Here is a 70,751-nt window from a genome sequence, read left to right as displayed (position 1 = left end):
ATGGGGGAGCCGAGCTCCTCTCCTCCTCCTCCTCCTTCTGCATTTTCTGCCACAGCGATTCCCTAGCAAGCTGACTTGGATCCTCCTTTCTCTCCCTAAAGAGAAGCTCTTTTATGCCCAGCTCCTGCTGTGGTCGTGACGCTCCAGCTATAGGCAGGGGAAGCCACGGGCCCAGCCTGTGCCCCACAGCCAGCCAGAGGGGGCCCTGAGATTAACGGGGAAACATTCTGTCTCAATGCGGAGAGCAGCAGCCTGGCCTTGGTGGTGGCAGTGGTGGTCTCCAGGAGGTGGGCGGGGACGAATCCTAACGCCTCATGCCTACGGCCCCCCGTGTCTGCGGGATTATTATTATTCCAGGCACTTGACATGAATGAATTCACTGACTCCTCCACACAGGTCTACACAGCAGGTCGGTGTCGTTGTCCCCACTTCAGAGTTGGGAAGGCGTGCGGAGGTTACACAACCCGTATGAGGTCATGATCCAGGAGCACGTGGAGGGATTTGGACCTGGGCATCTGGCTCCAGGTTCATGAGCCTGCAGAAAGCGGAGGAGGAAGGAGAGGAGCGGGGGGGAGGCCTCCGGAGCCACGTGGAGCAGCAGGTCCTGGAGTGGGGGGTGGGGTAAGGGGTGTCTTCCCGGCCTCCACTGATCCTTCCAGACAGGCGTGGGCAACACCCTGTCCCCAGGGCGGCCTCCCTGCTGACCGGAGTCCAGCTTTCCTTGAGTGATCTGACAAGTGTAACTGAGGACTTCCCTGTTCCTAATTTGGCAGTGGCCGTGCAGTCGGTATTGTCATTCTCTGTTAGCGGGAGCAGTAACAGCCTATTCCTGCGAGGCCTGCTGAGGCCTGCGTTGTCTGCTCTGCTGACTCACCCGTGGCTCCGGGCTTGGGGGCAGGGAGGGAGCCCCGGGGTCACAAAACCCAGGCGACTGGTCTTTGGAGGGCAGGGGCCCTGGGGTCGGCTCCCCTACCCTCCCTGGCCTACTTTAGGGTCACATACACTCTCCCCAGAAGGGCATCCAGGTCTGTGCCTGGGACGGTTTGCGCCGAATTTCTGGGAGGAAGGGAAAACGGACCAGCACTGGGGAGACTGCAGTCAGAGCAGACAAACAAGCACCTGTCAGATGGAGGCTGCCTGCCCCCAGACGTCTAGAGAAAGGGGCCTGTGTTCCTTTCACCCCCAAGAGAGGTCACAGCCACATCCTTGTGGCCCCCGCCAGCTCTGGAATCCCACCCCGTGCATCTGACCTCCAAACCCAATACCCACCCACTGTCCTCTGCATGCCTCCCTGGGCCAAGGGAAACTTCTGATCCCCACCAGAGGGAGCAGAGCCACTCCCTTCCCCTCCTTCAACTTTTCCCAACCTTTGGGGTTTGGAGAGAAGTGGAGAAACTCCACAGACTGTCCGCAACCTTCCAGTCTGGCCAAGACGACAGCGTCCATGTCCATCAGTCACTTTGTCCCCAGTAGGACTCGGTCCCCTCCCCGTCTTGCCTCTTTTGCTTATTCCCCATCCCCCTGACCTCGAAAGCTCGGCATTTTCTCGTGTTGATCAGGCAAGTTCCGCCCTCCCAGGTCCGTCTCTGCGTCTGTCTGCTGTGTTCACAAGGCCTCCGTGGCACCCGCTCCACTCCTTAGACAGCAGTTAAGATTAGACACGGGGGCAAAAAAAAAAAAAAAGGAATCTCTCCTTGGAACACAGGTTCATTTGAGCTCATTACAACCCCACAAGGTGGCCACCGCTCACTGCGCTGCCCACGAAATCAGGGCCCAGAGCATCTCCGCAGCCTGCCTGGGGCTCCTCGCTGTAGAGTAGCAGGTACCAGATGCCCTCAGGCTGGACTTCAGAGAGTTCTCTGCAGGAGACAGGAGGGGGCGAGGCAGCCGCCAGCCCTGCGCTGGAGGTGCAGGGTGGCGGTGAGCACTGGGCGCGGATCTCTGGGTGGCCTCTCACTTCCAGAGAGGAGGCACCTGCTGGCAAGATGATCAAACTACCGGCCCATGGCAGTGAGGAGGGTCAGAGGTCAGGAGAGAGGGGCTGAGTGAAGCAGTGAGTGAGCCCTGAGCCGGGAGGGGGCAGCAGCCGGCCGGCCGGCAGGGAGGATGAGCTGCAGGGGGGAGGCAGCGCCTGGGGGGCCAGGCTGAGCCGTGCCTGGAATCCAAAGTGCTTCTGGGTTGCCTGACCTCAGTGCTTTGGGTTTGGCTCAGCCACGTGGGGCTGGACACCACCTGTGGCCTCCCCGGTCCCCGGCCTGCCTGGGGCTCCAGTGATCTGTAAAACTCACAGACCGGTGCCCAGCCGCCGCGTCCTCGGCCACCCCGGCCCCCAGTGGCACTTCCCGCCTCCATACACCCTGCCCTTCCGCAGACTGGCTCGCTGGGCCCCTCCTGGGTAATGTCAGGGAAGGCCTTCCAGATGCATCTTGCGTACTCCTCACTCTGGCCGCTCCCTGCAAAGTGCCTGGCAAGTGAAAACCCCACGGATCAATGGCAGAAAAATGACTGTCTCTGCTCACCCTCGCCAGGGAAGAGGCTTTCAACTCCCCCACCTGGGGGTGCGAGCGGGAGGGGTGGGGTGCTTTAATCTCTTAAAACTCTGTTTTCTCTTGGAGTGTGCGTCCTGTAGCTCGGGGCCGGCTCATTAGTATATCTGTCACCAGCCACTGACGCAGCCACGAAATGTCGATGCAGCCACTGAGACGTGAGGGCGGGTGGTGGGATGCGGCCCTGACCGTGGATGTGCCTCTGCGTTCAAGCAGGTGGTCAGGTGCCGCGTGGGGCACCCGAGTTAGGAAGTTAGGGTTCATGGTTGTGCACCTCCTCGTCTGCAGCCTGTGAATATCCGGGAAGATTGCGTTTGCGCCGCGGCTGGAGGTAAGGAGCTGCCGACGCCTCATCGAAGGCTTGGAGAAAAGCGTCCAGCTCGGAAACAGTTTGCTTCCTGGGCTCCTCAGAGCAGATTTTCCTCCCCCTTTCCCTTTGTCGGCGTAATTAAGGCAGTGGGGGAAAGAATCCAAGGAGAGAGCGGCTTGGGGATCACGGCAGCTAGGAAGGCAGGCCTTGAGTCCCCCGAGACTTGGGTTTGAATCCTGGAGTCACCAAAAGCTCTGTGACCTTGGGCAAAATGACTCTGCCCCAAGGGGTCTCGGTTTCCTGGCAATAAAGCTTCCTCCCTCCAAGGCCTGCAGAAGATCACCAGGTGGAATGTTGAATGCCTGGCCCCGGTGGCTCCCGTCAGTCAGTGTTCTAGATTCTGGCCCCAGAGGCTGGTTTAAGCAGCAAAGAAATTTGGTAAGAGGGTACGGGGTAGGCTAAGCTCCGTGGCGAAGCTGCCGGAACCACGGTCAAAGTCACACTGCGGGACGGGTCTGGTGAGGACGCTCCACCTCCAGGGGGTACCAGGGGCCTTGGATTCAGGGTGCCACCGAGGCTCCACACAGCTGCTGTCCTCTGGGAACTGGATGGTGACTGAGGGCCCCCCCACTTCCGGGTTCTGCATTCATCCCGCTGGTCTGTGCGGCCAGCTCCAGGTGCAAAGTCCCTGAAGGGTGCAGCTGGTTGCCGAGTCTGGTCGTGAGCAAGGGAGCCTGGCAAAGTCAGTCTCTGGCACGTTTGGATTACACACCGGGGACTTTTCTCCAAACATAAGGAGGGAATTGGGATCCTGGGTGGCGCCTTTATGCTCTGCTGTTACTGGAACCGGGGCACCCCCAAGGCTGCCCTCACGCGGTGTTCGTGTCCGGTTCTGATCTGTCCATCCTGTGCCAGTGGCCGAGTCACCCCCAGGCAGACCTCCAGCTGCATGTCCCCACCGCGTCTCCCCAGCAGGCCTCTGCCGGTGGCATTCCGTCGACCGGGACAATGGTGATATCCCCAAGGAAGAGATCTGGTGCTCCTGACACAAAGTGCACAACCCTGTTGTATTCTACAGAGGAGTCTACAAAGAAACAGAATCCACAGAACCCAACGACATGCGTATAAGACACACACACACACACACACACACACACATACACACACCCGCCCGCGCTCGTGTGTATGTATAAGGAGATTTATTATACGGGATTAGCTCGCACGATCATGGAGGCTGACGATTCCCAAGATCTGTAGTCGGCATGCCGGAGACTTGGTATAGTTCCAGCCTGAGTCCGAAAGCCTGAGAACCAGGGCTGCTGACAGAGGGAGTTCCGGCCCCCGAGAGCATGCTGGAGACTGGGAAGAGCCGGTGTTTTGGTCTAAAGGCAGGGATCACTGATGTCCCAGCTCAGGCAGGCGTCAGGAGCCCCCTTGTACGTATTTAGCCTTTTTGTTCTCTTCAGGTTTTCAACGGATTGGGCGAGGCCCACCCACATCAGGAAGACCCGTCTGCTTTACTCGGGTCCTGCCGAGTCAAATGTTAATCTCACCCAGAACAGCTTCCCAGACACCCAGAAAAACCGTTTGGCCAAATGTCTGGGCACCCTCCCGTGGCCCAGTCCAGGCCACACAGAATCAAGGATCATATCCAACCAGTGAAAAGAGCCCCAGCTCTAAGCAGAGAGAAGCAAGGGGGCAGGAGACGCCAGGTTCTGAGCCCACGTTCCTGAGTTTAGTGATCAGTTTCAAGGGCGCGCGACTAGCGGTTCTAAACCCGCCCTGGACCCAGACGCCTGAGTTCCAACCCTGTCTCTGCCAGGAAGTGAGGTGGGCTCTGGGTGTCTGTGTTTCCTTGTCCGTGAGGGAGGGATAATAACACCACCTTCCACTTGGGGTTGCTTGGAGCCCCGAGTGGTTCATATATTTGAGATGGTCGGAACGCTGTTAGACAAACAGTAGGCGCTCTGTAAATGTCAGTTATCGGTACTCTCCCACGGGAGAGGCGATGTTGGGGTATAGGGTCGAGGGGGCTTGATGAGGGGGGGAGGACGGTGGCGAGGACATCACACAGAAATGTCACGGGGGCGGAGACCCGGCAGCCAGGCTCTGCCCGCCACCCCCAGGCCCTGCCCCGCCGGGGTCCTGTTGGACACTCGAGGCTGCAAAGTCTAAGGGTGGGGAGAATTCTGCCCCGTGGCTCAGGCCCAACCCTGGCTGCTTCGGGAAATGGAATTTCCCGCTCAGCTCCCGCCTGTCTTCCCCGAGGTGTCTCCACCAGCCCCGGGGTCTGGCGCTGAGTCTCGTGCCAATGCTGGCACTTGGGAGTTGTCAATAGCGCTTTCTTGAGCTGGAGTGGATCTGTTGGCCCCAGCACACTTGCCCATCTCCCCGAACCGGCCCCTGGCCGTGGACTCTGACCCCCCTGCGGTCTTTCAGTTGCCGCGGAGATCTGCTTCCTTGCCAGTGTTGGCCCAGGATAATCTGCCCCCACTCTCTGCCTCCGCTTCTGAGAATGCTGTTCTGGTGGCTACTCAGAGATAAAATCCCTTAAACGGATTGCTGATCCCCGTAGACTATGAGGCAGAACTGCGTGAGGCACCGGCCCCGAGTCCCGGGCCGCTCTTGCCGAGAGCCTGGGGGAAGTGGAGGCAATCACAGGGCATCTCCCCTCTTGGTAAATATCACAGGGGACCCTCGCACGTGGACCCAGAAGCAAGAGGAAGACGGACTGACTCCTGGGGCCTCCAGATTTCAAGTCCTTAAACCACTTTCCTTATTTTTGGGACAAGGGGCGCCGCATCCCTAAGAGGAAGCGACTGATGGCACGGGAGCCCCTGGGGCCACCCACGCTGCCCCTCTTTGTTCAGAGAATGCCCACTAACAGACAGACGTCAGTGCCCCCTCAGCGCGCTGGCCAAGCTGTGGGAGAGGGGGCCTTAAGTTTGGGTTTCCCAAAACTCAGGCGCCGAGATGAGGATTCGGGTTCTGGTGGTTTCTTTGGGGGCTGACCCAGGAAGTAGGGGCGGGTTAGGGGGAGTGAACTGGGGAGGAAGGAGAACTAATAAAGGTGCGATCGTGAGTGGGCTAGCCCTGCAGGCACCCGAGGCTCTTCCTGTGCAGGGCGGGGCCCAGGAGTGGGTTGTCTCCCCACCGATCCGTGGCTCGTGGGCTGGCTTCCTCCTGGAAGATGAGGGGTAAACCCCCCCAGGGCTGGCAGCCTGCTCCACACCCGAGACCCCTTCGTGCTGAGCGAGGGTCCTGCCTGCAGGTGGCCCCCCCCCCCCCACATCCACTAGGAGAAGCCCAGAGACCTCTCTTTACTTGCAAACAGGCAGCCGGGGGTCATTCAGGACTGCCCCAGGTGGGCCCAACCAGTCAATCCTGCATCAGGGCCCCCCCACTCCTGGTCTCTCCACCAGCCCCCCTCCTGGGGGTGGCCTTTCACAAGGCCAGGGACATTCTGTTTCCTAGGAGAGGCAGGGAGCCAGCAAGCGCCAGGCATCCAGCTTCCGCAGACCGAGGGGAGGGAGGGAATGGAACAGAGCCCTGAAAATACCCCTCAACTGTTTAAGGATTGGAGATCTGCACTAAATCTCAAGAAAAAGGAGTAATTACGCTGTCAGCAAAGGTGATATAGTTTTTAAGACTCCGTTCCACAGCCGTAATTTTTCCTCATCCTCCCCGTGTCTCCCGGGGGATTTAGGGGCCAATTACCTGTCAGTTTGCTGAGAGGTGCTGTTCCCAGACAGGAAGGCATCACCTGCCGAGGCTTCCGTAAACCCTACTTGACAGCATGGGTGCCTGGGTGTGGGGAGCCGGCGGCCGGAGGGTTGTGTTGTCTTCAACCGGAGAGGAGTGTCCCGGGAGCTTCGGGGAGGAGTCGAGGAGCCCAGAGCACAGCTCCCCTCTGACCTGCCCGGAGTCAGGGAATGCCCGTCTGGACTCTCCCAGTGAGGCCAACCTGGCCAGAGACCTGGTGGGAGCTGGGGAGGAGGAAGCAGCAGCGGCTCTGGGGGGTAGGGGCCCTCCTGACAGAACCCAAGCCTTTGAGCCCAGTGAAGGGTTGCTGGGTTCCGTCAGGGACAGAGGGAATGGGGTCAGCCCAAAGGGAGCACTGGCCCTGTGTGATGGTCAACAGTTACCTAACCTCTCTGTGCCTTAGGGAAAAACAGGCTGAGGATGGGACCCACCTCATTGGGTTATATGAGGTAGCCCTACCCCTATCTCATGCTTGGTTCCTGCCAGAGAGGTCATCAGCCTCCCTCGAATACCTGGGTGGACGGGGAACTCGCTAACTGGAAAGGCAGCCCATTTCTGCTTTGGCTTCTTGACTGATCCCAACCGGGTCAGCGTCTTCTGTGGCTTTCACCCACGGGTGCCATTGTAACCCTCAAAGGTCACTTGTGTGTCCCTTGTTAAGCTGTAAGGCTCACCTGTCAACACTGCCAGCCCACGCCCCAACCCGACCAGGGGGTCACACTTGACCTCTCCTTCTTCAGTCCTCGTGCTTGAGAGCAAAGTTTCTGCTTTGCCAGGAATGTCCCCGACCCCTGGCCGGGTGACCTATGCTAGGATGCTGTCCTCGGCTGTCAGTCTTGAACTTAAGAGATGTCTTTGAGGATCAGTGGAGTCAGCCTGTCTTTATCCCTGTTTCTACTTTCTTCTCGTTCTCGAAGCCATGAATTCCTTGGAGCTTCTCTCTAAAAGAGCACTGAGACACTTGGCCAATTAACTTGAGCTTCCTTTGGTCTTTGGGCTTCTCTCCGGGGTGTGTTCCCATTCCCACCAGCAGAGGACGCTGTGTTCCCTGTCTTCACAGGTCCCCAAGAGAGGCTGGGGATTCAGGATGGTCCCGCCACCAGGACCCTCCTTCTCCTGCAGGGTCCCCTTGTTGTCCCAAGGAACATCCCACTGAAGGGAGAGTAAGCTCCAGGGATGTGTGGGGACACTGGCAAACCTCCGTCCACATCAGCACGGTGTGAAACCAGCATTTTGTCACTACATCCTTTGTCCTTCCCCCAACCCAGGCGGGGCTCAGCTTCACCATCAAGACACAGTATAGCCTAGTGGTTAAGATCGGGGCGGGGGGGGCCCTGGAGCCAGACCAGCGGGTTCAAATCCTGACTCCCCTGTTCCTAGGCTGCGTGACCACTGTGCTATGCCTCAGTTTCCCCTCCTGCACAACGGGGATGATACCTGGGTTGTTGTGAAAGTGAAACCAGTTAGTACCTGTAGAGAGCATTTAAGGCGTGCCTCACGAGGGTCAGCCCATAGGAAGACTGTTACGGTAATTTGTCTCCTGCCCCAGACTTGCAAGCTCCTCAGGGTGCAAAAGCCGTGTGGGTAATAACCTCACCACCCTCCTTAGAGCATGGTCTCGTGATTTCTGCTGCTCCACTCTGCCCAACCCACCCCTGCACCCAAGCTGCTTGTCAGAGGATGCCTCCCACTCTCCCTGCGATCTCTCCCTTGCTGACATTCGGGTGGCTTTTACTGAGGCTCGTGGATGGGCATTTGGAAGCCCAACCTACTCAGCTGACCTGCTTGCCCACCTGGCCTTGACCCGGAGGGTTCACCTCCTTCGGGAAGCCTTCCCAGGTCTGGGAGGAGAGACACGGGCTTCACCCACAAAATCCCCTAGACTCTGTGCCGCATCCTGATGGGACTTGCTCACATTTTCAGGCCATCCAGTTCTGAGTCCTTGTAACGTATTTGCCCGGGGTTTGAGCAACCAGCTGCAAACATCTTCCCTCCTCCCTGCTTCCGTTTCTGCGTAATCGCGTGGGTTTAAAGACGCAAAGTCGTGTCAGTCATTCTTGACTTCAAAATGGGCGCTCTGGGCATTCTATAGAGACAGCGCCCCACCAAGGCGGTGAACCTCAGTCTGCGTCGCCGTCCGTGATGACCAGCAGGTTCCTTGCTGGAACACCCAGTGCAGTGTCAGAGCTGGGACCCCTGGGGAGGTGGCTGTGGAATAACAAACAATGTCAGCGCCAGGAATTGGAAGGGGTTCTTGAACCCGCCCACACGGCAGGTACCAGTCGGACGCACCAGCATCCAGTGGGCTGATCTTGCCCTCGGCAGGCAGGTCTCAGGGAGCGTCTGGAGTTAGAGCATCCTGGCCAACACCTGCCCAAGGCCCTTCCTTCATCAGAACCAGCCTCCCCGCCACAGAGCTGTGGTTACACATGCAGCAGTGGTGTAGACTTGGGGGTCAGGCCAACCTGGGTGATAAACCAACCCGGCTGCCTGGGACCTCTATGACCCATGTGACCGGCATCACGACCTCAGATTCTCTGTCGGTCGCGTGGAGACAAACAATATCGGCTCCAGACTTAAATGTGATAAGTCAGGCCAAACACTCAGAAATGCTCAGGAAATGTGTCGTTTCTATTTTTACTGGAAAGCAGAAGGAGAGGAGAGTCCACCGCCATTTTCCCGCTTCTCGCATCTTTGGGTGTTTGGTCTTAGCCCTGCCGGGACACCCAGGGTTCTGGACGGGGAGGGAAGCAGGGCCCCCGGTACCTGAGAGCCAGCAGCGCTGCTGAGAACGACGGAAGCTGGGCGTGTTAACGCCGTGCACGATCCAGGCAGTTGGGAAAATAATTAAGTGCTAACTTGTCATTTTTTTTAATGAAGTTCTGGAGTTAGAGATTTATAATTGCTAATGAACCAGGCTAATAATTAGTTGCTTTATAATAAGGGTGATGATCACTCAGACGGAGGCAGAGAGAGCCAGGCTCTGGCCTAATTTTTCTCCTGTAATTATGTGACGTGCCCAACCGCCTGGAAGTCCTCTCCCCTTCCGTCCTTCTTCTCCTGCACAGTGCCAGGCTTCCCGGGCACTGCCGCCACTTCCCACCGCCCTCCAGCTCCTGGACCCTGAGGGCCCAGCAGTTCTACCGGGCGGCTGTCCCCCACTGCCTGCCTCCCGCACCGTCCTTGACACCCCCGTGCACCCACCCATCCTCAGGAGCACGGTGCGCTGGAGGGCTGGTTCCCGCAGGGTGGAGGGCCGGGCCCGGCTGGCGGCCAAGCGAAGAGGGTGGCGATTGAGAAGACACTCGGGATTGGGCTCCTCCCACCGTCCACCTTGGAGAGAGGGTGGAAGTTCCTGTCGTCCCCCAAGGTGGCTCAGAGCCAGAGGGAGGCCGGCAATAGGCCTGTGCCTGTAGCAGGCTGCGAGGGGGCCTGACGATGCCATGAGTCCGACCACTCCAGGTGATGGAGCGGAGCAGTTAGCGGGGAAAGAAAGCCAGCTCAGACAAGTCTCAGGCTGCAGGCATCTCCCCGGCTTCTCAGCGGCAGAGCGGAAAGGGTGGGATGTCATGAAGTAGGGTTGAGGGCCTCTGTCCCCCATTCCCCGGCTGAGTGAGCTGGGCAAGCAAGCCTCTTGATATCTTAGGACCCAGGCATGCCTGGCTGTAAAGTGACAGAGCTGGCCTGGGAAGGCGGAGGTCTCCTCCAGCGCTGAGCCTCTAGGGCTTGAGGGCTCCGGGACCTTGAAGGCATGGCCGTAAGAGGAATGCAAGGGGACACGAGCATATGCCCCAGCAGCCCTTGGGACGGGGTGGGGCTCACAGGAAGAGAGGGTCAAGGTGAGAGCTGACAGACACAGATCCAGAGGGAGGGCCTCTCTCACTGTGTGCTTGTGGCCCTGGATTTATGAGAACAGACATTTATCCTGCTGGGGGATAGACCGGATCTCCGAGCAGCTGGTGTCTTTATCCTTAGGTCCTCGGCAATGATTTTGCATCAGGCAACCATAACCTGGAGAGTTCATTCATTCTTCCTCGATGGGAATGGTTATCACTCCACCCGCGCCCACACCCCCTGGGGCCTCCCGAGGCTAAGGGTGCTCTCTCGGATGAGACCAGGAACTCACACAGCAGACGCCGTGCACGGAACACGAGAGATCCAGTCACCCGATGTGGACCTGCATCCTGGGGCCCTTGACAGAATTCAACGGAGCGGGGGGGGGGGGGGGTCTGTGAATTTGAGTGGGAATAATGCACCCTTATTTTCACTGACCTTAAATAACATTTATCGCTTCCTTTTTTATGAATATAGATGAAAAACCACAGAATACCCACAGCCCTGGAGACGTCTGCACCAACAGAAAACACAGATATTTTCATATCGCATTACGGCTTGGCAGATATCTCAAAATATTGTTTATGTTCATCACTACTTTGAAATTATGGTAGTTATTAGCCCTGTAGCTAGATCTTGTTTTTTAATGTGTTAATAAAAGACCACATGAATTACCAAGTATTCGGTTTCGAAACTACAAATTGCTACAGATTTTTTTTTAATACTCTGATAGCCGTGTTTCAGTATAATTGCTTTCCTTTATGCATCTATCTAGTCGGTCCTCCCTCCTCCTTCTCTCCATCCCACACTCAAGACCCACCCTTTCCGCCATCCGTTCCCAACATGGGGCGGGCTGGAGATTGGTCGTCGATAGAGACGGACGGCTTCTTGCTGGAGGCTTGACGCAAACGAGGCCAGAACTTCGGGAAGGAGCAAAGGTGCTAGTGTGACCCGGGGACTAGGAAGGAGAAGACACCAGGGAGAAGGCTGGGGCCCTGAGACCACTGTCCCAGCTGTCTCCCTGCTGGCTGAGGTCTGAGTCGGGCACTGGGCGGACAGAATGCCAAATGAGAGCCCACCCTCCTGGTTCCCACCACATTCTGGATTCTGTACACGTTGGATTCCATCGCTGGAACCAGAAGAAGGGAACAGATGGAGTTCTGGGTATGCTAGGCTGTGGGGTTCGGGGTAGGCAATGCTGTGCCCCCACCCCAATCCACAACCCTCGTTGGATTCCTGCAGTATGGCGGCCGGGACTGCAGAGAGTTCCAGTGGCAGGTCCAACTGGACAGTGAGATTTCTGGGTGCTGACTCTCCTGCCCGCTCCCTTCCAAGATAAAGAGCATGTTCCAAGAACACACTTGTGTTCGTTCATTTGGCAAATATACTGCGAATCTACTCAGTGCATGACTCTTCACAGCTTTTGCTATCATGAGCTCAGCATAGAGCTGGGGAGACACCCATTAGGCAAATAGCATGTCCACAATTAATGACAGTTAATTAATAAATAATAATGACAAATAATTGATGCTCAGGGCAGTGAGTGCCTCAAATAGAGAAAGTCATGTCTTAGGGCAAGCCCAGCTCTCAGTGGGCGCCCAGAGACTGCCACTGTTACATGTTACTTGCTTCTGGTTTTTCTGTTTTGCAGCAAACGTCAAATTCAAGATTAGCTTCCCTGGACCTACAATGGTTACCACACACCCCGGATTTTTTTCCAGCACGGCTCTGATTTCGAGAATTCCTCTCCTTTGTGCCCAAATGCCACTGAAATGCCAATATCCCAGCATCGGTCACGTGTCCCAGATTACCATCTTTGACATACGGTTCACACACGGATGCCCTCAGGCTGTGGGTCCTGGTCTGGGGGTTGGAAAATGTACCGTTGGGGGTGTTCGATTGCTTCCTGCCCCTTCCCGGCTCAGCCCTCCCATCCATCTCAGACCGTGCTACGGCAGGAAATGAAAAGTCATTTCGAAATTAGAGCAAGCAAAACAAAATGCGGAGGTAAAACTGCGGGAGAAAGAGGTCATATAATACATTCTTGAGCCAAATGGGAAAGAGTGTTTCTTCCCTGCCATTTGTATAGATAATTGAGCATTTTCTGTTCCCTCACCCAGTACAGTCCGTCTTCAAAGACTCTTTGTGTGCATTGGAGGGACTGAGTTGTGAGCAGATGGAGTAATTGGGCAAATTACATGTGGATGTAAAACTCTTTCCACTTGGAAGCCGTGGGGCTCGGTAGGGGAGGCAGCCAGTAGTTCCACTGGGGTGGGCTTGGGCAGAGCTGTCACTGCTTTTGTGTTTCAAGTGAGAACAAAGATCTCGTTACCAATGGCAGGTGTAGAATAGACTTCCCATCCTCTAGGAAAACGTCTGACTCACGGTCATGGTCCATAACAACGACAGGCAACAGCTTCATTTATTGAACGCATACTATGTGCCCGGCCCCTTGGAACGTATTCCTAGGTGGATTGCCTCGTTTAACCCTAACAGCCCCGTGAAGCGTGTACCGTGTGCTGAATGCGAATCTGAGAAAATGAAGGGGGTTCAACGTCTCATTCGACGTCGCACAGCAGGCGAGTCAGGGAGCTAAGATCCAAAGCTGCAGTCCTGACCCTGGCCTCACTCTGAGCCCAGATTTCCAGCACTGGGGGTGCTATTAAGGGCAGAGGCACCCCCAGATTCGGTAAGATCTAGGCAGAGGGAAGGGACAAACTCTTAGGCAGACGTTTAGAAAGAGTGTAACGTAGCCTGGCAAAGGCTGCCTGGATAGAGAAGGGAGATTGACACTTGGGTGTATCTCACCCGTGCCTGGTATAGTTCTGGAAGCTTTACCTACACTTTTATTCAATTCTGAAAACGATCATATGAGGTAGGTATAATGATCCCCCTTTCACAGATGAGAAAAGCAAGGTGTACCATGACCTAAGATTAGAGTCTGTGTGGGAAGAACCAGCCTCCTGGCTTTGATGCCCATAGTCTAGTCATTTCTTCCATTTGTCCAGCCAGCAGGGAAGGGGGAGGCAGGAGGCTGGTAAAGAACAAGTAGCAGAAGCATCACAAACTTAATTTAAGAATTGGCTCCGAGTTGCCTCCTCCAGGAAGCCCACAGAGATTGGTATTCGTCCGCTTTGGTTTAACACCATGCGAGAGCCTTGAGCCCAGCCGATCTGCTAACAAACACGTGTTGAAACTAGCAGAAAGTACACGCACACCGATTTTGCTGTTATCTTAAAAAGAGCAGGTGCTCTCTCTTGATTGGGGTCACCCCGCCCATCTCTTTGGCCCCAGTTCATTCCTGTCTCTCTCGCTTTCCTGCCTTCTCTCATTAAGAACTGGAAGGGAAATATGCTACTCTGATTCTCCAGCTGCCTCCACGCTGCTGTTGGGCTCCAGAGCACAGTATTTAAATCCTGTTAAATAACCTGTTTTCATGGGCAATCACAGCCAGGTTAGTAAATTCCCCACACGCGCACTCTTTAGACAGAACCGACATCCCAGGTCCGCAGAAAATTGGCCATTGTCCTTTAATGGTGGAATTGAACAGCGCGAATGGTTGAGCTTTTAAAAGAAAGTTGTTCCCATTCAGACAGAAAGTTCAGCCTACTGCTCGGGAGATTTCCAGTTCATGGCCCATTTCTCTCCAGGGATAAAGGAGAAAATAAGTAGCCGTGCAGGGCAAGCGATTAATTTCAGCAGCGTGGCTGGAGGCACCTGCTGAGGGCTGGCTCTTGGGATCCTAATCGGTGGCCCTGACCAGGTGGGGGTGGGGTGGGGGTCCCGTCTCTGGGATTTCAAACCCCCAACTTCTTGGCTTCCTTGTGGCCTTGAGGTATAGAAGGAATATACCTCTTCTCACGCTCCTGAGGATGGGGCGGCCGTCAGCGGGAGAAGCTGGTGGGCATTTGCTGATTTTTTCCTAAATCTCGGTGGCTTTGACCCCGGCTTCTCACCATGTGAGTCCCTCCATGACTTTCTGAGGCACCATGGTGTGTATGACTCCATGCTAAGGGGACCGTGGAAGGGTGTCAGGGGCAGCATGGCTTTGCACGTGCTGGGGACTTCAGCAGAATCTGTTGTGGCTTCTGAGATGGCTCAGGAGAGGTTCCAGATTGCCTGGTCGCTAGACGGTGGTCCAGGTGTTACGTTGCTAGTTCTTGCTACACCCGGAACCCCCCAGAAATGGCATCATCTTCTCCTGTTTGCGCCAAGCCAATTACATCTTGTGAATCAACCTGTCATCTGTTAAGCGGTATAACGGTCCCAAATCCGGTGGCTTAAAACAACAACCACTCACTCAGTTTTGATTCCACAGGCTTCTAATTTGGGCTGGAATCAGCTGATCTGGGCCTTTCTCTTTGTGGACCAGGCTTCTCTGAGCTCAGTGGCCGATTAGGCCCGTGGCTGGCAGGCCTGGGATGGCTCAGCTGGAATGACTGGGGTCACTGTTCGTGTCGTGTCTCATCTTCTGTGGGCTAGTCAGGCTTCTATCATGTTACATTGTCTTTCTGGGCCAAAGCAAGCACGGGGCCAGTCCAGAGTCAAAGGGTGGGATAGTAGGTTACACAGCGCCCCTCCCAAATTCATGTTCACCTGGGACTTCAGAATGCAATCTCATTTGGAATTGGGTCTTTGCAGGTGGAATAAAATTAAGGTTCTCCAGATAAGGTCATCCTGGATTTAGGAGGAGCCTTAAACCCCCTGGCTGGTGTTCCTATAAGAAGAGGAGAGGACACGGGGACAGAAAGCCCCGTGAAGTCAGCAACAGAGATTGCAGTGAAGCCTTGGAATGCCCAGGATTAATGGCAGTCACCGGATGCCAGGAGAGAGGCAGGGAATGGCTTCTCCCCGAGAGCCCTCAAAGGGAGCACGGCCTTGCCGACACCCTGACGTTGGACTTCTTACCTCCAGAAATGTGAGAGAATAAATTCCATGGTGTAAGCCACCCGGGTGAGGGTCAATTGTCACAGCAACCCTGGGAAAATGATACGGGCGGGAGATAGACCCCATCTCGTGCTGCAAACTCACTCTGCAAGTGCGAGGGGTAGGGGGATGGGAGAAATGGAGCCGCGTTTGCAGTCTTGCACCTCGGCTTCCCAGGCTCTGCTGTGCTCCTGGCAGGTGCTCTCAAACCAAAGAGCAGCCACAGGATTGCCAGGCGCCAGACATCAAGCGGGTGCTATTCGGCCCCGGGCTCCGGAGGGGGTGCGGCTCCGGGTGCCGACGCCCCTGTGGCTGCAGTTCCCAGCTCCACACCGCCTCCCTCTTGGCAGGGGCAGGGGCAGGGGAAGGCAGACAGCCAGGAGATCAAGGCCGGCAACGTGCTAGGGACCGCACCGTGCCGCTGGCACGTCCTCCATGCCTCGGGTCCCGGTGGCCCGAGATGACCAGACCAGACCCCTCCCCAGACCCGCGTCGGGGCCCCGTGCGTGGGAAGGATGCCTTTGCATCGACTCAGACCTCGTTCTGGAAAGGGGGCTTGGCAGAGGCTTGTTCTCATCCCACCGACACCTCAGAGAGAAGCTTGCTCTCTTGGGAGTTCAGAATGTAGTTCCTGTGCAGTTATCCACATGTTTGCTGAATACCCATCTGGCGCCCGTGTGCCGTGTGGTGCAGCGGGCGCGGGGCGACCGGAGCCTGCCCTTGAGGGCTGGCACTGGGGCTGTCGCCATGGGCTGGGGTTTGGGCGTCATCACACACACCAGGGACTGGGGTGTCAGAGGTCAGCACCCAGGCATCGGCAGGCTGTTCGGGGGCCCCTGCGGGGGAAATGAGTAAGCAAACAAAAACTAACCCTCGCTACAGCAGGTGGAGGGGCCAAAAAGGAGTCAGAAAGGTGCTGTGGGAAAGGGGGGGGGGGTGAGTGGGAAGGGGGTGGTATTTGAGATGAGACGTGAAGAAAGGGGCGTACTCTATTCAATAATGTCCCCCCAATTCCTGTTCTTCCCAGAACCTCAGAATATGAACTTATTTGGAAACAGGGTCATTGTCAATGTAATTAGTTAAGATGAGGTCATACCGGAGGAGGGTGGACCCTTAACCCAACACGATCGGTGTCCTTGTCAGAGAAGAGACCAGCCATGCACAGAAGGAGGATGGCCGTGTGGCTATGGAGGCAGAGATGGGAACAGTGATGCCACAGCCAAGAATTTCCAGCAAGTACCAGAAGCTTGAAGAAGCAAGGAAGGGGTGCTTAGAGAGAGTGTGACCCTGCCCACACCTTGATTTCAGCCTTCTGGCCCCCAGAACTGTAGAGAACCAATGTCTGCTGTTTTAAGGCACCCAGTTTGTAGGGTTTTGTCACCGCAGCGACAGGAACTCATACAATTTAGGAGCATCCGGGGCACAGTGGAGACAGTACGAGGCCCTCGCAAGACAGAGGCTGGGTCCTTCGAGAGCAGCAGGGAGGAGCCAGGGAGCAGGATGGCCCGGGGCCGTGCACGGTCTGCGGGCCACCGTCACCATTTGTGTTTAATCTTAAGAACAGTGGAGAGTCATCACAGGATTTTAAAAGAAGGAAGAAACAGGATTTGAAGTTTATTTTTAAAGATCACACCAGCTGCTCTGTGAAGAGTAGACTTGAAGGAGACAAGAGTGGAGGCAGGACAGCCACTCTGGGCCACAGTCTGGAGCTCCTCAGGTGGTCGGACATGGAGCCCCCACATGGCCCGCAGCCCCCCCTCCCAGCCCGCGCATCCCGGAGCAGCGAAAACGCATGTCCACGCACACTCTCGCACACGAGCGTTCACACCAGCATTGTTCACAATCGCCGAAAGGTGGAAACGACTCAAACATCCATCAACTGATGAACGGACGAAAAATCCGTGGTCTATTCACCCGACGGAATATCATTTGGCCATAGAAAGGGATGGGGCACTGGCTCCCCACGAGCCAGGGCATGAACGAATCTCGGTAACACGGAGCCGAATGGAAGAAGCCGGTCTCAAAGGATCACGTGTTGTGTGATTCCATTTGTACGAAATGTCCAAAGAGGCGAATCCAGAGACAGACTGTGTATTAGGGGTTGTCTAGGGCTGGCGGGGAGGTGGCCTTGGGGCGTGACAGCTAAAGAGATGGACGTGGTGGGGGTGGGGGCAGGAAGATCAAAGCTGGAATTTGGGCATATTAAATTTTAAGTACCCAAGTGGAAATGCCAAAAGACGATAGCATATATAGGGCCGGAGAAATGAAATTGTAGGGAGAAGTATTTAGAGCAATGAAATCGTCTAGAAAATACTCATTAAGGAGATAAAGAACCCAGGGGCCTTGGGATTCCAACCTTAGGAATGGGTGGGGGAGGCAAGGGAGGAGAAGGCATAGGGGATTTTGAGGACGCGTCCACAGAAGCAAGACGTGTGAGGTCCCAGAAGCGAGAGAAGAGCGTCTCGAGAGGAAAGAAACACCAGGGGTTGGCGACTGTGTCCTTGGCAACATGCACCTTGTTGATGGCCTCGATTAGGTGCCTTCAGGGGTGGGACAGAAGCCAGATTAACGCAGGTTGAACACAGCAAAGGGACTGGGTGCTTCCACACCCTGTTGACGGCAGCCTCCATCACAACGTCCGTCAGCGGATGTGTGGGTAAACACAACGTGCTCCAGCCGCGCAACAGAATACTATTTGGCCATGAAAAGGAAAGAAGTTCAAATGTGCACGACAACATGAATATGTCTTGAAAGCATCATGTTGAAGAGGCCAGACACAGAGGCCACAAATTGCGTGACTCCACGTACATGAAGCGTCTTGAATCGACAAGTTCACAGAGCAAGTAACCTAGGGATTACCAGGGGCTGGAGGAGGGAAGACTGAAGCATCATGACCTCACCACTGCAGAATTCGTTCGGGAGGATGAAAAAGTTCCGGGAAAAGGCAGTGGTGATTGTTACATATTTAGATATACTTAAAGGCCACCGAGTGGTAACTTAAATGTGATGAAAGTGACCAATCTCATGTCACGCATATTTTACCACAATAAAAATCAATGTTGAAGAAGTAAATGAGAGGTGACAACATGGAGGTGGTGAGGGTAGGCCAGGAACTTTGCGAAGTTATGCCAGGAAAGGAAGCAGAGACACAGAGCAGAAACTTCGAGGAGGCTGGAACTTATTTGGAAACAGCATGTGCACGCACAGGGGGAAGTGAGTCATTCTGAGAGGAGGAGGGACAGGGAAAGTGGAAGGTCCCTCAGAAGTCTGCACACAGGGCATCCCTAAATTCTGTGCTCTGGCATCTGTGTGCCTCGCCCGGTCCCTGCTTTCTGTCCTGCTGGGAACCTCCCTAGCTTCTTCCTCCCCGGGTCAGTGGGACATCTCTACAGCCAGCTGTGATGAGCCTGCATTTGCCATCGGGGCTCTTGTTTTTGCTGTCGGGTCACCGATTCCAAGCTGGAAACTGCTAAGGACAAGGATTTCGTTTTCTGTCCTCCCGGTGTGCTGGCAGAGAGGCTCCTCTGGTCCATTAGGAAGGGACTTCCAGCCCCCTAACCCCACGCCGCCCTTGTTTTAACACCTTCTTCCTCCCAGTGGCCACATGGTCAAGTCCCCTGTCCCCCACCCTCCACAGACCCCCTCCTGGGCTCGGATCCTTTGGACTTCCAGAAACGACTCCTTTTACAGTGCCAGCTTCAGAATCCTTGCTCAGGACCCCACTCAGCTGGGTGCACTCTCCCCCTCCCAGCACCCCACCCCTCCCCCACCGGCAGTCGGCTCTGCTCTGAGCCAGGGTTCTCAGGCTGGGCGCTGTGGACATTTGGGACTGGGTCACTGTTTGTTTGGGGGCGTTTAGCAGCCTTCCTGGCCTCTACCCCCCCCTGACGCCAGTGGCACTCACCCCAGTTGTGCCAACCAAGCGCGTCTCCAGACCGTTGGCCTCTGGCCTCCAGGAACCGTCATCCAGACTGGAGACCTTGACCTCCACCTTCCGCCTGCCCCTTCCTCGGCCGGTGGAGATGACCCCGGCTTTCAGCCCCTGCAGCCTGGCGTTCATTTCCCAGGCTCCCTTACTCTTTCTAACTGTTCTCTAATTGCCTCATTTGCATAAACCTGCTCTCCTCCTGGGCTGCTGAGTAGCTCCCTAGCCAGGCCTGACGCAGCGGCAAGGGTTTCCTTTCCCCCAAGCCCAGAAGCATGTGACGTAGGTCCCCTTCCCTCCTGGCCTTTCGCACAAGAGGGCCTGCCAGCGGGTGGTTGACTGGATCCGGGGGCCTCCGCGCCCCGAAGGGTGCCAGCTGACCCAGTCCTTGCCTCGTGCTTTCCTGGGCAAGAGCCGGCCGGTGGTTCTCAACCCTGGATGCACCTTTTGGTCACTTTCAAGGAGCCCAGCCTCGGTGTGGGGGTGAGGCCCAGGCATGGGTGTTGATTATACTCCCCGCACAACGAGAAGCCCAGCTCCATAGTGGGCAAGGATCCCCTGGGGGACTTTTCTAGAATCAGGTTCCTGTCCCCCCCCCCACCCCGAGATTCTGCTTCTGGAAGTTGATGGTGGGGCCAGGAATCTTTAACCGACAGCGTGTAAGTGCATCCTGATGTAGGTAGCTGGGGAAACAACGTTCGGGGCACGGTGCTGGGGGCTCAGTGCCCTTCGCTATTGTGTGTCTCAGCTCCCCAGATCCTCAGCACGCTTCCTGGGGTGTGGGCCGAATCAGGGGCCCTGCGCGCCTCCGTGCGCTGGGTCCGAGATGTGCGTCAAGTGAAACCCTTAAGAGGAAGGATTAGGAGACAGCAGGTGGGTGCCTTATCCAGGGCATGGCGCTGGGGGCCACGCTCCAGGCTGCTCCCTTCCCTCTCCTGCCCCAAGAACCCTCGGGGCCACCGGTGATCCGGCCCTGAATTGCTCTGAAGAGGAGGAGGACAGGGTGTGCTGGGCCAGGAGGCCAGGGAGCTGGGGGCTGTGTCTGACTCCTCCCTGCCTTATACTTAAGGAAACCGAGTCCAAGAGAGATTAAGGTCATACAGCTAGCAAGCGGTAGAGGGGAAACTCAAACCCAGGGTCCACATTCTTCGCTTATGTGCCACGTGGACTCCCGATACAGATGCCTGAAAACAGCAGACAGCTGTTCGTAATGTTGGTTTTCCTTTATCGGTGGACCTGACCCGCAGGAGGGTGGCTCCGACCTGTGGTCATTAGCTGCGGGCCTTCCTCAAGCTCTTTCTCTCCTTCTCCCCGCCTCCCCACTCAGGGAATCTGCAGCCAAGCCGCCGTCCGCCCCAGGGCAGCTGGTGAGGGTGGCAGGGTCGTTGACCCTTGGTGGGTACTAAGATCTCTCTCGTTCGTTTCATCCACGCTGTGTGCAGCGATGCAGGCCAGGGGCTGCTACCGCCCTCTCAGGCCCCTCGCTTCCCTGCAGCGCCCCCCCCATCTTCCCCAAATGCACCCCCCCCACACACACACAGCAGAATGGATAGCCTGATTGTCAAATTCTTAAGACAAAGGAAGCAGAACAAAGGCAGGTCGCAGTAATAAGTGGCAGGAGGCTGCTCTTTGGGGACTGGGGGAGAGCTGGGTGAGGACCATCTATGGCGACAGAGAAGGTGATTTCCAGGGTCTCCGTGGGGACACCAGGCAGCTGCTCTTAAGTCCAAGCCGTGTTCGCGCCCGGTCCTTTCCTGGCTGGGGATTGAGGTGGGGGTCAGTCAGGGTGGCCTCGGCTGATGCAGGGGAGAAGGCACATGATTCGGCCCCAGGCCCGCCCCCCCACCCCCCAGCTTCAGCGAAGGATCCAGAAAGCTAAAAGTCTCTCTTTCTCTCTCTCTCTCCCTCTGTCTCTGTCTCCACCCCCTCCCTCTGCCACTGCTCCTCCTCTTAATTGTTTTGTGTTGGAAAACCCTTCCGGCATCTTGACCCTCCCTGCCTCCCAAAAGGCAGTAAGCACCCGGCCTCAGAGCCCCCCCAGGCCGTCCGCTCTGCCCCGCTCCTTCATTGCCAGGCAGGCAAAGTGACATTTTTCTCCTGGAAGGGAGGGTGAGCCTGCCACTTTAGATTCTCAGCAGGTACCACCGTCTCCACGTTCTGGGCCTGAACTGCCTCGGACAAGCCGCGCTCGTCAGAGCAAAGGTAAGCCTGAGTTCCGGGAACAGGACTCGGGTGGGCACTCCGAGCCGTCTCCCGGCTTCGCGAGTGGGTCACTTTTGCGGTAGCGCCTGACACGCCACTTCCCCACGCTTCGATGGGCCCTTGCTTGTGTGCGTTACCTCCCCTCCCCACACAGGTTAGGTAGCGCAGGGTCAACGCCCGAGGCCTAGAACGCTGATGGGAAGGGGCTCCGCCCTCTGCTCCCCGTGGGTCAGCATCTCTTACACTGGGGTTTCTCAGCCACAGCCTCACTGATATCTGGGGCTGGATCGCGCTCTGTGCTGCGGGGGGGCTGGCCGGTGCCCTGCGGGATGGTGGGATGTCGAGCAGCGTCCCGGGCCTCCACCCACCGGATGCCGGTAGCCCCTCTTCCTCCAGCTTGTGACAACTCAGAATGTCTCCAGACGCTTGCAGATGTCCCCTGGGGGGAGGCAGAGCCGCCCCAGGTTTACAGGCTGGAGGTGTGGGACCCCTCTCCCAAGAGAGCCACAGGGAGATGAGCTCTTCTTCCAGATTAACAGAAAAAGTCCTCAATGGGCCTTGTCCTCGGTTCACTCTGACAGCACTGTAGTAGGAAATAGCTGAGGGAGAGGGCCGTATCTCCCCGACTAGGAGAAGACCCTCCCAACTTTCTGAAGACCCCAAAGAATGTTCCAGAAGGTTGGGGAAGCAGCGGTCAGGCAGTTCCCGGACGCCTGGGCTCCCTGATGGAGCTGAGACCAGCTCCTGTCCTCGCTCTCCTCGGCATCTGAGCATGGCTTCCTCCTCGGACTCCTGCATCGAGGCGGGTCAGAAATTCCACCCACCAGCTCTGTGACCCTGAGCCAGTTTTATGGCTTCTCTGGTTGTGTTTCCTCCTCTACAAAATAAAGCTAATAATACTTAGAGAGTTCCGAGATCAAAGAAAACGTGTGTAAAGCCCTTGGCACAGTGCTCAATGTCGGGCAGCTAATGTATTTTGTCTAACCAACTAGGAGCAAATCCTTCACCTTCTGGAATCTTCCTTCACCCTCACCTGGGCCACAGGAAAAACAGCCGACTCTCCCAAGGAGGCAGAGCCCGGGGAAATCGCGAGCCAGGAGCCAGGAGTTTCGGCAGGGACCGCCCTGAGGGGAAGAACGAAGACCTTTTCATGCTTTTGTGAGTAATTAAAAACAGTGTTTGGTCTCCATAGTACAAGCCTTGAAAGAGCTGTCACAAAATTAGCTTCAAAGGTGGCGGCATTCCTCAGATGTTTGCTCCTGACTCTTGCTTCGGAGTATCTAACTCCCCACCAAAGAGCTGCTGTGGCTGCGGGCAAGGCCGGGCCCACTCTCTCCTTGAAAGGGATCAAATCCTCTCTCGGAAATATGATTTTCATTGTGATAGTTCTTACTCCTCTTGAAACTCATTTGAGGCTGTGAGTCCGCTCAACCCGCCTCACTCTCTTAATCCTGTGACGATTAAAGTGACGGAAGAAATCATGCTTCTGACTACGGGTAGAGGAGCTGGGGATTTGAATTTGGACAGGCGTTGGATCTTGCAAGCGAGGGTCCTGGAAATGATGTGTTAAGGACTCCAGCTCTCCTTTAAAGTTCTCTTATGTGCCCACATTTCCAGATACTGCTGGGAATCTTTTAAAAAAGTGTAGTTCTGTCTTCAAGGGGCATACAATCTACAACTTTTAAGCAATGGATGTGGCCCAGCTCTCTAGCTGCATAGAGAGCAAGGAAAGAGAGAATCTTCCAGAGAGGCAGGTTGGATGGAAGAAGCTTTGTTCCTACGCATTTTATTTAAAAAAAAATTTTTTTAATGTTTATTTATTTTTTGAGAGAGAGAGACAGACCATAAGCAGGGGAGGGGCAGAGAGAGAGGGAGACACAGAATCCGAAGCAGGCTCCAGGCTCTGAGCTGTCAGCACAGAACCCGATGTGGGGCTCAGACCCATGACCCGTGAGATCATGACCTGAGCAAAAGTCGGGGACGGTTAACCGACTGAGCCACCCAGGCACCCCTGTTCCTACGCATTTTAAAGCCAGAGTGTTGCTTGAAATGTCCTTCCCCACACCCATCCACGCCCTTATTTGCAAGAACCATTCTACTTTATTCTTCAAAACCCCAGGACGTGCCACCTCTTCCGGGAAGCCCTCCAGGAATACCCCCAAAGCACGAGTGGTTTTCCCTGCTCTGTACTGCACTTACTTATCAGCACTGCTTAAGTCTGTCTCCTTTTTCATTTCAGAGCTCCTCAAAGACGGATTTTTTTTTTCTTGCTTGTATCTCTGACCTTTATCTGGCGATTGATTTTGGCTATAGAACCACCGAGAGATGGGGACCTGGCCTTGTGGCTTCCGGAGGTCCCTGTGTCCTCTTGGAGTTTCAGAATTGCCCTTTGTCCACAAGATGAATCCTTTGGCCATTTAGTGAAGAAAGTGAACGGATCATTTCCTGACCTTAATATGCAAACTGAGATTTTTCTCAGCGGTTAATGATCAAAGGGCTGCCCGGCCTCCCTAGGCACAGGACCGGGAGGGCTCTGTAGCTCCCAGGCTTCATAAATGGCTTTAAACGTTGAGATAGCCCAGGCCTTCATAATTAAATTTTACCCATTAATCTAAGCGGGATCTCTCTGAAGCCCTTCCTCTGAGCCCTGCAGGGCTAATTCAGCGAAGCCTCGGTCAAGGCCCAGCCTCTTGGAGAATAGAAATTGAATGGCCGTCGCCACCTGCAGGTGGGACCCCGAAAGTGGCCGTGTGCTAAGATGCCCTGCTGACCTTGAGGGGCGTTGTGTCGTGCCAGTGGGCCGTCCCCCCTCGAGGCCTTCACTGGACCAGCCCCCATATTGCCAGGACCACCTGCAGCTCTGCCAGGAGACTAAGTTGACCGCCATGATGGTTCAGGCTGGCTTGACCGCTCACCACACCCTGGCATCGGAAGGAGCAGGAGAGGCTCCATGAGCTCTGTCACTCCTCACCGGTTGGCAGGCGTTGATTACGTTGAGCCTGTTGAGGAGAGCGGTGGAGGGTACTCAACTGTGATTAAATCAACTCTGCCTCTGCTTATATTGTTGAAGTCCATAATTCTCGAACTTTCCTTGGTTCCACCCTCGTCCAACAACTCCTTCCTGGGAACTTAGGAGAGGGAAAGCCTCAGTCCCCAGGATGGGAGATACTGAAATGGCCTTTGGATTGTTCTTTAAGGAGACCTGGTGGGGTTATGTCTTCCCTAAGAAGCTCTTGTTTTGTGAGCCGTGTTTGGAACAGGGTAGAAAAGAACTATTATTTGTTGAGCACCAAGCCAGACCCTCTCAGACTTCCACGTGGGAATGAGCCCCCTGGCGTCCTGTTAGAGGCAGACCCTGAATCAGTAGGGCTGGGGCAGGGCGAGGGCCTCCATTTGCAGTGAGTTCCCTGGTCCAGTGCTGTACCTAAGAAGCAAAGGCTATGAATGTAACCTCCTTCCCCCTGGCAGCCTTATGTGGAGGACACGGAGAGTAGTGCTTCATACGCACCTGCTATGTGCCAGGCAGGGAGATCGAATGTGCCAGGGGCTCACTTGGGATTTTCGGTGGGCAAGCCGGGACCAAATGGTCATTCCACAGAAGAAAATTTAATGCTCTTGCCTTTTACCGAATGGGCAAACTGAGGACTACAGAGATCAAGGGGACGGAAGACCAAGGGAGGAGAGGATAATGGCTTGAGAAAGTCACAAGAGCCTTTCAGTAGTTCTGGGTTAGGAGGATGTCATTCTGGGTTATTCTTCCCACTTTTTGAAAATGGAGCAGTATGGTGGCCTCCCCTCCTGGACACAATGCTATGGAGTCCACAGGCTTTGAGGCCGGTGGTAGTGAGGCACACACTCTTGCCCTCGTGGGGAACTTTGGACCTCACCCTTTAACCCAAAATTCAGTACACGTAAGAATCGCTTCGGGGAGCTGGTTCACACCCGGATGCCCAGAATCTGCAGTGGGGCTGGACATCTGGATGTCAAGCAAAGCAGCCTGATTGTGATGCCCAGGTGACCCTGATGTAGGTGACACAGGGATCTCTTCTGGGGAACACTTGCCCCACACATTCAGATTAAGAGAGATGAGTATCTCACGCAGCCACATGGACCAGAGAGACCTTAGAAACCCTGATCATCAGAAAGCAGAGCCTTTACTGAGTTTTTAATTATAAATGGCCTCACGCACTGAGATATGCTCTCTGTCCTCCAAAACACTTGGACATCAACTCACGTTCTGAGACAAAATGGAACAAAACGATTACAACCATTTGGGTAAAGAGGAGGTCAGTTTTCTTAAGCATCATACCGTGGGGCAGACTAGATGCCTGGTCTGTGAAATCTCATTTATTCTTCCATCAACCCAAATAGCCAGACATTATTATTATGTCCATTTAGAGCTGAGAAAATGCACCCGGCAAGGTTAATGAATCTGTTCAAAGTTGCGCGTGTATGTTGCTGCAGAGACCGAAATCCGTGTAGCCCGTGTTCTTTGCTGATACAGTATCACTGTGCAGACTCACTGGAAACACTTTGACCCATCTGTCCAGGCTGGTTAAACGTAGCCCCAGCAGGGGTGCCCAGGGCGGGCAGTGGAGGCCACAGTGCTCTTGCACAGACGCATTCCTCCATCCACTCCCCCAAATATGGCTACTTGATCCCATGTAGCGCATTGGCACAGTGATGACGTACCCGGGCCTCTCCGGGCCTCCTGTTGCCTGTGTCTGCTGTGAACTCCCACATGGAACCAAGAACTTGCCCAAACACTGTGCTTAAGACGCCTGACCAAACTTCAGCCCGCCTTCCACCTGGGATGGGCTATGTCCCCTCTGCTCCCGTCCTGAGCTTCTGGTCAAGAAGAAACAATCCTGCCAAGCCTTGTTCCTCCCTTCTCACTTCCCTGGAGCCACCTCTGTCCCCTCTCGGTAAAGCCGTCAGTCATCTCTGTTAGTTGGAGTTGGGCGCATTTACAGTGGCGAAGTCGCCTGAATGAAGTCTGTCCTGCCTCCTTCAACAAGAGGCTACGCTCTTTTCCTCTCTGGCCGGCTTCCTTTTGAACACAGAGATGAGGTCAGAGAAGGCTCTGGAAAGTGGATGTGGGTGTTGGACACCAGGCTGAGGAGTTTGGACCTCATCCTATGGGCAGTTAGGGAATAATTTTGCTTGTGAAGCCAGGCGGAACAAGTTAACATTCTCTTACTTGAGGGTTCTGAATATTAACAAGAGCCAGCAGGTCCCCTGAGTCTCCTCCGTGAGCGTTTCACACCCCGGTTTCCGACGATTCTTCAGATGACACGGTTCTGAGCCCCTCCCCGCGCTGGCTCTCCTCTCTCGATGCCCTCAGACTGGTGAAAGCCTCGTCTTCTTAAAATATTCTTCCCGAACGGTCCTTCTGTGTGGCGATGACTGTTAAAGCCCTGATAAGCTTGACCTTTATAAGGAAGGCAGTCTGCATCAGAAAACACACGTATTGACTCAAATGTGAAAACTGGGACGACGTAGAAGCGGTTGAAGAATTAATTGACCTGTAACGGCTTTTGGGTATGTCTGCCCAATATCCCTCCCCTGCAACCTGGTCATGAACCCAGCTCCCGGGCCACGGGGCTCGAGCAATCTAGTCCGGACTCCTTCCCCACGACGAGGCCAGGCTGAGCCATGAGAGGCTGTTCCTGGGATTTTTCCATACTGAGACTGCTAACAGACGCCCTCTTTCCTCTTGGGTCTCGGCGAAAATGAGGTAATCTTAAAGCTGCCTGTGGCCATATTCCCCAGCAAGTGAGTAAAGCTTATGGGCAAGACAAGAAAAAGAAGTCAAGAGGCAAGTGGGATCCCAGATAGAGGGACAGGTAAGAGTCTGGACTTGCAACATAAGAGTTCCTGTTAACCTGAGCTACATCTGGCTGTTCTGATTCCCAGTGATTTGGGGCAGAGGGGGTGATGAAGGCGTGGTAACAAAGTGGATTATGTCACCCTCCTTTAGACCAGAAAAAGATGGTCACCCGGAATTCTGCACGGGGCAGGAAGGACATGGGGGTTTTCTGCTGTTGGTTAATAGCCACTGTTGTCCCGGGATGGGCTGGCTTTTTCCTTCATTGAGACGGACCAGTTTATCAGTGTCAAAGGCCAGGGGATGCTAAAAAAAAACTCAAGGTGGTAGACACAAGATTGCATCCTCCCAAGGGAGCTAAGGGGTCTGCATGAATTAAGACACACTCTACATAATCATGAGTTGCATCTGTGTCCCTCGCCCCTGACTGTACATGAGTCACTAGGAAGCTTGAAAAGAAAAGAAAAAAACAGGCAGATTTCATTGGTTTGGGGGTGGGACCCAAACACCGAGGATTTTAAAAGCTCCCCGGGTGATTCTCTAATATAGTCAAGGTCAAGATTAGGCCAGCAGTTCTGAGACTTCAGCAAATATCAGGTTCACCTGGAGAGCTTGTTAAAACAAACTTTGGGGCTCCACCCGTGAGTGTCTGATTCGCCAGGTTCGAGGAAGGGCCCAAGGATTTGCCTTTCTAATAAGTTCCAGGGTGAACTCTTGTTCTGAGAACGAGTGGTTTTAATTCTGATTGATACATTAAGCCTTAGCGAAGAAAATACACAGGCGTCTTTATTTCTTTAAATATTTAGGTGACTAACACATTGCATCGACATGCAATAATTCATAATTCTGGATGATCTCTTTTCATGATTATTTTAACCAAGTGCTATAGTTTCTACTTTTTAAGGAAGGATAATCAGCAGGTGCATGGGACTAATTTGCATGTCAGTCCTTCTTACAGGGAGCCCGGCTCCTTGGCCCACTGAGCCTAAGTGATTTGGGATGGAGGGGGAAACCCGCTTTCTTGAGGGGTGGCCTGCCTGTACTGCGGACAAAACGCCGGACAGAAAACATTTCCGGGCCTTGAGCTTCCGAATCAATCCCTAGGGCTTAAACCACGAACCTTCCTAACAACAAACATTGTGCTCAGCTGCGCAGAGCATCCGTGCTCCCTAAGTGACAAGAACACCCCGTTGTGAGTCCTGGTGGGTGGCAGGTGACCAACATTCCCATTCTCCGCCCTGGGAGTGGGGCCGGCACGCACACCTGGGGTCTAGCACGTCAAGGCTCCCAGCCAGAACTTGAGTATCGAGGGAGACATCCAGGGTGGTGGGGGAGGTGAGTAGAATCCTTGCAGCACAAAGGCTTAAAGACTCGTGGGGCTGGGGCGGTAAGTGGTGGCTCTTTGGCCGCAGTGCCCGCCCTGGCCATCGTGTTCTGCCTGCTCTCCTTTCACTCCTGTTTGTGTTTCCAGCCCGTGTCTCCACCTTTCTCATCACCTCTATGAGGCTCCCGCTTTCTTTCTTTTTTTCTTTAATTTTTTTAATGTTTATTTATTTTAGAGAGAGAGTGCAAGTGGGGGAGGGGCAGAGAGAGAGAGAGAGAATCGAAGCGGGCTCCAGGCTCTGAGCTGTCAGCACAGAGCCCGATGCGGGGCGTGAACCCACGAACTGTGAGATCATGATCAAGAGTCCGAAATCAAGAGCTGGACACTTAACTGACTGAGCCACCCAGGCACCCCGAGCCTCCTGCTTTCTTTCCAAAGCAATCTCTTTCTGCAGAAATTGGGGTTGTCTTCTGTGGCTTGCGGCTGAGAACCCATCCATTTTGAGCACCAAAAAGGTTCCTAGTGGGTGAATACTATGATATCGGCATCAGAGTTTTCAGACTGGCCATGGCCTGGGGCGAACAGAGGCACTGGTCAAGGACCACCCCAGGGACGTTGTGATTTGCTGTTGCAGAGGAAAGTCTGAGGTGGGGAAGTTTAAGAGGCTAATGGAAGTAATTTGGACAAGAACAAGGGACCCGTGTTGGCCATACAGGGCCTACAGAGGGCCTACAGAGGTAGCACAGTAGAAAGTATATAGAAGATGCTACGTAAGAAGCTTCTGGGCGGCCAGGCCTTCCCCACAGTGACAATTGCGCCAGATGGAACATTCTATTGTTGGAGTTGTAGCAGCAGCAGCAGCAGCGATGTTTTAATTAAATCATTCCTGCCTTTTCTCTTTCTCCCTAGGCTGGTGAGAGGATTAACTTTTCTCCCTGTTTTTAATGTTGGTTAAATATCAACAGGGCCTCGCAGGAGAGCTACGAGCAAAACGCCACCACCATATTTCATACAGTCTGAGACACCTCCGATTGTAAGATGTGTCATTATTTTATGGACCAAGAAAGGAAAAAAAAAAAAAAAACACTGGCAAATAACTTGTTACGTCAGTTGTAAAATGTGTCCAATTCCAGGAATATTAAAATGCGAAGAGGCTGTGTCTTAGCATCAACAAAATATGATAATAACAATAATAAAATAGTAATCTCAGCTCTTATTTATTAAGCACGATGCCAAGCTCCTGCCAAGCCTTCATTTCTTCACTGACCCCCTCAGGAGCTCCATGTGGCAGGTGCCATTATGATCCAGAAGATGCGAGGCTTAAACATTTGAGCAAATTGGTCCCCAGCTAGCGAGGAATGGGTGTTGAATCTTGGACTCTCTGGCTTCTTAGGGGTGAACTGAAGGAAAAGTCGGAGCCCAGAAAGAAAGAATCATGTCTCATTTTATATTGCTGGAAACATAGATGCTCAATAAATAATTGAAGGGGCTGGCTGGTCCAAACAGGTGAAAAGACATTCAATTGATACTGATAGTGAAGCAAGCCTGATTCACCTCTCCCATTCACCCTTTTGGAAATCTAAGCACAATAATGCATGAGCACACTACTGTTGTGAAAAATTAAAGCATTGAGGTGAAGGCTAACGTTTACCTTACCTGAAAGACCACTTACCTTAACCGCGGTCCCTAACTCTACCCAGAGGTCAACAATACGGCCATTTTGGTTGTATCCTTCTGGATGTTTCTATGCCTTTATACACCTACGTGGAAATGTGTTTATTTGCACAGGTTTGGAAAGCACATGGTATCATACGATGGGGTCGCCCCGTTCACTTTTTAAAGATTAACTGTATCGAGATACAATTTACAGAAAACAAAATGATCAGTTTTGCCCAATACGTACCACCATAAAGACACAGAAGTGCACAGTGTCTTCATGCCTAGTCACAGTCAACCCCACCCTCACCCCCAGCCCCAGGCAACCTCTCACCTGCTTTCTGTCACAGTGGGTAGTTCTGCCTTTTCTGGGATTTCATATAAATGGAGTCATACAGCACGTACTGTTTGGTGTCTCTCCCTCGGCAGAGTGCCTCGTGGTTCGTGTATTTATTGCAAATAAATAAAATAAATAAATAAAATAAATAAAATATTGCAAATATTTTGTTGCCGAGCAGAGTTCCATTACATAAATATGCCCCAATGTATTTACTCATTCTATTGGTGGACCCTTGGATTGTTTCTGGTTTGGGGCTTTTTATGGATAAAACTTTTATGAACATTAGCACACGGGTCTTTGTATGGATGTACATTTTCTCTTCTCTGGGGGTAAACAGATGTGTAGGAGTAGAATTGCTGGGTCCTGTGTGAAGTGTATGTTTAGCTTTAAAAGAAACTGCCAGATTGTCTCCCAAAATTGTTGGACCATTTTACTGTCCCGCCAGCAATGCAGGAGAGTTCCAGTTGCTCCACATCCTCACCAACAGTTTGCAAGGTCAGTCTCTTTTACTTTCGTTGTGCTAATAGGTATGTATGGATGGTGGTATCTCATTGTGGTTTGTTTTTTATTTTATTTTATTTTGTATTTGAGAGAGAGAGAGCATGAGTGGGGCAGAGGGGCAAAGGGAGAGAGAGAGAGAATCTGAAGCAGGCTCCACGCTCCGTGCAGAGCCTGACGCGGGGCTCGATCACATGACCCTGGGATCGTGACCTGAGCCGAAATCAAGAGTTGAAATTTCAACCAGCTGAGCCACCCGGGTGCCCCTCATTGTGGTTTTGGTGTCCATTTCCCTGATGACCAATAATATTCAGCATCTTTTCATGTGATGCTTTTGGGGGAGGGGAGGTCTGTTTAAATCTTTCCCCTTTTTTCTTTTGAATTGTCTTATTATTGAGTCATAAGTGTTCTTTCTCTATTCTGACTACAAGTCTTTTGCCAGATATATGTGTTGTAATTATTTTCTCCCAGTCTATTGCTTACCTTTTCATTTTCTTAGTGTTGTCTTCAAACAGAATTTTAAAACTTTTGTGAAGTGTAATGTATCAAAACTTTTTATGCCTTTTGTGTCCTAATCTCTTCGTACCCTAAGACTACCAAAGTTCTGTCTATGTTTTATTCTGGAAGTTTTATAGTTTTACATTTTGCATTCAGGTCTGTGACCCATTTTGAGTTACAACGGAGATAAAAAGATGACAAGATTCTGTCTTTGTATTCAAGGAATTCATGATTTAATGTGGGGGACACATAAGCCAACCAACAATTATTCTGTGGTGTGGAGAGTGCTAGAGAGTGGTGTATGTGTGCATATTATCATCTTCTTTAATCACACACATGTAAGTGATTGCGCATAAAAAGTTAATACTACAAGGTGTGATCTCATCTTGGTGCCAATTAAGTGGTGTACGGTGTGAGGTAGGGGTCCAGGTTCGCTTATTTGCTATGGAGCTGCCACCATTCACTTTGCAACTTTACCTACCTGATTTCTAAAACTGCCATCAGGCAGGGCTCCAGCACCCTCCGTCTTGCCAAACTGGGTGACCAGTTTTCAGTCCTCACTGCTGGGCCTCTGTGACATTCCACCCTGTGCACCACTACTTTCCTGGACATCTCTGTCTTCACTTCCATGGCTCCATATTCCTCTGTCTTTCCTCCCACCTTCCTCCGTGGCTGGCACGTATGCCCCACCAGAGTGCAACTCCGTGCCTGCCTCTACTCCACCCTCTCTCTCTGCCCCTCTCAGTCCCTCCTCAGGTGTCTCCTCGGATCTCACGGTCTTACATACCATCCATATTCCAAGGACACCCACGTTATTCTCCAGCCAACCTGTACGTTGTTCCCAAACTCCCAGCACTGTCTACCCAAATCTGCCTCCAGCAGGCATCTCAAAGTCAGCATGTCCAAAGAAGAACCCCTGACTCCCCCCCCCCCTTCTCATATTTGCTCCTCCTTGACCTCCTGCACCTGAGTAAATGGCACATATCTCCTGGTTATTCAGGTCCCTTTGGGCTGGGCACCCTGGCTGCGGAACGTTAGTCAGGTGAGTTAACTCTGGGTATGCGCAAATCCAACGAAAGGGGGTGGGGTCTCCATGACTTTGCCCCCTCCCATTCTTCATCCAGGTACAACAGTTATGATGTCCTGTGTGGGGAGAAGAAAGAGGCTTCCAGACCTCAAGCCTTCATTGTTGTTCGGGGGGTATCTTGAACCCCCTAGATATGGGCCAGCACATTCATTCTGCTGGTCTGCGTTCCCCATGGCACAGGCAACCTGCTCTTGGATGGGGTTGGAGAGGAGTCAGTATTCCAAGTATTGACTCTCCAGTTCAATGCAGAAAAGAAAGCCACCTTTTCTCTCTCACTTCTCAGCTCCTATCCCCTCCGCTGCCTTTTGAATCCCTACCCATCCATCAGAGGCTGCCTCTGTAGTGAACCCACCGTTGACCACTGTGTGCCGCGGTGAGCTTGCCCACCTCAGAACGCTTCTAGCCTTTGCCATCTGCACCGCTCAGTTGGCACTGGGCAGATCGCACCTTATAGAATTAGCTTTTTATGTGCAATCACTTAAATTTATGTGATTAAATTTAAGTGATTGCACATTTATGTACGTGTGCACACCTCTCTCCAGCGTTTTCCACACACTATCCTAATTGTCAGTTGGCTTGTGCGTCTTCCTGTGCTGAGCTGGGAGCTCCTTGCACACAGATGCCCTCTGCCATCCCTGTGTCCGGTTCCCCGCACCCAGTAGGTGCTCAACATTTGAATGCATGGGCGTCTGAAAGCATTCTGTGGACTGCAAAACACCAAACAGCCTTGGAGCATGGTGCTGACGCGTTGATGGTGCTGTTTACAGGTTCTCTCCCCAGCGAGGACCGTGTTTTCTTCCTCCACAAGCTCATCATGCAGCTGCGTTCCCATGTGCCTGGTGGGCAGTGCCCCTGATTCCTGCCTACGAGTTTTAAGGAGACTTAAATCCACATGTAGCGGGTGAATCTCTTGGAGTGTGTAGCCGGAAGTCTAAGCCGGATTCCGAACACGAGTATCTTGCCCAGCTCTGCCACTTACCAGCTGGGTAGCCTGGGCAGGTCCCCCAGGTGCTGGAAGACTGTTTTCCTCATTTGCAACCTGAAGGGCTGGGTAGCTTGATCCCAAGGTGCCCCGGACCAGCACCCCCCTCAACGCAGGAGCTGTGTTGCCAGGGGGGGACCAGGGAGCACTTGGGCGTCAGAGAGATGTTCTCAGACACGACCACCTCATCCACAAGATGCCTGGGAAGAGGGAGGGCAGGACCGGGGGATCAGTCATCAACAACAGCATGGCTGTGACAGGGATGAAGCTCTGAGCAGAACCAATCTGCCTTTAAAATTCCAGGCCAGCGGCGTGTGCCTTGGATAAAGTTCAGGTAATTGTGTTTCAGCCTGCCTCCTCCCCCTCTCCCGCCTCTCCCCTGCGTGCGCTGACAGAGTTATAATAATTGGGTGCCGCTGCTTAAACTCATCAGCTCCAGCTTCCTGAAAGGAACATTGCAATTAGCAGTCCTCACCCTGTAATAAAGCCTTTAATATCCACTTTCATGGTTCATATTACAGCCATTCAGGCCTGTCCCCCTGCACACAGCCTGTCAGGCGGTGGGGCTGGGTGCCCACGAGGGAGCTGCCCCGCTGAATGGCTCGGCAAACAATTGCTCCAAAAGCCCAGTGATCGGGCCAGGCAGCTGGGGAATGGCCCCGGGAACTGCAGAGGGATATTTGTGTCCTCCGGGAGTCTGGGAGGCCGATGAAGGTGGGGTTGGGGGGCGGGAGGATGATCAGCCTTCCACCAGCCCTGGGAGCTTCTCAGGGATGAACTTGTCCCACGGCCATGTGTCATTCCACTGCTGGAGATTTTAAAAGAGAAACAAAAAGGTGGAGGTGGTATCAGGCCCGAATGGAAGATTTTGGATCCGGTGTCTGAACCTGTGCGCACGGGCTGGGGCAAGTCATGGAAGTCAGTCAGGGAGAGGGGGAGGCTGTCTCCGAATGGTGGTCACAAGGGCATGTATGTGCCGGGGCGGGAAACGGCCTCAGCTGGAGAAATGACCACTGTCCCCGGCAGTGGCCATCGCAGAAGGCACCCCACCTACCCGGGAAGAACATCCCTTCCACAGCGTGACAGGATTGTGCTCAGTCTCCCGCTTACCCAGGGATTAATTTACATTTCACGAACACTAGCTATGTGCCAAACACAAAGATAAGTAAAATATAAACAAAGCATCTGACTTTGGCTCGGGTCATGATCTCCTGGTTCATGGGTTCAAGCCCCACGTCAGGCTCTGTGCTGACAGCTCAGAGCCTGGAGCCTGTTTCAGATTCTGTCTCCCCCTCTCCCTGCCCCTCCCCTGCTTGCATTCTGTCGCTCTCAAAAATAAATAAGCGTTAAAAAAAGTTAAAAAAAAAAAAAAAGAGGAAGAGTCTGTGTCCCCTTCTTTTGAGACTGGGCAGGCCCTTGTGACAGCCTCAAGGAGAAGGTAGCAGAAGCGATGTTGTGTGACTTCCAAGGCGAGGTTATGAAAGACCAGCAAAGCTTCTGCTGCCTTCTCCCTTGGGATGCTTGCTCCCTGGCATGGCTGCCATGTTGGGAGGAAGCCCAGGCCACATGCAGAGGCCGACAGTCCCTCGCTAAGGTCCCAGCACCAACCCTCAGATGTGTGCGACAGCTCCTAAGGTGACCCCAGCCCCAGCCATCACCTGCCTGCAGCCGCATGAGAGACCAGGACTGAGAACCAGCCATCTGAGTCCGGTCAAGCTCAGAACGGTGAGATGTAGTGATAAAATGTTTGCTGTTGTTTTCAGTGACTGAGCTGGGGGTGATTCATTACATAACAAAAATAACAGGAATAGTGCTTCTTAAGGTACGACGGACGCTAACCAGATGGTGGATGAATGATGTCCCAGGCAAAAGAAAGAGCCTTGCAAGGCACAGAAGCCGGAGCTGAATGGTCACGACTGGAGACCCACAGGAGCTGGTGCCTGCTGGGGAGGGGGCTGACGGGAGGGAGAGGCATGCAAGACGGGACCATACAGCGGTGGGACTTTTTCCCGGACGTCACAGGGAGTTACTGGGGTTTCAAGGACGAGAAAGACGTAATCATCGGAGGCAGATGAGGCTTATTCGTTTGGCAAATATCTGTTGCCACCCACCCACGTGCCACCTCTGGGACAGCCCCGTAGGGAGAGTGAGCTGGTAGGAAATCCATTCAAGAAAGGAAGGCAGAGGCAGTGAGGAGAGGAGAGAGAGCCCTGGGGATATTTAAAGTATAGGATCGGTTTTATGGCCAGGCGACCATGAGAGATAAAGGAGAAGAGGGATTCTGGAAAGCCCCTTGGGTTTCTGAGTTGCGGGAGCAGGGCGATGCCAGCCCCTGGAACACAGAATAGGGCAAGGCGGTTGAGGGAGGAAGATAAAGGGTTGCATTTGAGACACTGTGATTTTTAAGTAGATAAAGATATCCCACAGGCATCTGGATTTACAAATTCCGGGGTTCAGAAAGAAGGATTGGACTTTAAATACAGATAGGACATTTGTCTGTACCATCCGGCCACAGGAGAGCCACGAGATGGGAAGAGAGGAGGGCCACAGGCAAAATCCTGGAGAGAGCCAGTGCCTGGGGGTGGAGAGAGGAAGAGGAGCAGGAGGGAGAGGCCAGGGGAAGCAGCAGGAGAGGTGGGGCGGCGGGGGGGGCCGCCAGAAGCCCGGGATGGAGAGTGTGCAGGAGGCAGGGTCAGGGATGCCCCTCCGTGCACATGGCCACACGGAGGCTTCTGGATTCCACTGTGTGTGTGATGGTGGGAGGGGCGGGGAGCTGGGGGGAGGAGAGAAGACAGGCATTCCTCTCCTGGGCCAGAGTCCTTTGGGGATCCACCTGCTGGGGCGGGCATTCTTGTTCACGGAGGGAAAGACCTGGCTGCAATGACAAGGCACGCCTCTGGTCTAAAGCAACTGGTGGGGGGGATGTGGGGCCGCCGGGACATCGGCGACCAGCTCTCCCAGCTGCCCAGCCCCGGCACCATTTTACAGGCGAGAATATTGAGATCCACAGAGGCAAAGTGCCTTCTGGTCTTTGGTCCAAAAGGGCCCTGGGTCCCAGACTCCTGGGGCCAGTGTTTTCATCCAACTTCCCCACAAAAGTCCCGAGAGCCCTGGCAAGGCTGAAATTTCTCCCCACCTGGCTATTCTCGGTCTTGGGGTCATTGCTGTAGGGCCGGCACCTGTCCCCCACTCAGCCATCCTTCTTCTCCGGCGCGGGTTGGCCTCTCCTGCTCCAGCTTCTGCGGTGGCCCCCTCCTCCTCGCCTCGCTGGGCCACCAGGAGCCCTGTGTGTGCAGTCCTTACCCTTGAACTGTCGCCAGCTCACAGACGTACCTACCAGAAGGGGTACCTCAGGCCGGCGGGCGACAGAAGCAGGAGGATGGAGGAGGTTGGCTCGGCTTGGGGAGGCAGGAGAGAGAGCACATCAGGTACGTAGAGCTGCAATGCTCTCCCGGGACGCCCCCTGCGCCTGCCCCCCCTCCCCTGCCAGTCCGCCCCCTACCTTCCTTCCCCAGCCCCACAGAACCAAAGCGCATTAAGGGAAGCCAGGCAGGTGCTTAGCGTCTCTAATGTGTTCCATTACAAATGCTCCACAATAAGGTAATTATGTGAGAAAATAATAAACGTGTCAGTCTTTCTGGAAATATTTTTACTTCTAGCGAGGGGGAAATAGCACTATTGTTTTTCAAGTGCATCTCTGCTCCTGTACATATTAATTAACTGCGTTCTGGCTCCACCAACTCACGGCATTTGTATTATTCATAAACGTCTTGGGGCTGCAGTAACTTATGTACTCCCCTCCTCGGCTTGGAATCATTTTTTAATTTCAAGTTCCTTTTTGACTAATTGCACTTGCGGTTTGTGCCTCCTGTACAGAGCACCATTCCCCTGGCTGTTTCCCCACACTCCCTTCCCTGTTCTTCTCCCTCTGTTGAATCCTAGGGTCTCGGGCTGAGGAGATCCTTGCCGGGTGCAAAAAAGAGGCAGATTTGTGTCCCAGGTTGTCTCCGGGTTGGGGGCAGCGTCTGGGAAATTCTGGTAAACTGCATTTACTCTCCCCTGGCGCTGGTCCCGCACCTTCCTCCTCCTTTCCGTCCTCCACCTCTCCCTTCTAACGCCTCACCCCCTTCCAGGGAAGTTTGCAGAAATATTCCACACCTCTCATTAGTTCTTTAACTTGTACTTCCCCCTTGCACTTCCCCCCCCCCCCAAATGAATAGATTTTATGAGTTGAGCAGTTTCAGAGTTACAGAAAAATTGAGGGAAAAGCACAGAGATTTTTCCCTACCCCGCCTCACCCCACCCCTCTCTCCCCTATGATGAGCACCTGGCCTTAGTGCAACACGTTAGCTGCAGTTGATGAGCCAAAGGACATAACTATCTCTTAAAGTCCGTAGTTTTCATTGAGGCTTTTTCTTGGAGCTGTGCATTCTATGGTTTTGGACACATGCCTAATGTCATGCATCTACCATTACAGCGTCATATAGAATAGCTGTGCTGCCCTAAAGAGTCCCCTGTGCTGTACCTGCTCCTGAACCCCTGGGGACCATGGGTTCCCCTCGTACTTCCTCCATAGTTTTGCCTTTTCCAGAAGTCATATGGTAGGAATCCTACAGTCTGTAGCCTTTTGAGTCTTCGTTCTTGAGTTGGTTCTGGGTACAGTCTGCCCCCTTCCCAGGCTGTGGACTCCTGAGGGGGCAGGAACCAGACCATCTTCATAGCATCTCCCTGGCTCTCCCCGGAAATATATAGGCACACGGTGGGATGTTGTGGACGGACGTGCAACCACCCTGAGCTGGATGGTTGGGCCAGATGGCCTTCAAGATCTGACGTCCTAAAGATCAGCCAGGCGTCCGGAGATGGCTGCACCCCCTAGATGCTCATCAAGTCCACTTGGAACAGGGAGTACAGAGTCCAAGAGAGTGGTCACAGCTCAGGATGACTTCCGAGCGTTCTTCTGATTTTGATTAGCCTCAGGGGATAGGCAGCGGTGTTGAATAGGTTGTGACATAGTTAATTTATAGGGGAGTCGGTGGGTTGGTGATTGTAGCTGAGTTTTCTTGATCTAATAAGGACACGTGGATCTCTGGCTCTATGTTAACACACCCCTGCTGCCCCACCCTCTCTCTTCCTCTCCCTGAATATTGCCTGTTGACAATATCCTTGGAAGATGTAGTTTTTCTTTTCTTTTCCTTTTTTCTTTCTTTTCTCTTCTCTTCCCCTTCCCCCTCCTTCCTTCCTCCTTTCTTCCTCTTTCTTTCTTTCTTTCTTTCTTTCTTTCCTAGAGAGAGAGAGAGTATGCACTGATTCAGGGGAGAGAGGCAGAGGGAGAGACAGAGAATTTTAGGCAGTCTCCACGCTCAGTGCATAGCCCTCTGTGGGGCTCAACCCTATGACCTTAGGATCATGACCTGAACCAAAATCAAGGGTCAGATGCTCAACCAACTGAGCCACCCAGGGGCCCCATAGAAGGGGTAGTATTTTTGGTCAAGCCAGATGTCTCCTCCCTGATCCCATCAGGCAAGAAGAAAATTGCTCTGGAAGAAGATATTCCCCCACATTTTGTTTTTAGCTAAGACTCTAGAGAACCTAAGGGCCCAGAAGAAGCATGGATATCTATCTGGGTCCATTCTTTTCCCACCATGATGACAAATCCTTCAGAGTTTAAACATCTCTGGAGCCCAGGTGTGATGGTATTCTTATCTGTTCATTTCAGGACCTCCTTGTCGAGAAATGCTTCCTTGATACAGATTGAAATCTGTCTATATCAGACAAAAAAACTAAAGTATCCATTTGCTGCTCTGCTTGCTTTGGGGTAGAAACAAGGCTGAGTTGTTGACAGGCGCTGAGAGGGCTGTAATCCAGGAATTCAACCAAATGGGTGGAGCTAAGATACCCAGATAGTGCAAATGCAGAGACACCAGCTAAGACAAGTCTCCGTGCAACAGGTCCCGAGTCCTCTGTCTGGGCTCAGACAGTTCTGGAAAGCAGGGTTGGCAAGCTCTGGCCACAGGCACACACGGCTCTGTCTTTCCCCTGGTCAACCCTCGGCCCCTCCTGAGTCAACAACGTTGGCTGCAAAGGTGCTGGTTCGAAGCCTGGAAGGGGAATCTGCCTTGACAGACTTAAGATAGTTATTCAAAATACATGGTGCTTTCTGGGCTTTGGAAGTCTTTACATTCTGGGCAACTTCTCCAAGCCTCCCGCTCTCCCACTACCATTTTTGTTTTCACATAGGGAACAAAGTTCTGGACAATGGCTGAGCCTTTGGGTCACATGTATCTTGACCAGTGTCGTGAGTCCCCGCGTCAAAGGACACGTGGTGGGCAAATAAGGTCCTTCTGCCTGTGGGCACACACTGGCACTACCCTTCGTCTCGGGTTGGAGTGTCTGGATGAGATTCCCTCCCACCCACGGAGACCGGAGTATGAGTGGCAAGAATCCACCAGGGACAACTTCTGGCTGAGCAGCCGCTGCAGCTGGGAGGGAAGAGGGCCACCCCCAGGCCCGGTGTGTATAGCGCCAGCTGCCTTCCCGCATCAGGGCCCCAGCTGGTGCCCGCCTCTCTGGGCCCCTGGCCAGTCCCAGCCTGGAGCCCTCCAGCTCCGCCTGGCTGGCTCCTCTGTGGCCATTTCTGGGAGGAGGTGGGGGATTGGGACGAGCGCCCCCATAGCCATCCCCAGGGCCCCCACACCACCCCGTTCACTGACAAGGGGAGGCGTGAAGTGTCCTTGCCTCATTGGCTCCCAGTTATGACCCAAGGGCTCCTCCTCACTCAGTCTGGGTGCCAAGGTTAGAACATCATTTGATCTGCTGCTCATTCACCTCTGCACAGCTGCCTGCCAAGCCTCCCGCATGGGAGGAGAGCCTCTGCGAGCAGGGGCAGGTGCACAGGGACCATGGAGTGGAGTCAGGAGTTGCCCTGTGGTAGGCAGGGCCACTGGGAGATCCGGGGGTTTGCCATTGTGCTGCAGAGGACAGCCCCTCAGCTGCCAAGCCACAGATCCCAGGACTCGGGTCAGACTTAGCTACTTGCAGCTTTTGTGGATTTCAGGCCTTGTGGATTCCTCCAGCCTCCAGGCTTCTTGGAAAGTGGGCATCGCCAGCCAGCCTCGTAAGAATGCTATGAAGATAACAGGAAATCCTGTTTGTAAAGTCTCTAGCCGAGATCTTGGACAACAGCAGCCACTCAGATAGTGTCCATGCCTTTCGGCTCCCTCCTTCTGAGGCTGAATGAGCACGTTTTGTCTTATCGGCCTGTTCTGTCCTTCCCTCCTTCCTGCCTTTCCCTTTCCTGGCCCTGAGTCACCCTCTTATCGTACAGTGTTTGCCTTTCTCGTGCATTTCACTGAGCAGAAGGGCTTTGCAGCTCTGTTGTCCTATCCGGTAAATGTTTATCGGATGGTCACTCAGCAGCAGGCCCCGTACTGGGCATGAGAAGGCTACGCGTGCTTTCCCGCCCACGTAGAAATCACAGTCTAGTGAGGAGGGCTGGTGTTAAACCAGTCATTTCAAGAAAGAACAAGAGTTAGCATCACGCGTCATGAGACTGTAAGTCTGGTCGGTGCGATCGGGAAAGGCTTCCCTGAGGAGGAGGACGTAAGAGAAGTCCCAAGCTGCAGGCGCCCCCTCTACCCCGCACATGTTGTCCTTCAGCCACAGGCACCTGTTTTATCATCCCCGTCACATCCACCACCTCTGCTTGTTGACTTAGGTATTCATACTCACTTCCTCTTCCAAAGGATTCCTGGCACTTACACGTAACTCCATGAAGCAGAAAAATAAAACATTGAGACTGAGGAAAACAGAGAAACCTAAGGTCGGGGGCAGAGAGACCCCACGTCACGAAAATGGAACCACAGATTTAGTTCTGCACATCTGAGCAGTTGATGCAAAAAGACAGATCAGTTACAAAATGCTCGTTGTCCTTCATACCACCATTTTCAAGAAAATAATGCTTTTATGGGACGGATCTTCATATGGTGGATGTTGAGTAAGAGGCACGGCCAGCTCTATCATTTCTAGAACAAACTCAGTAGCAGAGGTTGTGTGGATTTTTTTTTTTTTAATATTTAGTTAGTTTTGAGAGAGAGAGACGGACAGAAAAGGCGTGAGCAGGGGAGGAGCGGGGCGGGGGCGGGGAGACACAGAACCCAAAGCAGGCTCCAGGCTCTGAGCTGTCAGCACGGAGCCCAACGCGGGGCTCAAACCCGCAGACCGCAAGATCGTGACCTGAGCCTATCAACCGACTGAGTCATCCAGGCGCCCCTGTGTGGATGGTTTTTAAATGGTCTCCGAATGTAGGGCAAGGGGCCGTTCGGAGGCCAGACAAGCCAACACCTGGAAATAATCTGATCTCATCCAGGGCTAGAGAGTTCTCCATCCACTGACAGCAGAATCCCCTGTAATGCAGCTGAGGGGCCTCTCCCCTGAGGATTCTGGCCAGCAGGTAGCAGTGGGATTGCAGGAGCTATAAACTTCAGAATCTCCCCAGCAGTGTCTGATTCACAGCCAACGTTGATTAACACTGATTGCTACCAGGGATTCTCAAACTGTTCCTTGAAGCCCCAGAATTCTGCGAGAAGCCCTGGGGTCTTTTCAGTGACCTCTGGGATCCCCACCCTGGCTCTTAGAAGATCCAGCACTTGGGACCAGGACAAACCATATGTGTCTGGACCCATTGCCTGGTCCAGGACTCCCCAAGGAAGGAGATGCACAAGGAAGAAAGACAATGGCTGGGGAGGAGGAAGCAAAGTGATGATGTTCTTTGTTAATGTCCTTCAGTCCCAGTGCAGAGGAATGGAGTAGACCAGATGACCCAGGAGGAACCTCTCTTTTTCTTAAGCTAATTAATTAGACCACAGGTCCATCAGGGTGGAGCCGACGCTGCCTTTTTTTTTTTCTCTGGGGCTGGAACATCAGCTCTTCCCACTGTCGAGGGAGGAGAGGTGGGGTCTACACACACTCAGTAGCGTCAGGGACCAGAGGGGACACAGCAAGAGGGAGAGTATGAGCCTGACATCCATGCTGTGGGGTGCTCTAGGAGAGGAGGAGCAAAGAGGCAGGAAAGTCCCGGTGCTCCTAGTTGCACCACAGAGAAGGGATGTCAGGTGAATCATGCCTAGAATCACATTCTTTAAATATAAGGACTTGAGAATCCCAAGGAGGCTCAACGCAGAACCTGACATGGGGCTTGATCTCACAAAATGTGAGATCATGATCTGAGCTGAGATCAAGAGTTGGGTACTTAACTGACTGAGCCACCTGGGTATCTCTCTCTCTCTCTCTCTCTCTCTCTTCTCTCTGCCCCTCCTCAACTTGTGGGTGCATGCAATAGATAGATAAATAGATAGATAGATAGATAGATAGACAGATAGATAAAATGACTTGACCCAGGAGAGGAAGATGATTGCAGAGGGGTTTTAAATTCCTTATCATGGGGACAACAGCCACCTCGACAGGGCAGGTCTGCTTTCACTGGCCTTATATCCGAGGTTGCTCGAGAGTTCCTTAATATTCACTTGAAAAGTGGTTTCCAGGGTTAACACAATAACTAAAACACAAAACAAAAACAAAACCCCCAAAACGCTGAAGCCAGTGATCGACACAATGAACTGTACATTGTTCAAAATGAGTCTTCGCGAATATTGTTTTCTCCAGCCCAACTTTTGTTAAAAGTTGATCAGCAGACAGTTTGGGCATCTGTATTCTAATAGGGCAGGACTCTGGTGTGTGGATTTTCTCTGTGGCTGAATAAGGGTGATTCAGATGCTTTTTACAGTCAACCATAAAACAAAACAAGACCCTGTACTAATGATTTGAAATAATCAATCAACTAGATGTGAGGCCTGGTTTTTATGATGTTGAAGTGTGTTGGTCAAATGAATATGTTGAAGTCCTAACCCTGGTACCTTATGAATATGATCTTATTGGAAATAGGGTCTTGGCAGATACAATTAACTTAAAATCAGGTCATCTTGGATTAGTGTGGGATGTAATCCAATGGCTAGTATTCTTGTAAGAAGGACATTTGGACACAGACTCAGAGAGAGGAGGCCGTATGAAGATGGGGGCAGAGAATGGAGTGATGTGGCCTCAAGCAAGGAGCACCTGGGGCCACCAGAAGCTGGAAGAGGCAAGGGAAGTTTCACCCCTTCAGAAGGAGCACTTACCTGCCGTCACTTTTGGACTTCTGACTTCCAGAAGTGTGAGATAATACATTTCTGTTGTTTTAAGCCATCTAATTTATGGCACTCTGCTATGGCAGCACTCAGACACTAACTACTACAGTCTCCTTTAGTGAAAAGTAAAGCCTTCGGTCAAAAATGTCACCTGAATGGACAATATCCCACAGAAATATCTACAGAGGCAGGTACTCCCTAGGCAAGGTCAGGAGTTTTCCTAAGAAGCCCTCAGTGCTCTAGTCACTGGGGCTACTCATAACTATTTAGACTCTCGCTCCTTCCAGGAACTCAGTGGGATTGTATATCCCACCCATGTGGTCTTGTTGCATGACTTGTGTTGGTCAGTGAAATGTAACAATGTTTGTCATTTTAGAGTATGTGCCTTGTCATGTTCTCTTTTCCCTCTGCACAGTGGATGTTCCGGCAGCCTGGGTCCTGGATTGGGGCAGTAACTATGAGGGGCTGTGGCCCAGCTTGGCTCCATGTGTGTATAAACTGAGGGAGACATAAATCCTGGTGGTTTGAAGTGGCTGAGGTTTCCAGGATTGTTGGCTATAGCAGCATAACTTATCCTGTCCTGGCTCGATAATCTGACTCCACCCTGGCAGGTGAACATTCAAGATCCCAAGGTTTAACATGATGATATGGGTATGTCTGTTTTCCAAAGCAGGAGTTACCAGGTGCTCACTATGGTCTTAGATAAATCTCCAATGAAGATCGTGGTGCATCTGATTTCAAGGGTGGAGCTGCTTATAAATCCCACAAGCAGTTATAACACACATCCTACGTAACAAAAGGAATTAACTTGTAATACAGAACTGGTGGGATATAAACCCAATGTGTTGGGCAGGTAGTGGGCACATCTGTCCAAAACAAGCTGCTTTGTTTTGGAGTAGTTATTCCTAAGCCAGCCAGGCTGAGAGCAGTTCATTAACAGAAGCTACAATTGGTTGCCCCCCACTTCTGCCCTGTGACAATAAGGTGATACCATAAGAAAAAGGAAGCTACTGACCTTTTTTTTAAAATTTTCGATAACAAGAAGGGCATGCCTCCAGCTAATCCAGAAGGAGTTTCAAATCATGAAGTGTCCTTCCAGAAGGAAGAGACCAGAGCACAATCTTGTTTCACATTACTCAGAACTATCACCAGATCTGCTGGGTGTCTGACACATAGAGTATTACCAAGCCACCTGCATTAAGCTCATGACTGTTGGCCAATAACCAACTCCTTCCACGAAGTCAGAAGTCATGGCAGGTCAATAAGGCTGCAAACAATCTCAGGTGTTTCTTATCAGATCTCTCCTCAAGATAAAAAATGGTGTCAAAGTGATGAAGGGTAGAGACACCTGTCGATTTCCCATCCACCTCTCTGGGACAATTACTGGATTGAGAAACCTAGATTTATAGTGTATCCAGCAACCTATTAAATCTGCAGTTTTAGGGAGAGCAGGAAATAGACTCTTTTTTAAATGATAGAGGCAGAGTTCTTATATTCACTCACACACTGGCAATAATGAAGATAAGCAGGTTGGCACAAAGTCCCTTGCCAAATTCAATCTAAGGTAACAAATTTCCCTACTCTGCCCTGTTATGTCTTCATTACAGCTCCAACTGGAAACACATTTAAATTAGATAATTTGGGGTTTACTTGCAAAGGGACTATTTTCCAAGGTAAAGACAGAGTGAATGGGAGCCAGTAACTCAGGGCTGGAAGCCGTGGAGACATTTCCACCCAAAGTTGAGAGCACTAGGGGAATGAATAGTCCATAAGCCAGAAGGGAAATCTTGTGAAAGAGGATGTCCCGAGAGGAGCAATGTCCTTTTGCGATGGGACCCAACCACCCTGAGGTGACCCTGCAGGGTGGCGACCAGAGGAATGAAGACCTGATCTCAGTCTCCTCCCTACCTTTGATCTGTGGCCAGGGCTCCTTTGGTTAAACCCAGCTGGAAGCCACAGAGCTTGGGAGCCCATGGGTGTGGGATCAACCAACCAGGACCAGAACAGGATGCAGAAGGTAGGGGGTGGATTTGGAGCACAAACAGAAGACCTCATATGCTGTTCCTGTTAACTTGTCCATTGTGGCTCCCTCCTCACATCCCCTTTCCATTCTACAGAGTGGTGTGTGTGTGTGTGTGTGTGTGTGTGTGTGTGTGTTTATGCATGCACGCACGTGCATTCATATATATACACATGTGTGTATGTGTGTGTGGCTTTGTTTTGGCAAACCTGACTCTGGAATGGCAAGATCCATACAATATCCAGATGTGGAATTGATAACAATGGATTTACTTAGTCATTGATCCACTGATAGTAAATGAGAACAGAGGCCACATCTTGAGGCACCCCAAACAGTATGTTGAATGATCCCCAAGCATCAGAATTTCACACCGTGTCAAAAAACCCTCACTTTGTTGAGGGCTTTTCAAGATCCTCATCAATCAGGTCTAACGATTGGTACTCAGTAGATCTTTCTTGGTCAGACTTGGCTATACACTGCAGGATGGAGAGGGGCCATGGACTATCTCAGACAGGAAAAATTTGGGGAGGTGTTCCTCTGCCTCCAGGTCAGTACCATAAGACATCACAAGCTCCCAAAGATCAGATCTAAGCTTCCAGAAACCCAGGCAATGTTGGTATTCACCCAGTGCTTCTTGCTAAAATCCTGGGCAATTAGTTCCTTTTTAGAAGCTCTGCTGAAGCTTAAAGAAGCCACTGCCCCCCACCCCCAGAGGGCAGACCCTTTTCAGGAGCCACCAACATTTGGACAGGAGCTGGAGTCTCTGTACTCCTCCCTGGCTGGGTTCACCATTCAGGGTTTGTCTCAGGGTTATGGTGGTGGCCCATGTGTGATCCTCAGTGAGCCAAGCTTGGAAGTGAATAGTGTGGCTCAGTCTGGGGGGTTTTCATCAACATATATATGGGGAAAACAGAGGAAATAAGGTGGAGAGGGCAGGCTGATGGCTGGGAGGGAGAGAAAGAGGGAGGAAGACAGAATGCAAGCACGTATGGGTGAAAAAGAGAGAAATCTCACAGATTTTAAATATAGGAGTATAAATATTTGAAAATCTGGGGTGCTGTACATGTGTGGAAAATGCAGATTGGGTTTCCGAAGTCAGATACCAGGAAGCAAAAACGTTCATTCTCTTGAAATGTTGTGAAGGGAAGACTGTGTCTATTAAAGAATCACATACATGCACACGTGCACACTCAGTTATATAAGCATAAAAACAATGACGCATAGACACAGAAACATGCACATCGACACCAAAACATGTAGACACAGAAATACATTCAAATATGTACAAGTATCTGCCTTTTGCTCAAAGGCACACATCCACCCATTCATTTGCAAATATTTATTGAATGCCTCCCATGCGCCAGGGACAACGCTGGCTTGTGAGGATATGGTGGTGAACAGGACCGTGTGTCTTCTCGTAACAGAGCCCATAGCCTACTGACGCAGAGGACGCATCCCCCTCCCCTCCCCACGCACAGAACGGGAGCAAGGGGTCTGCCATGGAGGTGTGCTGGGCATTCCAGGCTGCACTACGCTCACATGTACCCTCGGGTGTCTGAAAGAAGGGGAAAGGTTTGCACATTCGTCCCTGTGTCACAATACCATGGTACCCTCAATCCCTGATCCATGGAGATAATGAATAAATGAGCTAAAGAATGAGCAAATGAATAATTGAGTGAGTCAATGAATATCCTGACAACTAGCAGCAGGTAGACAGGGCCTTGGGCTGCCCGGAACTCCAAATTCCTTTCCTTTTTTTGGAGAAGAGTCTCACTCAGCTTCAAAAGGATCAACTAAGGAAGGTGATGGGCGTTTCTGCTTAGCCAAGCTACCTGCCAGCCTTTGAACCTTGAGGGCTGTGATAGGCGGTGGAGCGAGGGGCCAGTCCTACTGCAGTTTGAAAGCCAGACTCTCTGATGAGCTTTGCCAACCCGAGGCCCCTCAGTCTGCAACCCCCAAAGGGATGCAGCTTATTTCTTCTTCTGACCTGGAGTGACCCCCACCCCCCCTCCCCCCCATGATCTGGGGTTCCAAACTCTTCGCAAAGCCTGGTGGGATTTCTCCAGCTTTAGAGGTAAAAGATGTAGGTCTGTTACCAGTTGGCTCCTGGTAGAATTCATTTAATAAACTCCTTACTGTCCCTCATTACTCTGAAAAGCGGAGCCCTGATTATTGTCAGCAAGAATGGAGCCCAGGGATGGAGGAGTGTGCTCTATTGAGACCGTATTCCCATCCTGCTCACTGTGTGTGTGTGTGTGTGTGTGTGTGTGTGTGTGTGTGTGTGTGTATCTGCACGGGCAGGAGTATTTAAAATAGGGTCAGGCTGTAGCAGATGCTGTGGGTGCCCACCCATATCCTCACACTCAATCATTTCATGTCCTCTGCTCAGCCTCCTACTGCCATTATCTGCATTTCTTTGCCTGAGGGCTTTTTCCAGAACTGCAGAAGGCTCATTGCCCACATGAGCATAGCACACCAGAAGAGATGAGGAATTCAGACCCTCTGCGAGCAGCCCTTAACCAAGGACTTCTGGGAGTTGGTGTTTAAACACCCTGTGACCATGTCCCCCTAGGTGGGATAACTCTGACATGGGTGTTTTCCAGTGTCTCCTAGAGTTTACCGGTGAGAGTAAGAGCCAGCCTTCCATGGGGTAGCTGGTTTGACAGCACAGCATTGGTGGTCACCTTCCCTTCCTTGTACCCCTTTCCCCACGCCCTCCCCACCCACCCCCAGTGGTGTTTGTACTTCCTAACTAAACTCCAAGCGCTTGAATTCTTCAGGGGAACCCAAATCAACACGTATGCATACCAAACTCCTTGCAAAGTCGGACTGACCCTAGATCAATGTTGCCAAGCCTTTCTTGGGCAAGGTCAACTTCCATAAGGAGCCAGCCCTCACTGGAAGGACTAATGTTCTCAAAGGAGATAAATTGCCCCTAAGAGGAGATAGGAGGGCTGTTCTCTGCTCATGAAATCTGAGGCTCAAGCCCAGGCCGCAAGAAGTTTTCGGGGGTCCCCATCCCTTTTACTGTCAACCCAGACCCAAAACCTACTTCCTGGAACCAGCAATAATGGAGTAACAAAGCTTCCTGGGGCTCCTGGTGGTTCTCTCAGTGTTCTTCTTAGCGGTCTCTGGGCAGAAGGAGGAAAGAATAACCAACCCCAGGGAATGCCAGAGAGAAGGCACAGGTTTTTTTGGGGGGGTGGAGGGCACAGCTCTCAACTTCTCAATAACCAAAGAGGCAACCAATTTACAAATGCGTATAAACATACTCCAATATTTCATACAGATGGAAGAAAGGACTTGGCTTCTTTAGAGACACGCTTTGCTAGAAGGCAGCTGGTTAGGGCTGGTGGGGGAGGAGAAGGGGATTAGAGGATTACTAAAGTACACGGGGTGTCTTTTGAAGGTGATGAAGGAGTTCTGAAATTAACTGCGGTGAAGGTTGCCCACACCTGAGAATATACTAAAACCAGTGTATATGGCTGAATTGTATGCTGTGTGAATTATATCTCCATAAAGCTGTTCAAAAAAACAAAAAAAAACAGAAGTTGGGTGTAGAAGAAAAAGATTCCCTTTGAGGCTGGACAGACATGGCTCCAGATTCCAGCTCTGCTACTTACTAGGTCCACGTACAAGGCATTTAACCTCCTTGACGCATCAGCTTCTCCAAGTGAAAATACTTCATGTTTAGTGTTTTTTGAGTAGATTTAAGATACTTTATAAAGCACTTTAAAAGTTCCTGGCATATACATAGTAGTTAGGGTTTTTTTTTATATATATAATTTTAATAATAATAGTTAACAGCTGAAGACGATACAGAACCAGCTACTAGAAATCATCACTGCATATTAAATGCTCGTTCTTTAGAAGAGAAGGTAATTAGTAATGAGAGGAAGCAGACCTCAGAGAGAAAGTAGGGGCACGCAGACCATTAGTGTCAACACCAGAGGAAGGATCACTTGTCTCCAATTTGGAAAATAAGTAGGTAAAAGGGGCTTCTGATAAGAGCTGGATGAGTGGGTTTGGGGTACCAGCAGGGCCTGCGTTTGCTTATCAAAGCCTGGAGGCTGTTTTGGTAGGATCAAGTGAAATGTTCTGGAGAGAAAAGAGGATATAGCTTAGCAGAGCTTAAAATCGAATGGAATTTGGAGCCAGCAGAATACAATATTGTGCCCAAGTTTTGCACTTAACTCTTGATGCAGATTGAATTTGTTTATTTGTCTTCCAGAGAAAGGAAGGGGAGCTAATTTGTGTAATTATTTCATATCTAGAGGAAAAGCAATCATTGATCCAGAGTATGGGTTTCGTTTTGCTTTAATATCACCTCCTGCTTATCTATCCCCTAAGTGTATGGATGTCAAAGGGAAACAGGTTTTGATGAAGGTGCTAAATCCGCCACAAGTTGACAAGTTAGCCTGGCCTGTCTCATGGGTCAGAGACAAAAGACAGTTTATCACAGGGCTAGTGGGAGCCAGTGCATTCTGGTTTTTGCAACAACTCTCTAAGCTACAGTTGCCATAAGGCACTGCAAAGAGGGCCAGCTCATACCTGTGCACACGAGAAGGGTGTGTTACAAGACGGGAACCCTGAGTTTAGGGACCTGAATCTTTTATAATGGACAGTAAGCATGCCTACCCCTCATCCCCGAGGAGGACATTACATCTTCCAAAGCTGTTCACCGTGCAAACATCTTTATAAAGATCAGAGCAAAGGCAGTCGGCATCTTGGCTCACAAGATATACAGAAATGTGAGAGACCCGTGGAAAATCATCTCCCCACACATAACAGCGGTGTGATCTCGAGTCTTAGTTTCTTCATCTGTAAAACGGGGATGATACGTATCTGGCACGTGGTGGGAGAGAAAAAATGAAATATCAGTATAGTCTTTCAAGCCCAGTTCCTGCCACGCTACAGACACTCAAGAAATGTTAGTTACTTTCTCCTGCTGCCTCCCCCTTCAGCTAAAGGACAGTTTAGTGAAGACTTTATTCTGTGCAAATTCCACCACATTGTACCAACTCTCATTAGAATCCATTAAGACAATACCCAGATGAGGGGTGCCTGAGTGACTCAGTTGGTTAAGCCTCCGACTCCGGCTCAGCTCATGATCTCGTGGCTCATGAGTTTGAGCCCTGCATCGGGCTCTGTGCTGACAGTTCGGAGCCTGGAGACCGCTTGGGATTCTGTGTCTCCCTCTCGCTCTGTTCCTCCCCCGCTCATACTCTCTCTCTCTCAGAAATCAATAAAGATTAAAACCATTTTAAAAAAGATAATATCCATATGAAAACTTGTCATCGTTACTTTGTTCCAAGATGGCAGCCTATCTAGCCAATAGAATCTGTGTCTTGATTCCATTAGCGAAGTAGCAAACTTGATCAATTTCAGCCCAAAGATTCACCATGAAACAACTCAAAAGTCCTAAATCCTCCAGTTCAGTGGTTCTCACACTCTGTTGCATGTTTAAGTCACCTGGAGGGCTTTAAAAAATGCCACTGCCTCCAATAGCAATGAAATCATACTCTCTGGGGGCAGGACTCAGGCACCGGCAGTGAAAAAAAATTCTCCAGGTGTTCCAATATGCAGCCAGGGGTAGAGCCGTTGCTCTGGCTCTCACTCAAGCAACTAGAAGAGTTTGCACGTGCTGCTTTGCAATTCTTAAGCTGTTTCACTGGAGTGTAATTGGTCTAACTCTGAAAAGGTCACCAGGCATTTGCCGGTATTTTGCTGAGCCCAGCAGGGAGCAGTGACCAGGGCAGGGGGAGTGGGCACACAGAAGAGCCTGAAAGTGGGGGCTGGGGGAGGGTCCATTCTCAGAGGATAGGGGAGCACCCTATCTTGTGAACTTTAGAATTCCACTGCATCCTGAGAATAGGGCTCCGTATGCCCTGGGCACTCAATAAATGCTTGCAAATGGTCTCCGTCTTCTCGGCTCCACCCGCCAAGCATCAAACATTCTGCACGCACACTTCAGCTGGAAGGTAGCTCTCGTCCTTGCCTTGCTCCCTGGCCGACTAGATTATAGGATTAACTCTTCACCCCCTGGCTGGGCCACGGGGAATTCTCTCTCCTCTCTTTCTTTAGGTATAAACAATCAATGATAAAGATTTTCCCACTTTCTTCTCCCACCTTTCTTTGGAGTTGTTTTTAGATGGTGACTTTTGGGTTTTGGCAGATCCTAAAAGAGAAGCGAAGGCAAGGCCCAGCATCCGGGATGAGCCGGGGCTCCCCTGTGGCCTGCTCGGTGGTCGCGTGACAGTGGCTCTCTGATGCTCTATCCCGGTGGTAAGCAAAGGTGCATGCCAGGTGCACAGAGCCCCCAAAGTCCGAATTTTGCATTTGCTTTGAGCGAGTGTTCAGTCCCCCTCCCCACCCCGCTCATAAACATGTAAAATACTTGGGTAATCCAGACACCCGAAGGTCAAGTGAGCCTAACTTGTCTATATAATTCAGGCTGCCCAGTAAGTTACCTAAAACTCAGGTGAACATGGGCCTTTTGAACCCGGCCTCGGGAAAGCCTGCGGGAGGGAGCCCTTGTTTCCAGAAGGAGGCTGCATTTTCTTCTTGGTTCCTGGCTGGAACGAAAGGCACCAGAGCATTAGGGAAGCTGGGGGATCTCCCTCCCCAGGTATTGAAGCAGGAGCCATGGTCCCCGGCGAGGAGGGCTCTGAAAGCCCCCTGGCCCCAGGGGTTTCCTGAAAAACCAGGCTGCGGGGAGGGAGCCCTGGAGTCTGATGTTGCTGGACATGGACACATAGTTGACGAGGGCGAGCTTCCCTTTATGCCACACGGCCAGGAGGTGGGGGCAGGCTGCAGAAAATAGCCAACTGGGGAAACTGAGTCCCTCCATGACTCATGAGGCTTTTAAACCATAGCTGCTTGGGCAGGGGTATGGGGCCTGAGCAGGAGTTTGGGGAAGGGGCCGTCTTCTCTAGCTGAGCTCAAGAGATGTTAAAACGGGCAAGGTTCGGAACGGCTGCAGCCTTCCACCTGCCTGCCCCTCCTCTGTTTCCAGGCCCCTCTTCCATTATGTGGGGATGATGGCGCAGAAACTGGAGCTTTGTTCTTTCCCTCTTCCTGGGCACCTGCTGCTCCAATCCTACCCACCTGGAGGCTCGCAGGCCTCCATAGTGACATCACAGGCCCGTCGCCGCGGAAACGGGCAATGAGCTCAGGCAGTGGGGGCTTGATGGCTTCAGGCAGGGAAGGAGGCTAGTGGAGACCAAGGAGTCAGGGTTTGGAGCTCCACTCAAGAGGAATTGGAATTGATGCGGGGGGGCAGGCGGGGGGGGGGGGTAAGACTAGAATGTGGCCACAAGCTTCCCAAAACAGGAGCAGCTTTCAGAAGGCACGGATGCCACCGAAAAGCTAAGTTGATTGTCCCTCCCTGCAGGAGCCGCCCCCTGCCTGGTGCCCCGCTGCAGAGCCTGATTGCTCATTCGGAGCGGTTTCTACTTGTAATTTGTTGGCTCAAAGGTCGGAATGGACTTCTTAGGAAGACAGATTTCCTCGTGGCCATTCCTTAGGGACCGAGCTCTCAAAACCAGTTGGGCCAAATTTCAGCCCAATTTGGGCCTGAGGTTCCCGTGGGGGTGGGCGTGGCTCACAAAAAAAAACAGACGAGTTGCAGGGGTGCTGGGCTGTGTGTCCAGAGGGTCAGGTGGGGAAAAAGAGGGACAGGGAGGCCGACGGAGCCCCGGGAGGCAAGGAGACAGGGCACTTTATAAATCACCAGCTCCCTTTTAAAAATGGAGTCTAACCTCCCTCAGCTTTGCTTTTGAATTTATTAGCAGCTTCATTTCCCCAGGTAATAATTCATTATCTCGTTCCCAGCCCGAGAAGCGGTGCCGGCCCAGAAGTGACATTCCCTTCCACACCTTTAAGCGATACTCTTTTAGCTGTGTCATCTTCAGATCACTCTGGGCCTCCACCCCAGGCCCCCGCTGTGTCCGCACAGGCCCCGGCCCGCCTCCTTTGCTGGTGCTCTTTCCACCAGGGCTCTCTCTGGGGCCCAAGCCCCTCTCCATCGGGAAGCCAGCCGGCTGCCGGCAGCGGTGGTGAGATAGAGCCTTGCTGTTGGAACCGGAATTCAGATAACTGCTATTGGCGGGGGGGGGGGGGGGGGGGGGACCGAAGGGAGGGTTGGAGGGGGCCACACGTGTCAGCTTAGCCGGAGGATCTGAAAAAGCTATTTCAATCGCGTCTCCGAGTGGGAAACTGGCAGATGCCCTTCTGTGGAATGAAAGTTTTGCTCTTCCTCTCCGTCTCCTCTGCCAAGGAAGAAAGCTCGACTAACAAGGGATGTGATGATGCTTTTTCATCAGGCAAAAGTCCTTTTTCCTCAAATCCCTTCTCTCTTCACGTTGCAGAAAAGACCCCGTCCTCACGGCCGATATGTCAGGCCGGAAACGAGGATGGGGCTGCGTGTTAGAACCACCTGATGTCCGAGGCCGGACCAGATAAACTCGAAGCCATGGGAGCGGGACCAGACAGCAGGATGGTGAAAGTGCTCAGCTGATCCCAGCCTGGGCCGGGTCTGAGCATCACTGCCCTATAGCCTTATTGCCTAAGCTCCACCCGGGACCTCAGCATCGCTGGGAGTTTGTTAAAAATGCTGGACCCTAGGGGCGCCTGGGTGGCTCAGTCGGTGAAGGGTCCGACTTTGGCTCAGGTCATGATCTCACGGGCCGTAAGTTCGAGCCCCGCTTCGGACTCTGTGCTGACAGCTCAGAGCCTGGAACCTGCTTCGGATTCTGTGTCTCCCTCTCTCTGACCCTCCCCCGTTCATGCTCTGTCTCTCTCTGTCTCAAAAATAAATAAACATTAAAAACTGCTGGACCCAAGCCCCATGCCTGGCCTGATGAAGCAGAATCTGTGTTTTCAGCAAATCCCCAGGGAACAGATGAGTATCTTGCCCCATGGGCATTGAAATCCCTTAGACTTAGAGCCTCGCCGTCCCTCCTCCTGCTCTATCAGCGCTGCTGTGCTGTGCTGTGCTGGGGAGGAGGGGGCAGGGGACGGGTCACAAGTCCCAAGGGTAGGAGAGAAGACAGCCCTTTCTCCAATGTCAGCCGTCACACCGTCGCACCTCCACCTAGCCGAGAAAGGGGGCTGGAGGAAAGCAGGAACCTCAGGCCCCTGCACGCAGAACATGTGCAAATCAGCATCCGGGAGCCCCGCCGGATCAGGGCTGGGGACAGTCTCACAACCCTGCAGGGAAGATTGAGAATGGGTGGTAAGGTTGGGGTCTGCCAGTGCTCCACACACCCCCCACCCTCTCCCAGGCCTGGCTCCTGCAGCCTCTTGGGGCTGAGAGGCCGGCAAAGTGGCAGCCGGTGGGGGCCTACCGGGCAGGCATCTGCGTGCTGAAGGTCAAAATTGCAGCACAGCGTCAAGGCCCTAATGGCTGAGCATTTCCTTCACATTGGCGCACTCTCCTATTAGTGGATGATGCCTGTTTTCTGGGCGCTGGAAGGAAGGGCAGGCTTGGCCGAGAGTGTCTGCCTCCATCAGCTCAGCTGGGGGTCTCAGGACACGGGGCAGTGGGGGGGGGCACTCCTGAGCTCCAGTGAGCTGGCAAGGCCTGAGATCTGGGTCCCTCCCGGGTCCCTCGAGAGCCAGCAGGGAAGATCTGTGACTGAGGGTCTGTCTTGCCTCTACTCTCCACGGTGAGTCCCCTCTGGACCTCTCAGTTGGGGGGCATTCCTACCGTCTCCACAGTAAACATCACACCCCCAAGACCGTTATCTGTCTGTGAGCTACCCCTTCCCGGGCAGTAGCTTCCTCCGCTCTGGGTTCTTCCTGGTCCGGTTTCTATCCCCAAACGGACAAAGCAGGGCACTGAAACTGACACCCAGAGGTCAGAGTTCGAGACCTCAGTTCAGTCACTTACAAGTCACGTGACCTTGGGCAGGTCATGGGCCTTGTCTGAACATCGGTGACTTCGTCTTCAAAAAAATGGGAGGCGTGAGGCCAGCTTTGCTGAGCGGCAATGAAAACAGAACGAACTAAGGGAGCGCTCCTCACGCCGTGGCGGGCACACCGTCGCTGCTCAAATGCACATCCGCTTATCAATGTGTGCAGAGTCTGAGCCGTTAGCGTAGGCCAGGGGTCCGCGAGTGGGTCCCCTGACCATCGGTATCGCCAGGCCCTGCCCGGGACCCACAGAAGCAGACATGCCGGATGGGGTCAGCAACCGGGGTTCAGCAAACACTGCTGATTCTGCTGCCGGCTCAAGCGTGAGGCCCCCGGTGTGACCAGAAAATGCTGTGGCTAATAAGCCATGAGTCACTGTGTGCTACCTTCAAAGTCATGTTGATTTGGAAGGGAAAGGATGTGTATTAGAATTCTCCAGAGAAATCGAATCAATAGGAGAGAGAGGTAGATGAAGGGGGGGGGGATGGTGAAGAGAGAGAAAGAGAGAGAGAGAGATGATAGACGGATGGATAGATAGATAATTGATAGATGATAGATAGACAGATAGATATAGATAGATAGATAGATAGATAGATAGATAGATAGATAGTACATGGAGATAAATAGACTTATTATAAGCAGTTGGCTCACATGATCATGGAGGCTGACGATGGGACTTCCCATGATGTGCCGTTGGGAAGCTGGAGCCCAGCAAGGCCTAGACCAGAGGGCTGCTGGTGTGGATCCCAGTCCGAGTGGAAGCCCTTCAAGCCAGGAACGCTGAGAGCGGGAGACGACTGATGTCCCGGCTCCGCAGTCAGGCAGAGACTGCATTCAACCTGCCTCTGCCCTTCTGAGCTACCCGGTCCCTCAACGGGTTAGGTGAGGCCCACCCACGCTGGGGGGGGGGGGAGGGGGGGGAGGGCCATCTGCCCCACTGGGTCCCCCAGTTCAAATGCTAATCTCGTCCCCAACCGCCCTCGCAGACACACCCAGAAATAAGGTCCCCCGGGCCAGTCAAGCTGACACATAAAATTAACCCCAAACCAATAGTAAGAATAGCTTGCACATCCATGGCTTGTGCTATGCATGAGGCTCTCTGAATCCTCACTACCACGCCGAGTATTGGGCACTGACAGTATCCTCCCTGCATAGAGGAGGGACATGAGACTCACAGAGGCAAGTGGGTGGGCTCTGAACCCAAGCACTCTGGCTCCAGAGGCTTTGGCCCATGCTTCCTGGTGACACATAGAGGATGTTGGTGGGGGAGAGCCGAGGGAGGGGCCTGGGAGCAGGGGTGATGATGCTGGAGGAGGAGGGAGCAAGCTGTGTCTCATAACAGAGCTGGATCAAGGACCAGTGTCCGGCTTTCAGTTCCCAGCCCAGAGCCTCTTTCCTCGCACTGACTGCTGTCTTATTCTGATGCCCCAGATGTGGAAGCCACATGTGGGCAGATGCACTCAGGGCCTGCTTGGCCATGCAGTGGCTTCCAGCCATCGCAGCAGGCAGGACCCTTGGAATCCGAGAGGTCAACGGTCGGAACATGGAGTGAGCACAGACGGAGGAGAGGGCAGACAAGGCGTCCTAGGGAAGCCTGTTTTGGGGAATTATCCAAGTGCCTAAGTTCTGTATTATACTCCCATGGCTTCTCGTACTTTGATCATAGCCTTTATCACAAGTGCAAATCAAAGGTATATTGTGTTGTGATTTGCTCGTACTCTGTGCGGCCCGCTAGACCATAGGTCCATGGATGGGCACAAGGGCCGTTATCTGTCCTGACACGTGTAATCCCAAACACGGCACGGTGCTTGGAGCATGGCAGACAGCCATTGCTGGGTGAACGAGTGAGTGACCACGAGCATGCTTGCCCCCTTGCCCCGTAATTATTGACTTCCACATCTGTTGTCCTTCTAGACCGAAACCCCCATGAGCAAACGGTCTCATTCAGCTCTGTGCACGTGGTCCCCAGAACAACGTGCACACAGTGCCTGGAACAATGGCCGGCTTTCTCTGCACTTTTGGAGTCACACCCAGTCAGATTCTAAAGTCCAGTGGGTCCCGCCATTGATAATATCATCATCCTTGCACAGTGAAGGAGAGAATGCTGAACCAGGAGTCTCTAAAACACTGGACTGGATTGTCTCAAGGTTCCTTTGTCCTGACGCATTTGCAGATTCCAACTCCTTGAGGGTAGGACCCAGCATCTTGCTTCCCGAGTCCCGGGACTGAGCAGGGGACAGGGTTCAGGCCTCCTGAAGCAGCTTAACGCAGTGCGGGGGCCGAGGCTTCCAGGTAACAGCTGCTGTGAAAGGGCTCTACTTAACCCTCTTTTTTTGCAAAACTAAGATTGTGAGTCAACCTTCAATTAACCTCTTCTCCCAGATTCCATGCGATGCAAAAGGTTTTATTCTAAAGGCAGGGAGGCTATTTTAAGATTACGTTTATTATCGTATTGATACAAACCAGAATAGGTCAGCTCTCTTCCTGCGGCCCAGAAACACATCGTCATAGTGGCCAACTGGATGTAAAATGCCATGCTGCAGGGGAGATCTGTCCCTGGACGTGCTCGTCCCCAGCCTCCCCGGCCCCTCCCTTCCTCGTCCACCAGGAGGCATCAGTATTTTGCTTAGAGGTCCTATTAAAACGATGAACCACCCCCCCTTCTCTCTTCTCTTCCAGGGCTCCCGACATTTCCGACCTAACCCACAAACTGTCTTTGGTAAGGCAAAATGGTGCGTTCGCACACAGAGGGACAGACAGCAAGGCCTAGGGAAGTCTATTTTGGGAAACTATTAAGCTCATATACCAACCTTATTTTTATCCCAAATTTATTTTTTCATGAGCTGATAGATCAGTTGGCTCTGTTCAGGGCACCTGGCAGGAAAAGGGAGTCGGCGGAGGATGGGTAAGACCCAAGCGAGGTGATGTGGATGGCCCAGGGCAGGTCACAGTGCTAAGGGCTTCTGCTCCTCCGAGGACACGTCATGGAGATATTGATTTGCTTTGGTCTGTGCCCTCTTTATATTAATGAAGTAGCAACTTTGATATGCTCTGAAATGTTCTAGATATACATTCATCGACTGGGGACTGTGAGAGCCACCATTTCTCATTCAAGTAGTGAAGGTATTAACGGACGATGAGGAGAGTGAGGAGGGGAATTGATGGGGGGGGTGGATAAATAATTTATGATACATCCGCGAAGGAATATTACACAGCCATCTAGAACCTATATATGCAAAGAATATTTAATGACCTGGAAAATGCTCACAATACAACATTCAATAAGAAAAAATAGGACTTGGAATTGCATATTGAGTATAAGCCACATAATATATGTTGAGACAGGAAAGAAATATACATCGTGTTTCCTTCTACACATGTCTGGATTGTCCACATTCCTGCCAATGTGCCTTTATCCCATCTAGTTTTTTTTTTTTAATTTTTTAACGTTTATTTTTGAGAAAGAGAGAGAGAGCACAAGCGGGGGCGGGGGAGGGGCAGAGAGAGAAACACACACAGAATCTGAAGCAGGCTCCAGGCTCTGAGCTGTCTGCACAGAGCCCGACGCGGGGCTTGAGCTCACGAGCCGTGAGATCATGACCTGAGCCGAAGTCGGACGCTTCACCGACTGAGCCACCCAGGCGCCCCTATCCTGTCTGGTTTTCAATGTTTCCTTATTTCAAAACATTTTGAAAGTACAAAATAAACCATCCTCCATGTAGAAATAAATTCTGATTATGCAAAAAACTAAATTCAAATTATATAGAAATGAAAGTTGTTCCCTGCCATAACCATTCTTAATCCCTTGGTATAGAGTCTCCAGAGCTGTGTGTATAATGTATATGTAGACCATCTTCACACCCGTGCTTATATGCATACACATGGTATACCTGTACAGATATGTGTATAGATATTGCATGTATTATATATAAACCTATACAGATATGTGTGTGTATGCATGTGAATTTTAGCACTTAAAGGAAAGTAATGAGATAAAATTATACATATACCTGTTATTATTCAGATTCTTTGTGGGGACACCAGGCTGCTTTTCATATTAAAAATGCTTTTCTTGGGCGCCTGGGTGGCTCAGTCGGTTGAGCGTCCGACTTCAGCTCAGGTCATGATCTCACGGTCCGTGAGTTCCAGCCCTGCTTCGGCCTCTGTGCTGATGGCGCGGAGCCTGGAGCCTGCTTCGGGGTCTCTGTTTCCCTCTCTCTCTGCCCCTCCCCCACTCATGCTCTGTCTCTCTCTCTCTCTCTCTCCCTGTGTCAAAAATAAATAAACATTAAAAAAAATTAAAAATAAAATAAAAAATAAAACGCTTTTCTTTTTTCCCTGAACACACAGGCAATTCACGTTCAGTGTAGAGCGCTGAACCTGCCTTTTCTCCTCGGCTCTCAGCTCTGGGCGCCGCAGTCCTGCACGTGCCTGAACCATCCACTCCAGGGCTATTTTTTCTGGTTGAGGAAGCAAGGTACACACAGGCCAGAGAATGAGTGACCCTGGAAACCCTCGACCAACCCCACCCTCCGTGGGGATGGCTGGGGCATGTTCTAGTCCATTGCTCCTGAACCTTCAGGGGGGAGACAGAACCTGGGCACCCAGGCAAGTAGCCGGAAGCCTGGGCCTTTGTATTTTTCTACCAAGTCCCCCAGGGGAGTCCCTGTTATGGACTGACTTGTGTCCCCCCCCCCCCCCCCCCCCACCAAATGCATACATTGAAGCCCTAATCCCCACTGTGACTGCTTTTGGAGATACGGGTCTTTAGGTAGATAATTAAGGTCAAAGGAGATCATATTTTCTCTTCTCAGAGGGAGGCCCAGAGTGAGAGGAGAGTGTGATATAGGAAGCAGAGGTCGGAGGCCTGAAGGGGCCATGAGCAGGAACACCGCAAGGCCCCCAGAAGCTGGAAGAAGCAGGGAGCGGATTCTTCCCTGGAGGCTCCAATAGGCACGCCCTCCTGTGGACACCTTGATTTTAGCCCCATTTTGGACGCCTGATCTCCAAAGCGATGAAAGGTCTGTGTCGTGTTTCAGCCATTGAGGTGGTGGTGCTGTAGAGGGGATTCAAACGCCTTATCTCAGGGCCAGCTTTTGGGGGAGCCCATCCCAAGACCCGGAATTCCGGCTACTTACTTGCCTTTTGTTCCCTTTGGCGTCTCCACCATGCCTGGCCTCCCCCAGTGGGAGCTTTTCTACGGATTTTACTTATATAATCAGAAAAACATGCTTCTTCTTTAAACAAGGAAGCAGAACGGTGATGCCGTGGGGCGAAGGATACCAGCTGAATACCTACTCCTGCTAGGCCCTGTATGTCACTGAGAAGAGCCAAGACTTCTGCCCTCTTAGAGCTGCCGTTCCAGCAATTCTGGTTGGGGGAGGCATTGAGTAAAATACCTCAGAGAGGGCGCCTGGGTGGCTGGGTGACTAAGCGCCCGACTCTTGATTTCGGCTCACAGTTCGTAAGATCGAGCCCCGCGTTGTGCTCTGCATGGACAGCAAGGAATCTGCTCGGAATTCCCTCTCTCCCTCTCTCTCTGTCCCTCCCCTGCTTGCGCACGCATGCTTCCTCTCTCTTTCTCAAAATACGCAAGTAAACTTAACAAAAAGAACCCGCCTGAGAAATAAGTAAATCCTGTAGCACATCAGAGGTGATACATGCAAAGAACAGAAGCAAAAATGCAGCAAAGGAGGGAGATCGGGAGGGTGCGGGTGGGGCCGAGGGGCCAACCCCATGTGCTCAGGGTCTGCCTCATTTGTTTACAGTTTAATAATCTCTCTTTTTTTTAAGTTTATTTATTTTGAGAGAGAGAGTGCACACAAGCAGGGGAGAGGCAGAGAGAGAGGGAGACAGAGAATCCCAAGCAGGCTCCGCGCTCAGCACGGAGTTGACTCAGGCATCCACCTCACAGATCGTGAGATCGTGACCTGAGCCCAAACCAAGAGTCAGACGCTTAACCGAATGAGCCAGCCCGACGCCCCAAACTCAATAATCTCTTATTTCACACGTGCTCCTTGTCAGGCTCTAAGTACATTACAAATATTAAGTCATTTAATCCTTAATGTAACCCTACGAGTAAATGCCCATATTGTCCCCATTATGCAGATGAGACAACCGGTGTGCAGAGAGGCAAAGTACCATTTACAGCATCAGATGGCCAGCAAGTGGCAGAAAAGGGACTTGAGCCCGGGCAGCCCAGCTCCAGTCTGTGTTCTCACCCCCTGCGTGATGCTGCCTGATGTTCAAGGACCAACTTTAAGGCAGTAAGGAGTCAGCCACGCAAGTCTTTGTGGGAAAAGGAAAAGGCGTGGCCAACACAAAGGCCCTGTGGCAGAAGCCAACCTGGGTTTTTCGGCCACATTGGCAAGGCAGCCAGTGTGGCTGGCAGGGATGAGCGGGGGGGGGGGTCACTCAGGCCACACGCCCGGGGCCTAGAGGCCCTTTCTCCCTCCGTGGAAAGGGTCGGGGGGGGGGGGTTGCTCCTCGGGGTTTTGAGCACTGGGAGGCTTTCTCTGGCTGGTAAGAGTGGGCCACCAGGGGCAGGGGCGGGACAGGAAGACCGGCCGGGGATGGTGGTGGCCCAGCCAGAGTGGCAGCCGTGGGGACACAGAGGGAGAGCGGTGGGGCCCTGGAAAACGTGAAGCGGGGCCGACAGGATTATCTGAGGCGTGGGATGCGAAACGTGGGGGGAGAGGGAAGCATCCGCGGTGGCTCAGAGCCGCGGCCCGAGGAGCTCACCGGAAGAAAGGCCTTGCACTCTGCCAAGATGCCGGGGGTGGGGGGGTGTTTTTTCTTTCCCACAAGTGTGGCAGTTCCCCGTGAGGATGAAGCCTGAGCATAACAAGTCAGGATAATAATAACTGTCTGCTACGGAGGTGTCACAGCCAAGGGGGGAGGGCTCTCAGAGGAGCGGGTGGTGGAAATAAGCTTGGCGCTTTCCACATCCAGCTCAGCGGCAGGCCCTCGAGCACATCCAGGGGGGGCATCAGAGAACCCAGAGGGCTCAAGGCCAACACTCAAGTTGGCGTCATGAAAGTCAGCGTCAGGAGTTGGAAGGAATCGCCTCCTTAACTGCGCCCCGGGAGGGAGGTGAGCCAGCGGCCGCCGTAGGACCCCAACCTCGACCCAGCCTCCACGCGTGGGCCACATCTGGCCTCTGTCCATGAAGCATCCGTGTGACCGAATGCAAATTGTTCCCACCGTCAAGCCTCTCAGCTGCTACTGTCGTGAGATGGGGCGGGAACCGTCACAGATTTTTAATTGGTTACCCGGGAACCATCGGGGCATCCTATTTCTTTGCAAGGGGGCGGGAACGAGGAGCCATCTCCCAAGCAGAAGAGCCTCTTTGCGCCAAAGACACTTAAGGCCCCCCTCCCATCCCCACCAAGCTCCGAGGATTCAGACGGTGGCAGCGAAAACACAGCCAGGGAAGCCAGGCCAAAATAGGACAAAAATAGGACGCTCAGGGTAGAGAGACAGAGAGCTGTAGGGTCTCACTGTCACTGCCAACGTTTCCAGAACATACGGCGGGGAGGCAGAGCCTGTCCAGGAAATTAATCCCCGAAGGAGAGGAGTACACACGGATTAGACGCTCCTTGGGCGCGTAACAGCGAACAAGGACCTAGTGACGGCGGCCTCTGAGCAGGAGCGGGGGCCCAGTTCAGACTGTGGGCAATCGAGTAACACGGGGGCTCAGAGGAAGGCTCGCCCGGCCTGCCCCACATAGCCCCCCTCCCTGGCTGCGGTTACCCAAATGAGTCTAGAAAGGAAACTTTCCGTGAGCACTGTGAAATCCGCGATTGCCACAGTCTGAATTTGTCCCCCCCCAAATTCTTACGTTGAACTCTAACCCCCAAGGTGACAGTATTAGGATGGGGGGGGCCTTTGGAGGTGATTAGGTCATGAGGGGGGAGCCTCATGAATGCCATAGCGTCCTTAGAAAAGCCCTCGGAGACCTCCCCCCTTCTACTGCATGAGCACGCAAGGAGCGGCCTGGGACTCAGGAAAGGGTGCTCACCCAACCGTGCTCCAGATTTCCAGGCTCCAGAACCGTGAGGGACATGTGTCTGTCGTTCCTGAGCTGCCGGGTCTGTGGCACTTTTTTACAGCAGCCTGAACGGACGAAAGACAGCGGTCCTCAACCATTGCTTTTGTCAGTGCGTGGAACCCGGGGTCAAAGGGCCCCGCTACCAATGATAACCATTCCTTCCAGTGGGTCCCTCGATGGGTATTTGCTTAACGCCTCCCCGCGTCCCAAATGCAGCACACGAAGCGCACGCTGGTGAGATGTGAGGTGTGGCGCTTTCCTCGACGAGGCTTACACCTCTGGCAGCCTCAAGGGACCACTGTTACAATTCGAGTCGAGGTGCCTGCGTCCGGAGGGCCAGCCCTGGATGAGCAACCACCTCTGACAGAGGAACCTCAGTGTTCCTCTGGGAACACTGACGTGTTGTCCGGGGCCATCCCTGCCTGGCTTCCTCCTGGAGCAGGAATTCTCTTCTTCCCCTGCAGTAGGGGCTGGGCAGAGGCGGGAGAAGCACTTTCCCAGCTCTCGGCTGGATCCGGCTCCTAATCTCTGGCTCTTCCCTGTTCCTGCCTGTGAGGACAGTGTGTGTTGGGAGGAGGGGGGGGGCATCTCGAAAGCTTTTTGTTTATCAGTCAATCTGTGAACAAATGTCTATATGTGGTTTGCTTTGTGCCGGGCCTGTGCTATGCACTGGCATGTAATAGGCTCTCAATAAATATTTGTGGGCCTTCAGGAATATAAACCTTACGAGCCTACCTGGGCCGAAAGCCAGCTCCCATCTCAGTATTTCCAGACATCTTCCCTGGAAGCCGTATGCCAGGAGAGAGGGCAGTGGCCATGGGCTTGGGTGCCTAGGGCAGGGAGGGATGGGGGGACCTGGGTTCTCTGCATGATGTCCCCATGCACTGGGCATTTGCGGGGACTGCTGTGGCAATGATGTCCCGCCCTGTTAGCTTCCCGTTCCTCGGGGGAAAAGCACTCCAGCCAAGGGCCTTGGTAAATACAACCCCCTAACCTCACCCTTCACTCCCGAGCCCGGTTCCTTCTCTCCAATACTCAGGCCAGTCTGCTAAGGTGAACTTGATCTGCATTTCTGACCCGCCCGTCATATGCGCCCCAAGTCTCCTGCATTGGAAGTGATGGATCGCATTCTCCCAGACAGGTGCCCACATCTGGGCAGACCTGTATACTCGCAGTCACGCGCGGTTATAAATATCTATAGAGTGCAATACCAAATAATTGTGGGGCATATTTCACCCTGCCTGTTGAACACATTGCAAGAAAGGAATTGATCCCTGCTGTTTCATTTATTAGATGGTGTAATACCACAAAAATCGTTTCCACAATATCCCAAACTAAATCATTTATTCTTGACAAAAATCCAATAAAGAGCTCAATCCTTCTCCATAGGCAGATAAAGCACAGATTAATGGGGCTGCCTAGATCAAAAAATGCTGGGAAAATGAAAGGCAGATAGAGAGAAGGCCCCTTCCTCCTCCTCACTTCCCCAAGGCTGCCTGGGCTCAGGGTTTTATTACAAAAAGCCGCCTAAGTATTACAGGCTAATCCGTAAATCCCAGCCTAGTAAAATATGTGACGGATTTGTAAATTGTGCCCTTTACAAATCTGATTGAACTTTTTTTTTTCTTTGTTGGGAGTTTTGCCTTTCTCCTCCTTCCCTTCTCCTCACCCCTCACCTCTCCCGGCCCCCGGCAGCGCACGCCCTGCCTCGGTGCGGCGTGGGACCCTGGTTCTGCCTGTCCACGCGCCCGGCTCCCTCCGGGACCCCGCTCTGACCTGACTCAGGGAGGGTAGAGGCTGTTGGGGTACAAGAGGCTGAGAAAACCATCAGCCTCTTCTTGTCTCCCGTCTACAGGGAAATCAGATTCAGGTGGGGTCAAGGCCAGGGTCAGGCGTGGCAGTGATCAGGGGCTTGGGGCACCCTCGCCGCCGAGCGTGGACAGGGCGAGGGACCACAGGAGCGCGGCTATGCAACGTCTCCGGTGGAGAAAGAGGGGGATCAAACTGGCGAACCTCAGAGCCACAGACGAGCGGGCTGGATTTTATCGTGTCCGTGGACTTGGAAACCCCCGTAGCAGGTGAGCCTCCAAGGTGTGCCCATCCCATACCCTCCTCTTTGTGCACCACATCTAAGGGGACCCACATCTCAGCTTGCCTGGGACTGAGCGGGCTCGCAGACACCGGGATTTCAGTGCAAAAACCAAACGAATCCCCGGCCAACGGGGAAGAGCTATCTGATCTGCTTCCTCTGGCCTGTCTGCGCTGGGAGAAGCACTATATCGCTCAGGCCGGTTTTTCATTTTCTCTGCCTTAAACCAAGGGAAGTCCCTTGCAGGGCGGGGGTCCGGGATCCGTCGCTTGCTCCCTGTGGACATTGGCAAACACACAGCCTTTCTCAGCCTCAGTTTCCCCGTATGAAAAACCGGGGTAGAAATACCTACTCCACGAACGGCCGTGCGCATGAAAAGAGGTAAGAGGAGCGCTGAACAGGTGCCTGGCACAGAGTAAGCACCCGGCCACCTCGCCGTCAGCATTGTCGTCCCCACCCTCGCTTGAAAACATGTCCTTAAGGAAGGTCGTGAGAAGAGTAAGAGAGTGGGGAAAGGTCCTCCTGGGAGCCAGAGAAATGGCACCCTTCCCTCACCCGCAACGCGAGCCTGGCTGAGCCCAGATGTGTCTTGAAAGGAGACGTTAATGCAGGCAGCTGGGAAGCAGATTGTGGGCTGGGGACCAGGGCTCAGCCTGGCACGGTGCCTTGCCTGGTTTCTGGTCCTGTGGGGCCACACCCCAGCACCCCCGGGGAAAGTGACGGTTTCTGCTCCCTAAAGATTTCCAGAGTCAGAGGAAAGAGGGGGATGAGCTGGTCCAGCCTGGAAACAGGGCTGGACAGAAAGAAGGAGAGGGGGTGGGCTCCCGGCAGGGGTGGGGGCGATGGTCTAGAATGGCTCTGTGCAGGCTCACAGAACAGTGTGAGGAAACAGGAACAGAACCAGAGCCCTGCCCCCCACCCTGCTGCATCCCTGCTCATTTCCATCCCTGTCCCTGGATGCAGCTGTTCCTCCAATTGCGGACTGATGGCTGACGGGAAGTTCTCTCTGCTGCTCCATGGCCATCCTTTCAAAGCAGAAGGGTGCCCTTGGAGCGAGAGATAGAAGGCCGCCCCCAGCCGCTGGCCCCTGCCCATCTGGTTCCTTTACCAGGTGGCCTGAGCATAATGACTTCAAGGACACTGTATCCCGTCTGAGTCCTAGAATGGACTCCTGCAGTTCCCGGGATGCACAAGAAAACAGAGATGGGGGGGGGGGGCAGGCAGGGTTAGGCACTCAGAGCAGATGACAACCTCCTGGCCGGCCCCACGAGAACCACGGCAGATCCAGGCTCTTTGGGGAACAGAAAGTAAGGGCAGGGGCCGCCAGGAGGCAGGTGATGCAGGCAGCTGGAGAGCACATTGTGGATAAGACATTTGCTTTCCAAGAACATTTAGAAAAAGTGGGGTTCCCATCTGCTGGCTTTCCAGAAGCCAGAGGGTGGACCACGTGACCGCAGTCTGCTCCCACAGGGCCGAGAGGCCCCCCTTCTCTGTCCCTGGGAAAAGCCAGCCTGCGCCTCTCCACCTTCCTCATTAACCTTCATCCCTCCGGCTCCCGCTGAGGGCTAATCCTGTTTCCTGAATTCCAAGTATTTAGCCTGGCAACCCAGAGAGCCACTCAGCCTCACCTTTCCCAGGCCCCAGCTCAGCTGGCAAGGCTCAGAAGACGGCCTCCCGCAGCCGCCGTGAGGGGTGGCGTCCCCAAGGAGCCCTGTCCCCTGCCCTTTTGGTGCTTGGCATCAGGATTCAACGGTTCAAGTTATCCCAGTGACGGGGGAGGGGGGGGGCGGTGTGGCCGCAGGGAAGGAAATCTGGAGTGTGTGTGTGTGTGTGTGTGTGTGTGTGTGTGTGTGTGGTGAGGAGGGGGAGGCGGTGCCCACTGCCCTTGTGGGGAATTGGAGGTGAACGAATCAGTGGAGACATTCTGTTTTGTGGGCTCGAGTTTAGGGGTGTTTGCAAGTGACTATGTGCAGATACTTTCTTTTCTGGCATTGAGGAGGGGTGTTGTGTGAAAAGGGGATGTGACATGATGCCTATCCCCCCGCCCCCCACCACTCAAAGGGCCCAAGTTGGAATTGGGTGGGCAGGTCTCAGTAGACGGCACTGCCTGGGGTCTGGGTTGGGAGCCCCTTGGTCACTACCTGGCCCCCTCTTGCCCCCCCCCCACTACTCCACCATGGCCCATGGCCACCAGCTCCACCGGAGTGACACGATCTGGTTCCCTCATGGGAGATTTTAAAGGGAAGGAGGGCAGGGGCACCTGGGTAGCTCGGTCAGTTAAGCATCCGACTCTTGGTTTCAGCTCAGGTCACGATCTCACGGTTTTGTGAGTTCGAGCCTCGAGTCAGGCTCTGCGCTGACAGTGCAGAGCCTGCTTGGGATTCTCTCTCTCTCTCTCTCTCTCTCTCTCTCTCTCTCTGCCCCTCCCCCACTCACGCCGTCTCTGTCTCTTTCAAAATGAATAAACAAACTTTAAAGGGAAGGAGGGCAGGTCGCAAATTCAAGAGACTCCAGACGCAGGGTCCCCATGCCGCCAGCATACCAAAGCTTGTCTGCACGGGGCTTGGCAACTCCGGGCTCCGCGACCCCCGACCTCCTCCCGCGAGGAGGTCAAAAGCCCAGAGATGCAAGCACTCGGGCCCGGGACTGCGCCTGGAGCCAACCCAGAGGAGTGAGTGCGAACATCACAGTAACCCCTTATTTATTGGGCTTCTCCAGCCCCACAATCGCCGGCTCTGTTCAATATTTTATTCTTCTTGCACCTCCTCGGGCGGCAGGGCTGCAGGCAGTTTTGATAAATGGATTGAAAGGTTTGTCTAGTTCTGCTGAAGCTTCTATAAGTGCCTCTGTATCTTCCACTGAAATTATATTTCCCAACTTCCTACAGTGATTTCTCTCCCCCAGTGACTCCTGTCTCCCTGTCTGCTGGCTGCTCGCTCTCATGCAGTCTCTTTTCTCCTCCCTCTCTCGTGCACGCGTGCATGCGCACGCACACACACACACACACACACACACGGTGTGCAAACACACATCCAGGCCCTCACACGTTTATCCGCACACACGATCACTCAGGGCACCGCATACGAGGAAGAGAAGGTGAGTCTTCCCTTGATAGTGAAGCACATACGACAGCCCGCGGGCCCACACCCTCACGTGCACAAACACAGATCTTGCAAAACCCCCGGGGTATCCTTTCGAGGCCCCTCTGCTCCCTGAGTTCTGAAGAGTGACCCTGAGGGAGGGCTGCAAGGACCAGGCTCGCCCAGAGCGAGGGGAGAGATGGATGGGCGGACCCTGAGAAGGAGAAGTGAGGTGGCCCGGTGATCTGTGCCCCAGCCGTCGGGGAGGCTCCGAGGGGCCCTCCCGCCGCGTCGGCCTTCTTCCTTCCTCATCGGCCTGCCCGGTGCCGGCGGGCAGCTGGAGGCTTTGTCCCAACCACATCTGAAACAGCTCAGGAGCTGCTGAGTCTGGCCGCCAGCCTGTTCCATAAATAGCTTGATGGGCCTGGCTCCTCGCCCTCCTGGTGATGTCATTGGCCATCGGCCCAACCGGTGAGGTCACAGGCTTCCCTTCCCTTGGCGTTGCCTCTCGGGTGGAGCACGAGACCCTCCTCACGGAGCCTGTCTGCGCCCCATCCTGTTCCAGCCCAGCCCGGCGGTTGGTGAGGATCTCCACCATCTGGGGACGGCTGCGGGCTGGTGCCAGACGGCAGCCTCCCTTCCTTGTCGCCAGTTACCAAACAGCCTCCCAACTTTCCGTCTCCCTTCCCACTGGCGTCTCCCCTCGTCGTGATGTACTTTCCAGGTGACAACAGACTCGTCAGCTACGAGGGCCGTGGGGAACGGCTGGCACCTCGATGGAGCCCGCTCCCAACGCCGGCTGCCCCACCGACTGGCTGTGTGACTTCGGACAAGCCGCGTGACTTCTCTGTGCCTCTGCTTCCTCGTCTTTAAAATGGAGATAATGAAAGGACCTATCTCGAGGGTTGTCTGAGGCTTCCACGGGCTCCTGCACATAAAACACAGCGCCTGGTGCGTTAGTACGAAGCGAATTGGTTGATTCCATGGTCCAGTTCCCATGTGCGTGGGTGATACGGCGTTGGGAGTGTGTTGGGGAAGGGGCTCCGGCTCTGTGTATCTTCGAATACGTGATGGGCAGTCACACAAGCCCTCTCCTCTCTGGGCTCCCACTTCCAGCTGCCTCTCCCCCAGCTGGAGCCCTCCTTGTGTCCTTACTCTGTGCCAGTGACACCTCAGCTCATCGCAGAACCATTGCCTTGGTACTGAAGGTGAGAAGGACAGGGGTGTTAGGGGCACTTGGGGACCAGCTTCTGCAGGGAGCCCTCCCCCTCCCCCTGCCTGCAGTGGCCTCCGGCAACAGCAAGCTGGCTCCCTCCCTGGTCAGCAACTAAAGCCATCTGCACAGACCAACACATAAGACACAACGTGACCAGCCAAGAAGCCCTTGGCCATGGTCTCCAATGGATGTGTTTGGAGAAACAGACCGCGGAGGCCGGGGGAAGGGGGACTCTCTCTGGATCAGAGAGTGAAGTGTCACTGCGTGGGCTTCTGTTCCAGCGCTGTCCCGTGTGGTAGCCAGAAGCCACATGTGGCTGTTGGACACTTGACTCTGGGCCGGAGATGTGCCGTAAGTGTAAATTACGCACCAGGCTTCGATCGCTCGGTAGAAAGGCAAGAATGCAAAATAGCTCATGAATAATTCCTTTATAGTTATTATATGTTGAAATGATAATATTTTGCATTTGGGGCTTGAGTGACA

At 53.0% G+C, this 70,751-nt stretch overlaps 1 long non-coding RNA gene across 3 annotated transcripts; it reads right to left on the bottom strand.

Moving 5' to 3' along the window:
• Positions 1-50,595: 50,595 nt before the first annotated feature.
• On the bottom strand, positions 50,596-53,036 carry LOC113596068 (uncharacterized). 3 transcript variants are annotated; one of them, XR_003416762.2, is made up of 4 exons: positions 52,909-53,036; positions 52,389-52,489; positions 52,048-52,096; positions 50,596-50,763 (listed from the first exon to the last, which is right to left on the bottom strand). It is a non-coding gene; the product is annotated as an uncharacterized LOC113596068 (long non-coding RNA). The 3 variants fall into 3 exon arrangements; XR_008294063.1 differs by having other exon boundaries at positions 52,048-52,489; XR_008294064.1 differs by lacking the exon at positions 52,048-52,096.
• Between the last annotated feature and the right edge of the window lie 17,715 nt (positions 53,037-70,751).

The sequence above is a fragment of the Acinonyx jubatus genome, chromosome E1 (assembly GCF_027475565.1).
Source record: "Acinonyx jubatus isolate Ajub_Pintada_27869175 chromosome E1, VMU_Ajub_asm_v1.0, whole genome shotgun sequence".
Taxonomy (NCBI): domain Eukaryota; kingdom Metazoa; phylum Chordata; class Mammalia; order Carnivora; family Felidae; genus Acinonyx; species Acinonyx jubatus.
Note: the sequence above shows the minus strand (reverse complement) of the source record. Positions and strands in the feature narration are given on the sequence as shown.